Genomic DNA, 72,089 nt, shown 5'->3' with positions numbered 1-72,089 from the left:
GACATCCATTAGAGTTTGGCAAAAACTGTGCTCTCTAATCAGCAGTACAAGCCCTGAGTTTTCCTCAGAAGCTGAAGGGAAAAACTGTTTTTCAAACAATGTAATTGCTATCTAAATCCAGAACTTGCCTCATTTGTCAGATTTTTGAGTTAAATGATTTCACCTGGTCCTGGGAGGGAACTGACAGCTCAGTGTCTCATCCAACCTCTACGGATAACTGTTTCTGGTGACTAAAGGAACTACAGGCACATTCATAGTCTGAATTTAATCAGGTGACATGCTGCTTATGGATTCATTTAAGCAGTATACAGCTTAATCCTCTCCGGAAGATTAAAGGGCACTGCTTTTCCTGCCATGATGAGGAAGAAAGTGCTTTGTGAACGTCTGGTTTTTTCTTATATGGCAAATAACTTACCAAGGCTGAACCCACAGGGCTAAAAATGAAAGAGGACATGGTAGAAAATTAAAATAATTGGGAAGTCCAGGGACAAAGGTGGACTCAGGTGGTGGGGTCGGTAAGAGGCATAGCTGGAGGTAGGATGAAGGGATGGGTGCCCAGTGACCCACTGATCTGCATGCTACCTGGAAAAGACCTCTCTTCCCACTTGGCATGTTTGTCTTGCTTGATTGACTGCTTCTATTCAAATATTCCACCCATCTGTCTAGATTTGACACGGTTTGGTATAACCATTCTGCTCTAATATTATGAGTTTAGCTAAATCAGATTCCAAGAGCAGTTTATAATGAAAGCCATTTATTTATTTATTTATTTATTTATTTATTTATTTATTTATTTATTTCTAATAGCTCTTTATTGGGGTATAATTGCTTCACAATACTGTGTTAGTTTCTGTTGTACAACAAAGTGAATCAGCCATATGCATACATATAACCCCATATCTCTCCTGAGCCTCCCTCCCACCCTCCCTATCCCACATCTCTAGGTAATCACAAAGCACCAAGCTGATCTCCCTATGAAAAGCCCTTTATTTGGAATGTGAGAGAAATCGGTCTGATGGGAATGACATCTCCACCTTGGTTTCTCAGTTCCATCCCTTTCTCCTTTTGATATTCATCTAGCCTATCTTGGTGGACCAAGTCCCAGGTCCTTACCTCTGGCAGATTTCAAAGGTGATTCAAAATGGGCACCTGCCCATTTTGCGAAGGGTTTATGAACCCTCCCGAGAAGGTATGAAGCTCACTTAGCAGACTGATGCCTGCTACTTGACACTTGAACAAACCCCTCCCTCTTCCTTCGCCAGACTCCTGACTGATCACAAGATGAGACTGTCCAATCAGACTCAAAGGAATCAGATTTTATCCAGGGTGGGTCAAACTTTCCTGGTAATTTCAAGGAGACAACTAATCAAAAGGCACAGGGTAAGCAGGGACCAGCCTAAGACTGTCAACACAGGTCTTCAGGCCCTTTCTTGAAGTACTGAACCCACTCTAGCTCAGGGGAATACAGGAGGTCTCTAAGGGATGTGCCTAGGTCATATCACATACAGAAGAGGACGGTTTTAGTCTTGCAATCTCTCCTTTTTATACTTAGCTGGTTACAGAGCTTAAATGCCTGTGAAAGGGACCCCTGCCCCAGAAGTTCACAAAAACCATGTTTGTTTACCAGAAGCAATCCTAGGCAACCTAGTACCCAAACCTTTCCTTAGGGAAGAACTCTCCCACCAGGAATTCAATTGCTTTGCTTGGCAGGAGACCTGTCATTAGCATCTTTACAAGGAGATTAGACCAAGCTACCTTCTTTGTTTCCTAGGGACACCTCTGTCCCCTTAATGAGGAGAGTGGGTTGCAGACCTGCTGTTGAATCTTGTCCTCCCAGAGATAAAGTGCCTTCTCCCTTGGAAAGCCTGGGGGAGCCCTGCACTGGGGAATCCATGCTGAGAGCAAATGTCACAGAGTCCATTTTTCTCAGCAAAGGAAAATGATGTTCTGAGATCTCCCAAAATAGCAGATAGTGAAAACCTTCTTTTCTGTTTGAAAACTACTGCCTGGGGAGTTTTCCCCCCTCATTATGTTTTGCTTATGTGCCAGAGTTTGAGTTCCCTAAGCCATTATCACATCTTGTGAAAAGGAAGCAACCCAGCTCTAGAAAATATTCTTGGGCACAGAGAAAAACCACAACATGGACATGAACTACAAGAAGCAGCTGCATCATCTCCCTGGGAGAGGTTCTAGTTTCATGGAAAGCTTACTGGAAGCAAAACCCACTCAGATCTTGGGGTGAGGCTGTTTTTTTTATTTTTAAATTTTTTTTTATTGAAGCATAGTTGATTTACCATGTTGTGTTAGCTTCAGATATACAGCAAAGTGATGCAGATATAGTTATATGTACATGTACACATATATGATAGAAAAGATATAGGATATAGCAAGACATTCAATATAATTCTCTGTGCTATATAGTAGGTCCTTGTTGATTATCTATTTTATATATAGTTGTGTGTATATTTTAATCCCCAAATCCTAATTTTATCCCCCTGCCCACCACTTTCCCCTTTGGTAACCATAAGTTTGTTTTCTATGTCTGTGAGTCTGCCTCTGTTTTGTAAATAAGTTCATTTGTATCTTTTTTTTTATATTCCACATACAGGTGATATCATATGATATTTGTCTGATTTACTTCACTTAGTATGATAATCTCTGGGTCCATCCATATTGCAGCAAATGGCATTATTTCATTCTTTTTTTTTTTTTTTTTTTTTTTTTTTTTTTTTTTTTTTTGCTGTACGCGGGCCTCTCACTGCTGTGGCCTCTCCCGTTGCGGAGCACAGGCTCCGGACACACAGGCTCCGCGGCCATGGCTCGCGGGCCCAGCCGCTCCGCGGCATGTGGGATCTTCCGGGATCGGGGCACGAACCCGTGTCCCCTGCATCGGCAGGCGGACTCTCAACCACTGCGCCACCAGGGAAGCCCTATTTCATTCTTTTTTATGGCTGAGTAATATTCTGTTGTATGTATATATGTATCACATCTTCCTTATCCATTCATCTGTTGATGGACATTCAGGTTGCTTCCATATCTTGGCTATTGTAAATAGTGCTGCTATGAACGTTGGGGTGCACGTTTCTTTTCTTTTCTTTCTTGTTTTAAAAAAAAAAATTATTTATTTATTTTTGGCTGTGTTGGGCTTCATTGCTGTGCACAGGCTTTCTCTAGTTGCCGTGAGCAGGGGCTACTCTTTGTTGTGGTGAGCGGGCTTCTCATTGCGTGGCTTCTGCTGTTGTGGAACACGGGCTCTAGGCGTGCAGGCTTCAGTAGTTGTGGCTTGTGGGCTCTAGAGCACAGGCTCAGTAGTTGTGGCGCACGGGGTTAGTTGCTCCGTGGCATGTGGGATCTTCCCAGACCAGGGCTCGAATCCATGTCTCCTGCATTGGCAGGCGGATTCTTAACCACTGCACCACCAGGGAAGTCCCAGGTATCTTTTTGAATTAGAGTTTTCTCCGGATATATGCCCAGGAGTGGAGTTGCTGGATCATATGGTAGTTCTATTTTTAGTTTTTTAAGGAACCTCCATACTATTCCCTATAGTGGTTGTACCAACTTACATTCCCACCAACAGTGTAGGAGGGTTCCCTTTTCTGGGGATGAGGCTGCTTGGAAGTAGGCCATCCTTGATTCTACTTTTCATGTGACTCTGGAATTGAAACAAAATTCGTTGTTACTTGTGAGGATTGGATGGCTGATGCCTTGTTACCAAGAGGAGCATGAACAGATTCATTGACTTGCCCAGAGCACAAAATTACTTACTTTGGGACTCAGACTCAAAATCTCGTCTTTTCTCCACAAGGCCAAGACTGTGGCCGTGTGATTACTGCCAACATCATGAACAGCTAGGTGTAACCGCTCCTGCCCCTGATGAGTATTTACCTGTGACAGACACCATACTAAGCTCTTCACATAAGTGACCTCCTTCTAGTTGCAACAATCCTGGAGACAATGTTTATCCCCATTTTGCAGATGAGGAAACTGAGGCACAGAAAAGTGAGTGGCAGAGCAGAGATTCGACCCTGGGTCTCTCTAACTCGGCCCCTGCCTCCTCACTGCCTGCTGCAATTCTTCTCCTTCACTGCTCGGAGCCCACCAAACAACTTCATTCCATTCATTGATTTTTAACTTTTTTTTTCTCAAATGAACAAGGGTGAACAATTATTTTGCCAGGGCACAGACACTGTGAATTTTGAGCTCTCTTCAGGACTGAGCTTTTGCAGGGTTTCCCATCTGCCTAGATAGATGTGAGTTTCACATTGTTTTCACCTGACATCCTTTCCCTTCCACTGAATATTCCCTCTTTGTCATATATTACATATAATATATTACACATAGTATATAAATATATAGTCTATATTTTTATAAATATGATACATTTATGTTTATATATGTATGCATACATATGCATATGTATATTGTATGTGCATATAGACATATGTGTATGCATATACACATAGGTACATATATACATATCTCCTCTCGGATTCTAGGTCTAATCTGGCTTTGCCCTCAGGTAATGAGAACTTGAAGAGGTAGCATGCTATCATCTTTTCATTAACTTCTCCCTCTAAAAAGAGACCTGCTAGAAACCTGCCAGGGAAAGATGTGTTTACTTTTCTTAATTTCCAAGTGCAGAGAATGCCTGTGATGTCCCAAGATGACTGCACTTCTGGGTAAATAAAATCCAGTGGTAATAATGGATTATACAATCCAGTTCAACTATTGGAAAGCAAAAAGGCGGCATTTCATTAATCAGAACATACTGAAATCACTGAAAAAATAATCATGCAATTCTCAAAATAACCAATGCTTGAAGGTGGAGATGAGGGCAGACCCCTGTTTCATCCAAACATCACTCCTACACATGAACCAACATTTCTGTTGTACCAAGCATTTTTGTTATCCATACTCAGATCCTTATCTTACGCTTCTAGTTTCTTTGAAGTCATATGAAATGGCATAAGTTTCCATCTCTGAGGTACTGTAATTTCATGAAAACAGCATACTTTAGAAACACAATGTAAGAACAGCATTTGATCTTTATGAGTTACGGTTCTCTATGAACAAACGCGGATAAAGCACGTGCTATGTGCTGGGTATGGAGTTTAAAAACATGGATAAAATACAATCAGCCTTTGAGAACTTCACAGCTTAGAAAAGAAAATATATTATGCTTGTAATGAGCACTGCTTCTGAGGTTTAACCTCTTTGCTATGTTAAAAATGCAGGAATTTTCAGGGAATTCAGGATGTGTTGCCCACTCGGGAAGTCTGAGTTGGGATAGCAGAAATCCAGGCCCATAGGTCAGGACGTGGCTTGCACAGAGCCTTGGGGCAGGGGCTCGTGAGGCTGGATTTTCCTCCTTCCCCATGACTCAGGGTGTGCTCCTGGGCCACTCACTGGACACTCTAAGCCTTTGCTTTCTTGTGTGTAGCAGGGAGAATCCCTGATCCGCTCACCTCGTGCCATCATCGTGAGGTCAAATATGAAAAAAACACACAAAAACATTTTGAAGACTGTGTCAGGTATCTGTAGCCTCCACGAAGGCATTTTTTTTTCTTCCTCTTTTGCTCACTCTTGCATCCCTAGCATCTAAAACAATGCCCAAATCATGATAGATGCACGATGCATATTTATTGAATGAATGCATTCCATAAAAAAAGAACTTGGCTTTTTGCTTTAAACTATTCCAATTTATGGTAATTGATTCTATTCTATTTTCTAAAAGCAAAAACTCATTTTATATAACTTCTAGAGTCACCGCATCTCAGGGCTGGAAGTGATCTTACACAGCACCCAGCCCCACCTTGCAGGATGACTTCAATTCCCTTTGAATCCTTGCTTAGTGGCCTGTCCAGCCTGTTCCAGATCACAGCCTCTCTCAGGGCCCCTGGGCAGAAGTTCCCCTCACTCAGCTGAAACCTGCCGCAACCTGGGGCCACAGAACGATTCTCCCCCCAACTCCTACCCCTTCACTTAGTAAAGGTATCACCTCTCCCTGAGATTTCTCACATACAGCCTAAATTGAGTAATTTCTCATTTATAAACTTAGGGTCCTTTATAACTATATTTCTTGTTAATGAGATAAGTAGAAATTTAGAATTTTTAAACAAAACAAAAACTCTTACTAGTACATGACTGCTGTTATCCACTGCAGGCTCTTGCAAAGGTGAACGCTGCTGGCACCACCTCTTGGCAGACATCTGAAAAATGTCCGCAAATGTAAAATGAATATTCAAGTATAAAGAGAATAATCGCTGTGAATTTTGTCGTATCTGCCTTTATATAAAATAAACACGAATACCATGGCAGCAAACTTATAGTAGAAAAAAAGTGAAATATACCAATCTCTCATTAATGAGATATATTTTGGCACCTTCTCAATGAAATATTACAGCTATTAAATGGGATGGTCATCAAGATTATATTAAAAAAATAGAAAATGCTTACAGTATAATGGGATTAAGTGAAAAAACATATACAAGTTTGTGAGCACCATGTGATTATGATGTAAACATAATTGTAAACAGCCATGCTTTACAACTGTCTAAAAGTAAGGGCAAAATGCTATCATTGGTAGTTTTATTTTATGGTGGTGAAGTTATATATAATTTTCTTCTTTTTAACTTTCTGTTAAGTGCTGGGGCTACTTTTAAAATAATAAGAATTTTGGGACTTCTCTGGTGGCCCAGTGGTTAAGAATCCACCAGCCAATGCAAGGGACATGGGTTTGAGCCCTTGTCTGGCAAGATCTCACATGCTCCATAGCAACTAATCCATGAGCCACAGCTACTGAGCCTGCGCTCTAGAGCCCGTGAGCCACAACTACTGAAGCCTGTGAGCCTAGAGCCCGTGCTCCGCAACAAGAGAAGCCACCGCAATGAGAAGCCCGCGCACCACAACGAAGCGTAGCCCAAACTCGCCGCAACTAGAGAAAGCCTGCGTGCAGCAACCAAGACCCAATACAGCCAAAAATAAATAAATAAAATAGGGCTTCCCTGGTGGCGCAGTGGTTGAGAGTCCGCCCGCCGATTCAGGGGACGCGGGTTCGTGCCCCGGTCTGGGAAGATCCCACATGCCATGGAGCGGCTAGGCCCGTGAGCCATGGCCGCTAAGCCTGCGTGTCCGGAGCCTGTGCTCCACAACGGGAGAGGCCACAACAGTGAGAGGCCCACGTACCACAAAAACAAAAAACAAACAAACAAAATAAATAAATAAAATAAAATAAATTATTTTAAAAATAGTCTTTAAAAACATAATAAGAACTTAAATGTTTTTACATTTATTTAAATTTTTTTTCTGAGATTTTATATGCAAACACGTATACCCAGATGCACACACACTCACACAGACTCACAGACACACACACACACACACACATCCTCATTATTCATCTTCTTCACTTTGAGTCAGTTTCTACAAAATAGAGACATGCATTTTGGCGGAGCCAGAAATATGAAGCATAGTTTTAGGGATAGTTTGAGGCGAGGCTGAAGTATGCTGAAGGCTTTCAGCTCATAGGGGCATATTTCTATCCTTGTTAAGCATTAGTTTCCACATCTATAAAATGGGGATAAGCAGCAATTTCTGAGGATTGAATGTTATGTCTCCAAAGCACTTGACATGGCATGGAGTAAGAGCTCTGAGTATTACTGGCTTCTACTCTGAGATCATTGTAAAATTGCAGTGGATTGAAATTGTGTGTATGTGTGTGTGTGTATGTGTGTGCAAACGAAGAGTAGCCCCCACTCACCGCAACTAGAGAAAGCCCGCGGGCAGCAACAAAGACCCAACACAGCCAAAGTTAAAAAAAAAAAGATGGTGAGTGCAAAATTCCCCTGAGGCAAAGCTACCAGAAAGACAAAGGTGGAAGGAAGGTGGGCTCCATGGGAAGATGAAGCTATTCAGGGCTGCAGGACCTCATCTTGTTCTCACTGGTAGGGTTGCCATGCAGGTCAGTAGCATGCGGACAGAGAGAGGCGTGCCTGTGGAAGGGACACCCACATGGCTGTAGCCTCCAGTATCAGAGCTGGCGTGAATAGAGTTTTTTACTCTGGAATAATTCCTGCACACCTTGTATTGGCTGTGATACAGTTTAAGGAAAAAGAAGGTGCATGTAGCCAGGACAAGCCAATCTCTCCTTCTTTGCTGTTAGACTCGATCAGCCCAGAGCCAGCAGACTGAATTTTCCTCATTATTGTGTGATGGTAAACAAGCAGCCACCAGAGATTCACTCCAAAATTCACAATTTGATTTGGAGGAAAAGAAACATGCAAGCGTCTTACCCCTAGGTTCTTCATGACCATTTTTTTTTCTTAGATTCCATATATATGTGTTAGCATACGGTATTTGTTTTTCTCTTTCTGACTTACTTCGCTCTGTATGACACAGACCTACTAGAGCATGGACTTGAGGATATGGGGAGGGGGAGGGGGAGGCTGTGACGAGGTGAGAAAGAGGCATGGACATATATACACTACCAAACATAAAATAGATAGCTAGTGGGAAGCAGCCGCGTAGCACAGGGAGATCAGCTCGGTGGTTTGTGACCGCCTAGAGGGGTGGGATAGGGAGGGTGGGAGGGAGGTAGACGCAGGAGGGAAGAGATATGAGAACATGTGTATATGTATAGCTGATTCACTTTGTTATAAAGCAGAAACTAACATACCATTGTAAAGCAATTATACTCCAATAAAGATGTTAAAGAAAAAAAAAAAAAAAAGAAACATGCAAGCGTTAGAGCCTCTAGCTACAAGTTATCACCACAAGGCTATAGTTTCTCCCTGAGCCGCTGTCTCTCTCTCCCTGGTAGTGTAAAATGTACTCCAGTTGACATTAAAGAGTGGCTGACAGCTCCATCATCTTGACTGAATGCCAAACATGAACTAAAATACATTAGGTGTTTTGTCCGCCTGGTGCCCCACCTGGTGCCCCGTCTGTGGGTGGACGCCTGCACCATTCTGCCGGAGGAACAGTAGGATTAACGGCAAGGGAGAGCTCCAAGCAAATGCTCACGTCTCCTCTCGGAAGGGAAGGAATGGGGTGGATACCCCGAGGAGGGGGTCTGTGTGTGCACGTGTGTGCAGGCGGCGTTCCCAGGCGTGCGTTTGCTGCACGCAACAAAAGGGAACAGTTTGTGAGGGAGAGCAGCTTACATGCACTCGGGAACAACTGTGCTAATTTGAAGAGCCACAGGACGACCAAGACAAGGCAACGACATTCAAGTTATGCAAAGAGTAAGGAAAAGGTGACAATTCTCAAATCACCTAAGAAAATTGGTGGAGAGCTCCTAGCATGGATGACTTGGGAGAGATTGTCTACTGGAACGTGGCTGGCTGCAGCCTGTGCCCCTCACGTCATAGGTTTCTGAACACTCACCCTCCTATTTATTTTAGGAAACTTCATTGAGCAACTATATAGAGGCCAGGTGTACTTTCTGCTCCCCTGGATAACTTTGCATAGTGGAGTGTGTGTGTGTGTGTGTGTGTGTGTGTGTGTGTGTGTGTGTGATTTTGCCTTGGATTTGGGTTGATTTTTTTTTTTTTTTTTACATTTTTTTCTCTTAGATTTTGCAATGAAGGGAAGAGTTGGCACACAAATAATGGCTAAGGACAAATTATAAATTTTACACCATCCTTTTGATTAAAATGGAAACTGTATAATGTTTTTATGATAGATTATCCAGTTCTTTGAAGAAAACAATTGAGTTACAGGGTTAATGCTGTTGTACTATATAGTTTAACATCTGAATACAATGTCAATTTTTCGTTCCCATCGTTTTCTTCAGTTGATCCTCGCCTCATTACTGGGCTCACTGAATCATTGCCAAGTTTCCCTCACCCAGACACGTTAGCTATTAGGGATGTGTCCTTCTGTGAGACAAGTCTGGATTTTTACTGCTTCCTGCTGGCCCATTGGCATGAGTCCTGGCCAAATGGAAAATAAATGGGGCTGTCCCAGGTCTTGGAGCAGCACTGAGCCCTGCCTGCAGGTCCTGGAAGCTGCCCACCAGCCATCGCCAGCGGGTCACGCCGAGCCCATGCTCCCTTCTTTACTCCCCCCTTCCTTTTCCCTATCCCCTCTCCACCTCTGCTGTGATTTTCCTAATGCCTCCAGGTTTTTTCCCCCAGTTCATTCTGCTTCCAAATCTTTCCTTGTTGTCCAGACACTTGCTGTCTTTCATTGTCGTTTATCTTTTTCCATGAGAAATTTCTTAACCAGCTGTCATCCTGAACAGCTGGAAGGGAATCTCTCTTATGTTTCCTTAAATATCCACCCTTCCCTTCCCTAAATTTCCCCATCCCCAGTAGGGTTCAGCATAAAGCATGGTACGCACCATTGAATGAACAAATGACTGAATTTCTCAAAAGTAATCCAGATAACTACTCTTTTGTCCCCAGCTGTTATCTTAATTGATTTTCTTACTCTGGTGTATTTCATCAATGATTTCCTCTCTCAACTCTGCCTTCAAATTCTCTCTTCCCTCTGGACCCTTGCTGTCAATCTATAAACAGGTTTAAGTCTCTTTTGTTGGATACAAATGAATAAAGGCAAAACACACGCAACTTCTCCCTTAACTCCGCATCCCATTCATTTATTCAACATATATTACTGGGCCTGCTGTGTGCCGGTGTTGCTGCTGGTACCAGATGAAGACAGAACAGGTACTGCTCTCATAGAGACAGTGAGGGGTGCAGGTGATAAATATACAAACACAGAAAGCTCTAGCTGGAGCTCTGTTATTCAAGGCGAAGCCGCTTGGTGCCTTTGTTAGAAGACTTTCTATCCCCCCTTCCTGCAGGTTGATATGCCTTGGTGACAGAGTGTGGGCTGGATTTCAGTCTCCTGGTCCCCTGGGCCTTCATAGGCCTGCACAAAGGTCCTCAGCAGTCACACCCGCCCCCCTCCCCAGCCTCCTTAGAGAAGTAGCCTGCAACTGCAGCCCTTATTCCTGACGCAGCAGCAACCTGGTCTCAATTCTCACCACGTGACCTCCATGTAAAGGCCAATGGGCTTTGGTTCTTAATCACATGACCTTGGGCCTTAGACACTGGTGCCCATTTCTCCGTCGGGTTCCATCTTCATCCTCTTTTCCGCCCCCAATTTCCCTAGTTGCTCTTTCCCTCCCTCCCTCCCTCCCTCCCTTCCTTCCTTCCTTCCTTCACCAGCCCTCTCCTGTTTTCACTTCACATTCCCAGGGATCAATCTCACCTCATCTCTCCACTGATGAATCCCAAGTTGTCTTCAGGTTGTTGTTCCCGTATTTCCAAGGCCTAGCATCATGGGCATGGGGCCAGCATGGAGGCCTAGGACTCCACGCTTAGGAGGGCCTCATCTGAGATTTAATGCTCTGTGGTCACCATATTGAAATGCTTAAAAATTTTATCTTTGAGTTTTGAATTTGTGTTTTATAAACCTATGAGTTTGCTAGGGCTGCCATAACAAAACACCACGGACTGGATGGCTTAAAGAACAGAAATGTTTTTTCTCACAGTTCTGGAGACTGGAATTCCAAAATCAAGCTGTCTGCTGTGTTGGTTTCCTCTGAGGAGAAGAAAGGACAGGATCTGCTCCAGGTCTCTCTTCTTGGCTTGCAGAGGCCCATCCTCTTGCTGCCTCTTCACATGCCTATGCCTCTGAACAGGCCCCTTGTCTCTCTCTGTGTCCTAATCTCTTCCTCTTATAAAGATGCCAGTCAGTTACCCCCTCCTTTTGCCTTTAGAGTGGCCCTGGGTGCAGATGCTGGGAGCGTTGGGGTCCAGCCATCCTTGCCCAGGAGTGGCTGCACCACTGCCTGTTTTGAGGTGATTCGGCAGCGCTCAGCCTTGCGCCCATGCCCACATATCCAGAGCATCCTGGCTGATGTTGCAATCCCCCACAGGGGTCACCTGTGGTCCATGGATTGGGCAGCAGGCCATGGCAAGGGAAATTGACTTCCCTACCTCCCAGTCGCGGGTCAGTCAGCCCCTTTGAGAATTTGACTAAAGCTAACAGACCTCTCCTGTGGAAAGTTTCCATACAAAGACATCCATGATTTCATACATGTTCGGGGGTAATGGACTCCAGTGAAGCTAATGTGTGGCCCACCTGTGGTCTGGCTCTGCTTACCTTTCCAGCCTTGTCTCAATACCTGTCTCACCATGCTGCAGGCCTCCTGAATTGCTGTAGCCCTTCTCTGAATGCATTTTCTCCCATGCTTCCATAATTTTGCATATGCTCTTTACTCTGCCTGCCATATGCTTTTCTTGGTTATCATTATAACAGACTACTATATATCCTTCAAATCTAAAATTACATTCTATCTCCATGAATCCTTATTGTCACTACCTAAGGTAAAACGAAGTGCTCCTGTCAGGCCTCTGTGCATCTCTTTTATAAGATTTATAACATTAAAGTCTGATTATTTCCCAATTTCTCTGTCCCTTCTACTAGATTGCAAGCAGTTTTGAGGGCAAGACTGTGTTTTAATCATTTGCCATTTTCACAGTGCTTGATGCAGAGCTGAGCACAATAAATAGATATATTTCTTGATCACTCAGGTGAATGCACGAGTGAATGGATAATTGAATGAGGAGGTACGTGAGGTTGTGGAGGAGGGTGTGAACTTTGGAGTCACACAGTCCTGGGTTTAAATCTCGACTCTGTCAATGATAGGTCTTGTGGTTTTCAGGACATTACTCTTAAACCTCAGTTTTCCAATTTCAGAATGCATCAAATAGAATTTACCTCAAAGTAAACTGCTGTCCGTTTATACTGACAAACAACAACTATGACTACATATAACTGAGTCCTATCACTAAATTTCTGTGAGCTTGAAAGGTATTTTGGAATGAAGAGGCCAAATTAAGGGACAGTGGACAGAGGAAGATAGATACCGTATGATGTCACTTATATGTGGACTCTAAAAAATACAACAAACTAGTGAATATAACAAAAAAGAAACAACTCACAGATAAAGAGAACAAACTAGTGGTTACCAGTGAGGAAAGGGAAGGGAGCAGTGACAATACAACGGTAGGGGATTAAGAGGTACAAACTCGTATATATAAAATAGCTACAAGGATATAAAGTACAACCCAGGGAATATAGCCAATATTTTATAATAACTATCAACGGAGTATAACCTTTAAATATTGTGACTATTGTACACCTGTAACTTCTATAATTTTGTGCATCAACTATATGCCAATTTTGAAAAGGGATAATGAAGCTGGGTTCTTATGGATTAATTTATGAACAAAAAAACCCTCATTAAATATTATTCAAATAATAAAACTCTGGGTGCAAGGCACTCTGCTAGGACCTGTAGAGAAATTAAATATAAAGTGGCCTATGGAGGAATTGGTAGAGTCTATTAGAGTGCAACTCTAAAATGACAGGTGCCGTAAGAGAGGTCTAAGATTTTAGAACAAGAGTTCATTGGTAGCTGGGGCAGCAAGGAAGGCTTCCTGGAAGAAGTAGTCCAGGAAGAAGTCCATTTGAGTTAGACCTCGAAGGAAAGATAAGAAGATGCTGCTGGCACTGGGGGAGGGAAGAAGGAGACGGATGCAGCCACGGGGAGGCAGAGATACCTGGGAGAGAAACGGGAGCTCTGCCATCGTGTTGATGACGCTGCTCCCACTGGATGCTCTAATTTCAGCCTCTGAAACTGCCGGTGTGCAGTCTTTTCCACATGGTACGATGCGCCCTTGTTCTCTGCCTCATGAGCCATTGGCACTCTTCCCAAAAGTAGCCACTTGACTCTGACAGCTAAGACAGAGACGGTCCTGCTTGCACCGCTGCTTCTCAGCAGCAGTGGTTCTGTGGCTCTGATCTCCGACCGGCTTCACCACACCCTGCTGCCCTGTAGTACAGGCTCTACTGTGTGGGTGACGGATCGCAACCTGGTGACCAGGAATGTGCAACTGGAACCAATGTGGAGAATTAAGGAAGGACTGGTGCATCTCATCACAGATGGTCACATTATGTCACTTAGAATTCAACTGCCTTTGGACGAGGCTGAGGAATAGAGTTGTAAAGATGGCTGGCAAAATATTTCATTGGACATGGGGTAATGAAATTAGCTTTAACAAAGGTGAATCAGCTGGCATTTCTAGGAATCCTTTTCTGGCACCGGGAAAGCGGGTTCATCACACGGTCACCAACCTGCCTGCGTGTCGCTCTTGCTGCATTTCTTCCACTGCAGTGCAGTGGCGGTTAAACTTCGGTTCTGGGGCGCCAGGCTTCCTGAGCTTGAAGGCAAGCCCCTCCGTGCACTAATATGTGATCTTGGGCAATTCATGTAACATCTCTAAGCTACCGTCTCCTTGTTCTTAACATGGAAATGGTTATAATCGCTGCCTTATAGGTGCCTGTGCGTGGGAAAAGAAATGATTCATTCCGTAAAACCCATCTCAGTGGCTGGTCCACAGCAAGTGCTTTCGCCCCAGATACCAGCAGGATTTGATCCCTCATCTCTAGATCTTTACTCAAAAGCCATCTCCATGGTGAGGCCATCTCTGATCACCTGGTTTAAAACTACACCCCCTCCCACCATCAACATTTTCTGTGCCCTTCCTGAGTTAGTTCTTCTCTACAGCACGTGTCGCTATCCATATGGGACATGTACTTATTGGTTCTGTTGACTGCCTATCTCTACACTAGAATATAGGCTCCAGGAGGCTATTTTCTCAGCGCCCAGATCAGTGTCCGGCATGGAATACGGACTCGATAAATATTTACTGGAAGAGAGGAGTGCGCCACGTAGCTAATTTGAAACTACGTCCGGCCCAGTCCTATCCTTTGGGGGCCCCGTTTGGGGGATATTTGACTGAGTAGGCGCCAGTACCAGGAGGCAGGAGGAGATAAATTTGAGGTAGTAATTAAAGTAGCACATGATGGAGGGTCCCAGCACAACTGAATATGAACCCTGCTGCTGAGGATTCTTCCTAACCCTCATCCACCCTGCATCACTCCTTCTCGCTCAGCTCTTGGGCTCCTGTCACTCAAAGTTGGCCAAGGGGACGCACTGCCCAGCCGGGAGGGCGAACAATTCTCTCCGGTCCCTTTCCCTTCCTCGCGGAAGGCTCTCATCCAGACGGTGCGCGAGCGGCCCCGGGCGCAGAGGGTTCCGCAGAGCTCGGCGCCCTCGGGCTCGTGGGGTGGGGCTGGGGGCGGCCCCGCGCCCAGCGCAGCCTCCGCCGTAGGTCGGGAGCGCGCGTCCCCGCCGCACCGCAGCGCCGGCAGCCACCCGCCGGCCAGGCGGCTGGAGGCGGCGGTGGCGGTGGCGGCGGCGGCGGCGGCGGCGGCGCTCACGCACCTTGCCGGAGCCGGTAACCGCCCGCGGGACGGGGCGCCGCGGGCGTGCGCCTCCAGCTCCCACGGTCGGGCTCGTTGGGGTTTGCGGGTGGTTTTTAGTTTGGCAGAGTTGGAGGATGGGAGCGGGGAGGGGAGATCTGGGGCTCGAGGGTGCCCAGGGCAAGAGTGCGGGCCCGTGGAGAGCACCCAAGTTCAGAGCCTTCTTCGCAGCGGGATGATGTGCGTGTCCTGCGCTAGGGCGTCGGAAAAGGCTGAAAGCGCGGCGCTTGGGGCTAGGGTGGGCTTCCTCCGCTCGCTCCCGCTCACTGACCAGTCACACCTTCTCCCACCCCGGGGGAGAACGGCCAGCCCCGATGTGACCGGCAAGCGAGAGAGCCCCCCGACCCGGGCGCGGGGGACCTGCTGATCCAGGCGGAACGCGCTGCCCGTAGCCCTCGGGTGCGGGCCCCCTGCCTTGGGCCGGGCTCTGGGAATGATGCCGGTTTGACGGTCGGTTAATTCATTTCGTTTGCGCTGGGGCGCCTGCCTGCAGGTCATTTTACTGATGAGAGGGAAATATCGGTTTCGTTTTTCTCCCTGTGTCCATCCTTTCTGCGTAATCAATTGAGGAAGACAAAGAGTCGCCTCATTAGAAACTTGTTCGGAGGCTTTGTGGTTTCCGCCGCGGTTTAGATGACACGGGCAATCCCAGATAATACTGTGGATTTCATCTGACGAAAACGAAACCTTCCGTGGTGTTCAGAAAGCAAAGGGAGCTTGGGGGGAAATGTCCCTGCTACTCCAGGGAGGAGAAGGGAACCCCCACGTGTAAATTAATTCTCATGAAAACCCTAGAGGTAAGTGGTCGTATTTCTAGTTTACATGTGAAGAAAATTAAGTTGAGATATTAAGTGAGTTTTCCCAGTTGAATCCCCCAGTTAATAGTGGGGAGGACTGGAAACTAGGACTGTGAGCCAGTGGCCCTTAGGCCCTTACATCACTTGGGGGCGCGTCACTGAGAACGCAGGCAGGAAAGGCCCCCGGCTGGAAGGATTGGGTCCAGAACGCAGGAGAGGCTGCCAGGATCTGGGGTGCCCAATAATAAAGAGTTTTGTTCGGATCGGGAATATCACCCAGTGTTTATGGAAGATGCGGTGATATTAACAGGTGACAGGGGAAGGCTGAGTTGCTACCAATAGGTTTCCTTCTTTTCAATGTGAGAAGAGCAGCCTAAATCCCTTTAAGAGGATCTGGAAACCCTGAAACCAGGCTGGATTGTTCAAGGCCCAAATAGCAGGCATCCTAGAGCAGTGAAAGCGTTCACAGTCCCTCAGGCAGGCTTGAGAAATGAGAGCGGAGCCAGCAGACTTCAAAAGAAGGAAACACTGAATCCTGGCAACCCTCCAGAACAAATTCTTAGAGAAGCTAGCTCAAGACCACCTAGGAAAGGAGAATTTACAAATTCAATTTATGCTAAACGGACTTCTTTCTCTTTTCTAGCAACCTACTGGGGCTGTAGATTGGGGCACGCCCTATCCACTGTGGGCTGTGACTCTTTAGTGGAATGCTATCAGTGCAGTGAGTTGCACCAGCATTTTTTTTTTTTTTTTTTTTTTTTTGCTGTACGCGGGCCTCTCACTGCTGTGGCCTCTCCCGTTGCGGAGCACAGGCTCCGGACACACAGGCTCCGCGGCCATGGCTCGCGGGCCCAGCCGCTCCGCGGCATGTGGGATCTTCCGGGATCGGGGCACGAACCCGTGTCCCCTGCATCGGCAGGCGGACTCTCAACCACTGCGCCACCAGGGAAGCCCCACCAGCATTTTTTAAAACATGAAATTCAATAGAAGGGGAGAGAAAGCATCAGAGTGCATTGTATGTGCAAGGGCAGGTATTGTTTTTATGAAGTGTGTGTGTGTGTGTGTGTGTGTGTGTGTGTGTGTGTGTGTGTGTGTGTGTCCGTCCTTTATCGTACTGCCTATGGGCCTGCATACCTAACCCCGGCTGCCCCATTGTTTCTTCCAGGCTAACTTCATCTGCTCACAGTGGGGGGCTGTCTTTTACCTTGCAAATAATATCATCAACACCTTCCGGAAAATGTAACCTTCCTCCTCCCCATTTCTCTAGGCTCCCAGATGTTGAGATATTTTGCCAATCGGAATTCTCAGTCCCCTCCCCCCTCCCCATCTTGGGTGATCTAAAGTGTGTCCTGCCTTTGCAGAGGCGTTTTACGAAATATCATACTATCCCTAAGGATAAGGCGTGGGAAGAATGGACACACCACAAGGCGTCATCCCTGAGTCTGCACCTCCTGGTGTCACTCAGCAGGAGAGAGACATAGAGGGGACATTTATCAGAGCTGTGGCAATTACAGATCTGGGAGGATACTCTCTGAGACCCATTTTATCTCTGGACAAGAGATAATAACACTAGAATGTTTTGGCTCACAGTAGAGTTGAAGGTCCTCTTCTGCATTGGGGTTCAAAGAATCAATGAAAAAAGTAAAGGATGGGGTGGCCCCGTTAAGCAGCAGTTCATGTGAGAGAAGAAACCTGAGGGTCTTAATGGCCCACCAGGCCCAAATGAACCATCGTGTGAAGTAGCTGCTCAATAGCAAACGTGGGTTGTGATAGCAGTGATGAGGACAGGCCTTTGTAAAAAGTAGATATCCTCATGGAGCTTATTACGTGCCAGGCAGAGTTATGAGTGTTTTGTAATTTTTTCTCAATCCTGTAGCACCCCCATGAAGTAGGGAATATAATTATCACCATTCCCATTTAACAGATGACGAAACTAAGGCACAGAGGGATTAAGTATTTGGTCCAAGATTACATAGAGGATCTATGAGATGCTAAAATGATGGATGTTTTTTAAAAGTCTCGGTTTAATTATTGCTAGTGTCTGTGTTACCCAGATCTATGTAATTTCCTCCTGCCCAGAGAACATTGGTACATTTCATAACCCTTCTAGTGAAAATAATTTATAAGGCTCAAGTAATTATTCTCCCTAAAGGTGCGCTTGTTTTCCTCATGCATATACTTGGGAACAGCAAAAACAAAGGCAAAGGTGAGGCAGCTGCGGGAGCTGCTTCCTTAAGGATTGGCTCTGAATTTGCCTGGTTGAATAAGAAAAAAAAAAAATTAGGAGATGAGTGAGAGTATCGGTTATAAACATTATCTGTCTTTCTCCTAAACTTTGTGTAGATTTTCCCAGAAAATATAATTTTATCTTCTGTTAAAAAAAAAAGGAAAAAAATCAGAAATTTATGATGAAGATCTGAAAATCTGGAAACTACTAGAAACTGTATCATGTAAACCTACATATATTTCTACCAGAGCTTCTTTAAAATTTCCACTAAATTACCTCAATAGGCGAGGAGAGTTATCCCGTTTTTCTGGGAGTCCAAAGCGGAGGCCAAGGCTGCCAGAAGCAAGTAGATGTTTGTCTTGAGCTTCCATTTGATATTTGCAGATAACTTCGTAACGTGTCTGCCCTTTTTAAATATAAAAATGTCTTCCAAGTTTTCTCTTAAAATTGATGCTCCAGGAGGTTGAACCAGGTATGACCCAAGATTTGGGGGCTATTTGACACCTTCAGTCCTAAGCAAGCAGAGGGGAGACCTAGGAGGGATTAGATAGTTAGAAAATGATCATTAGAAAGTGTAGCTTCCCTGCAGCTCTGTCTCCAGCTCTTAAACCACTGCTTTCGTTTGAATTTCCTCTTCTGTAGAACAGAGATTGAAATACCTGGTCCCATTCCTTTCTTGCTTGTTTTTGTCAAAGGAATGATTCAGCTCAGGGCTGTAAGGAACAGCGTGTGCTGCTTGGAGATAGAGTCCATCAGCAATAAATACAAAGTAGGCTTGCTTGCCAAATCGTCCTCAAAGTGATTTAAGAGATGGCCAATCTCTCTCTCCTTAGTCTTATTCGTGCCAGGTGTTTCAAAAATTCCACTAATTAAAATGGAAAGGGCAGTTGTTTCCCTAGTGCCATTAAAACGTTAATTCATCTGGCCGTCATGCTTTATACTAGCATCTATAAATCAGTATGAGGGTTCAGTAAGAGACACTAAGGGAGTCTGACTTATATCGTCTTGTTATTAAAATGACAGATTTAAGTAATCCGTGTGATGGGATTTGAGAAAAGGGAGAGAGTCCTCGGGGGCTGAGATAGTTGGACAGAATTCCATGGGGGAAACGGTGACTGAGCCCTCCCCTCCAGGGTAGGAAGGAGTCTGGAGAGTGGGAGATGGCAGTGCAGGCTGGCAGGTGGGACAGAGTGGGCAGAGACTCAGAGGGCCATCTCTGAGGGTCCCCCCACCCCAGGCTCCTCTGCCATAATGAGCCCTTCTTTTCTTAATGACTCTGTTGCACATACTATCTGTTTGTGTCATCAGGCTTTCTTGATGCTTCTCAACCTGTGTGTGTTTGTGTGTGTTTAAGAGGGTGAAATTCAGCAGGGGAAATCATGGTTCTAAATTCAAGCCTGACATGGACATATATACACTATCAAACGTAGGGTAGACAGCTAGTGGGAAGCAGCCACATAGCACAGGGAGATCAGCTCCGTGCTTTGTGACCACCTGGAGGGGTGGGATAGGGAGGGTGGGAGGGAGGGAGACGCAAGAGGGAAGGGATATGGGAACAGATGTATATGTATAACTGATTCACTTTGTTATAAAGCAGAAACTAATACACCTTTGTGAAGCAATTATACTCCAATAAAGTTGTAAAATAAACAAATAAATAAATAAATTCAAGCCTGAATTCTCTGAATTCTTTGAGGGAACAGGCCTTGACTTTTCAACCGCCACTAAATCACTCAAAGTCAAGCTCACAGTGATGAGAATATCCTTGTTGGGCTGAATTGGCTCATACTAATTTTAACGTGTTCATGTTCTTTGTCCTTGAAGGACATGGTGATGAGGCCGTGATCAATGTAGTGGCTAAAGATGGCATATAGTGGGATAGATGAATGGCGTTTGGTTTTCTTTCCAAAAATGTATTTGTTATTTGGTGAGAGTGATTGGTATAAAGTAAGTTATTTTTAATGGCTTTTCTAGGAGAGTTTGTCTAAGTAACTCATCAAAGAGAACATTGGTTTTAAACAATTACTTTCAGCAGCTGTATTAGTATGCTAGGACCACTGTAACAAAATACCTGAATCTGAGTGGCTTCAACAACAGAAATGTATTGTCTCACAGCTCTGGAGACTGGAAGTCCAAGGTCAAGGTGTCAGCAGGGTTGGTTTCCTCTGAGGACCGTAAGGGAAGGGTCTGTCCTGGTCCTCTCTGTTTAGCTGATAGATGACCGTCTTTCTGCTGCCTTTTCACAAGGTTGTCCCTGTGCATGAGTGCTCCTGGTGTCTCTCTGTGTGTCCTAATCTCCTCTTCTTATAAGGACACCAGTCAGATGGCATTAGGGCTCATCCCAACAGCCTCATTTTAACTTAAGCACCTCTTTAAAGACTCTGTTTCCAAATATAGTCACATCCAAACGTATTGGGAAGTAGGATTTCAACCCATAAATTTTGGGGGACACAACTCAGCCCATAGTAGGACCTTATCCATATTGTACTACACACACACACATACATACATACACACACAGTTTTCACAAACAGACACACATCACTGAGTTTGTGATGCAAGTGGAAAGCAACTTAGTCTTTTATTAAGCCCTGGAGTCATAGGTCTGGAAGGGAATTTCACTACAGCTCTTTTAGTCCTTTCTCTTTGCTGTCGGAGAGAGTGAATATTTAAGCCATTCCAGGTAGCTATCACATGAGTGCAGTGGCCAGAGGCAATGTAGTGCAGACCTGCATGGAACTGTCTGCTTGCTCTGAAAATACTGATGCCAGACAGCCGACTTTCCTTTCTTGCAGAAGACTGACTATTTTTATTGTGAGATTATATCTCTCCTACTTGGAGGGTGCTTAAAATAAGTTTTTGTCTATGAAGTAATAATTGTTAATGATAGTTGTTTTTTACACATTTCCTTACTGGCAAAATATAAATGTCAGTATTCCAATTTTCCGGGTGCATGAAATCCAGCTGGTCTCCAGGAAGCATTTCCCAGAGACTGGAGCCAGTTTTATGAGATTGAGGAACTTCCTTTTTGTCCTGGGGAAGCAACAGACTTTAAATGTAATCCATGAGAAGGCCCTGGAAGCTTCGGAAGAATAACTGGTGGTGGACTTATGCTGAAATGCAGTGGGCTAATGACAGGGACCATAGGAGGTGAAACTTATAGAAAGGAGAGACTGGGAAGCAGTCTATTTCCAGGACTAGTCTGAGTGGGAGGACCATAGCTGGCACAGCATAAATATTCTGCCATCTTCTCCCTGGCATGGGGAAGCATGATTCCTCACAACCTGGACAGAGTATTCCTTTTACTTGGCAAGAAGGTGCCACAAGGGCTCTTGAACTGAGCAAAGCTGGATCCTTGAAGGTTGGCTGTGGAGGAAGGACCCACACGGGGAGGGTGCCTGGATGTCCCAGCACTATCTTTTGTCCCCTGGGGTGGTCTTTTACTTTGGGGAGCTCTCAGTTACCCTCCCCCAGCCCTAGTACATTGGTCAGGAAATGTTGATTTTCATTATTATTCTTTTCTTATTTTAAAATTTTTAGAACTTTTTTTTTTTTTTTTTTTTTTTTTTTTTTTTGCTGTACGCGGGCCTCTCACTGCTGTGGTCTCTCCCGTTGCGGAGCACAGGCTCCAGACGCGCAGGCTCAGCGGCCATGGCTCACGGGCCCAGCCGCTCCGCGGCATGCGGGATCCTCCCGGACCGGGGCATGAACCCGCATCCCCTGCATCGGCAGGCGGACTCTCAACCACTGCGCCACCAGGGAAGCCCTAGAACATTTTTGAGTGAAGTATACATAACATAAAATGTACCATATTTAAGCATACAACACAGTAGCATTAGGTGCATTCACAGTGTTATGCAGCCATCACCACCATCCGTCTCTAGAAGTTTTTCATCTTCCCAAACTGAAACTCTGTATCCATTAAACAAAAACTCTCCATTCCCCCCTTCTCCCAGCCTTTGGCAGCCACCATTCTACTTTCTGTCTCTATGAATCTGAGTGTTCTAGATACTCCATATAAGTAGAATCATGCAATATTTGTTCTTGTGTGTCTGGTTTACTTCACTTAGCATAATATTTTGAAGGTTCATCCATGTTGTAGCATACGTCTGAATTTCCTTCTTTTCTAAGGCTGAATAACATTCCGTTGCACGTACATGCTACATTTTGTTTATCTGTTCATCCCCCAGTGTACATTTGGATTGCTTCCTCCTTTTGACTGTTGTGAGTAATGCTGCAATGGTGAGGTACAAATATCTCTTGGAACCCCTGCTTTCTGTTCTTTGGGGTATATACCCTGAGGTGGAAATGCTGGGTCATAAGGCATTCCATATTTACATTTTTGAGGAACCACTATGCTACCTTTCATAGCAGCCGCACCATTTTATCTTCCTAACAACAGCACACAAGAGTTCCAATTTCTCTGCATCCTTGCTAACACTTAACTCTTTTCTGGTTTGGGTTTTTTTGTTTGTTTGTTTGTTTGATGATAGCCATATTCAAATGGGTGTGAAGTGTTATTTCATGATGAAGCACCAATTTTTAAAAATAAATTTATTTATTATTTATTTATTTTTGGCTGCATTGGGTCTTCATTGCTGCGCGTGGGCTTTCTCTAGTTGTGGCAAGCAGTAGCTACTCTTCATTGCGGTGCGTGGGCTTCTCATTACGGTGGCTTCTCTTGTTGCGGAGCACGGGCTCTAGGCACGCAGGCTCAGTAGTTGTGGCTCGCTGGCTCTAGAGCACAGGCTCAGTAGTTGTGGTGCACGGGCTTAGTTGCTCCGTGGCATGTGGGATCTTCCCGGACCAGGGCTGGAACCCATGTCCCCTGCATTGGCAGGCAGATTCCCAATCACTGTGCCACCAGGGAAGCCCCGAAGCACTGCTTTTTGATAGCTAGTTCTTTGACTTGACTCTAGTACTTAAAAAAGATTAATTTATTTTTAAATTAATCTCATTGGAGTATAGTTGATTTACAATGTTGTGTTAGTTTCAGGTGTACAGCAAAGCGATTCAGTTATACATATACATATATTCATTCTTTTTCATTGTAGTGCTGCAATGAACATTGTGGTACATGACTCTTTTCGAATTATGGTTTTCTCCAGATACATGCCCAGGAGTGGGATTGCAGGATCATATGGTAGCTCTATTTTCAGTTTTCTAAGGAACCTCCATACTGTTCTCCATTGTGGCTGCACCAATTTAGATTCCCACCAACAGTGTAGGAGGGTTCCCTTTTCTCCACACCTTCTCCAGCATTGTAGTTTTGATTTGCATTTCTCTGATATTTAGTGATGTTGAAAATCTTTTCACGTGCTTTTTGGCCATCTGTATGTCTTCTTTGGAGAAATGTCTATTTAGATCTTCTGCTGTACTTTTATGGAAGGCTCAGGAATAAAGCAAAAATAAATAGTAATAGGAACCCAAAAAACCTAATTATAAGAGAGTGGTCAACTTGGGCTTCTACTGGTGTCCTCAACATTCCTAGACTATTTTGAAGTCCAGACCAAGAAAAGCAAGGTCCAGAAAGAGGCAAGAGTTCACTAACCGGATGACATTTCCATGGTGGGGACACCAACCCCACCACCAGTGAGAGTGTCCTCATTTTGTGGCTGCAACAGGGCATCCATGTTGGGATACAAGACAAACAGCAGAGCATCCTGTCTTGTGTGCAATGGGGTATATTATGTAACATGATTCCTTTGCCCTAATTCCACATTCACCAGCTAACGTGGTGAATCTAATCTTCAATTTTGTTTCCCAGACTGTGTAAAACATGTGCTCTGATCTTCTTGGCCATTTTGTTCGTTATTGTAATACCACAAATGGATGCTCTGGTTATAAGTCATTCTCCTTCGCTTGGTCAGCGTGACCGCCTCAGCCCTGGAGGACTGTGGAAATCCAGCTCCCTAAATCTGCAGAGCTGAGGGCAGTGTGCCAGCCACCTCCACACACATCTCAGAGCCATGCCTTGTCACTTCTTAGGAAATCCTTCCCAGATGGAGCCTTTACAGCCTCTTTCTTGCGTGTTTTTTCCCTGTGTGGGTCTGATGTTCTTGTCTCTGTCCAGCTGAAGTCTCTGTTAGAATGGGAGAACACTGCTCTCGGGTTTAGGGTTGAGAAAGGGTGAAAGAAGATAATTTTGTGGCTTTTCCACATCATGAGAAACTGACTCGATAAGTATTTATTGCATGTCTGATATGAGCCAGGTTTTGGGTGGGTTGCTGGAAATACAGCAGTGAGCAAGCAGGGGAGGCCCCTGCCCTGATGGAAAAGAGACCAGAGGGAAGAGAATGCCACCGGAGGATTGGTTCAAGTGCTCCTAGCATAGCCTGTACTGTGGTGTATTGCAGAGGTCTGTTACCATCTCCAGAGACCCCTCCAAAGGGCTCAAGGACAGGCATTGTGTCCCCCCCACCTCCAGTAAGTCATGCAATAACTGTTTGCTGGGCTGACCCAGGGAGTACCACAGAGCCGTGAAGCACCAACTTTAAAAAGTACTTTTCAGCCTATTTACGACTATGTAGATGCCCAGAATATAACTGGAGGAGGTGGGTGTAGGACCCACCCCTATCCTCTTATCCTCTTTGAGGCAACAGCTGGTGGAGGAAGGATGCCTGCTCGTTAATTCAGCATCTCTGCATTTCAGGTATTGGCTGAATATCTAGCTGTACAAAATATTGTTTTGTCTCTAGTTTTAGAAGTTGTTCTTCTATTGGCATTGATTCTGATATTCAGACAGGAAATCTTAAGGCTTGCAAACACTTTTTGTTCCATGTTTTGGTCCTAGAAATAAGTTGCTGCTGTGCAGTGGAGAAGTAGGGAGAGGCAGGGGGAAGATAGATCCAGAATTTCTCTGCCAGCTGTCAGCCACCACGTTTTTGAAGTCCGCTGAGTAACTGAGTACTTTCTAGGAAATACCCAGGAAGGCATAAACCCTCATAATGTAGAGAAATTTGGGAGGTATGTCCTTTTGAGAAGGGAGGAGGAGCCCTGTGTGTGTGTGTGTGTGTGTGTGTGTGTGTGTGTGTGTGTGCGTAACATCTCTAGCCTGAAGTGAGTGGCCAGAATCTCAGACTTCAAAAGTAAGATGCAGGCTCAAGTCAAAAGATAATAATTAGGAGGAAGACTAAAGTCTAAAGTCCTGGAAGCATTGCCTCTTTAATTGAAGAAAGTAAAAATCCACACCCTCAAAAAAAGTTGCTGACTTAAAATGGACTCACAGAAAAGGAATCTGCAAACTTGAGAATTAAAGTGATGAGTGCAGGTAGAATGTGGTTTGCACGGAATCTAAAAAAAAAAAAAAAAGCAGTGTGGGGCTTCCCTGGTGGCACAGTGGTTGAGAGTCTGCCTGCCGATCCAGGGAACGCGGGTTCGTGCCCCTGTCCGGGAGGATCCCACATGCCGTGGAGCGGCTGGGCCCGTGAGCCATGGCCGCTGAGCCTGTGCGTCTGGAACCTGTGCTCCGCAACAGGAGAGGCCACAGCGGTGAGAGGCCCGCGTACAGAAAAAAAGAGCAGTGTGCTGGGAAGAAGACCATGTCAGCATTTGTTAAGCACCTCCCAGGGAGGGGACCTTGGAGGTTCTGATTTTCGGGGTCAAACGTGATTCCTTGCTGGGATGTAGTGCCTTTTAGAAATGCTTTAGGAATATCCAGCTGGCTCTGGTCTAACCATGAGCCCGACTCAACCTTGCAGACTCTCATTTTCTCTGTTTGGTCTTCCCCACATAGTTGCAGGTAAGGCGAGTGCACCATCGGTTCTGATTGGGCCCCTAGTCAGACCTCTGCGCAATGAGGGAATTAAGCTTCTAAAGCTGTGCTTCTGAAGTTCTGACCTTGGGCTCCTCAGTGACCAGAATGTAGCCTGGCCACAATTTACCTTTGGTTTTTTGGATGTCTTGGCTGGGAGAGAGAAAGGGTGATGGGTCAAGAGTGTGACTTCTCTGTTGTGATGGGGATAGTTGTTCCTAGGAATAGAAGGAAAAAAGAGATAAGAATAAGTAATTAATGAGACCTCCATGGCCCAGGTCAGAATGGAGGTTGGCATCCTGGGTGGCATGCCCACTTTTGGACTTTGGGAATTGAACAGAAAGAAGATAGAATGACTGCAATTGGGAATTTTGATCTCAAATCCAAATGGGTCATTAGGTCTGCCTCCATACAAGCTGATCACCTTGGGTCTTTGGGTCTGTGGCACTGGCCAACAGCTGCTTGGAGTATCTTCCTGGCTGTGTTGTCAGTTTTGTGTGCGTGCGTGCACGTGTGTTCATTTTTTAGGGTTTATAGGCATTTTTGGTTCTCTCTTTAATGTGCTAGTCCCGTGCCTGAGTTGGTGGCCACTTGGAAAACTCACGTGCTGATGTCTACCCCTTAACATGGAAATAAAGGTCCAGTTCCAAGGAAATAGCTCCCCTGGCCCATGTACCCAACATGACCCACCAAGGCTATCGATGAAGAGTTTTTAGTCACTCCATGGGAGGTTCCATGTCCATATACATCTTCCCAAATTCAGGGAGGCTGAGAGAATTGCTTGACCTGTCTTTAAGAAGGCAAGAGGGTGCCCAGGAGTGGTGTGGGAATCTGGGTTGGAGGAGGAAAGGCTGGATAATTGAAAGAAGAGATGAAAGTGTTGGGAATGTGGGTGGGAGAAGAGGGCTGTTTAGACTGCCATGAGAGGTGTCTGGGCCTGCTAATATCCCTCTCTGTTTGTGTTTGAGGTCTTCCCTCCCTCTCCCACCCCCGTAAGCTGGCCTAAACTATGCTGTGCACACCTGGAAAAGGTAAACTTCCTTTTCAGGTGGGGCTGTGAGGTGCAGTCATAATTTTTCATTATTGTTGTTGGCAAAAGATCAAAAGATCAATTAGTCTCTCCATGCAGCTCCTGGAGGCTTGGTTGGGATATATTTCCTCTGGAAGAAGTTATTTTTAGTGATGCTAATATTATGAAGAAACCTGACATCAGGAGGGGGTGTGCAGGAGCAGAGTGGGTGCAGAAGGCAGCCACACACCAAGCTCTGTGTTTCCTCTTTGCCGTGTTCTGAACAGAGCAGCTGTCTGATTCCAGCACCCCGTGAGTAAGCCTCTGTGCCCACCCCCCTGCCTCTCCCTCAGTGTGTGTTAAGGCCCAGACATTCCTCATTGTGATGAGAATATCACCCTCTGGAGGCTGATACCCAGACATGCTGGCAGTTTCCAAATGGTGAAAGTGCTAGCTTCTGTGTCTGCAAAGCTCAGAAAGGCAACCCTGGACTACGACAATGGACATTATACAAAATCCTGCCTTCTGTTTGTTGTTTGTCCTTGTGCATGTGATGGCCCAAGCTGGTTGATCTGAGACTTGCATGAAAACATTACCTCTTGAACTTTTTCAAGGGTGCGAGGTGAAAGCAGAAGCCAGAGGTTCTGTCCTCCAAATCTATCTTTGGAATTCAAGAACTGGGAGGAAATAGCCAGTGAAAACATAAGCCGCTCCTTTTATCTGAAGTCCTCCACAATGGTGGCTGCTTGGGTGGGAGGGGGGGTGGCCGGCATCCTATTCTCTGCTTCCCCAGAGAACCTCTTGTCTCCAGGCATCTGTCAGGTGTCCTCTCTTAAAGGGCAGCCTTTCCACTCTCAGGATCTTTTCACCTATGGTCTCCCTCCATCCTTAAATAGTTCACTTAGAAGAACAGGAATGATTTAAGGGAGAGAAAAGAAGGAATGAAAAGACACTCTCTCTGTGGTAGGTAAGTGGTTGATGCTTCTTGGTATCTGACTCTTTTACAGATATTTTGCTTCCTAGTTCCTGGCTGACCCTGTGCAGGTGGTGCTAATGCTTCTTTCTGAGCTGATAGGAAGACCCTCTGGTCCCATGGGCCTGGGCAGCCACGGATGGGGACCCACTGTTCATGGATGTGGAGAAGAGCATGGCCATGGGGAGTGATGCTCGGAGCATGGAAAACACTTTCTCATCTTTATTTTCTCCATTGTTTCATGTACTTTTTTCTATTTTCCTATTTTCTATTTTTGACACCAGATGAAGCCCAGTGCCTCCCTCTGCTTATTACATTGACTGTAATGCTGATTTCCAATAAAAATGATATGCTCAAACCAGACTTCATCTTATTTTCACAAAAGGAGAAATTATTTCACAAAAGGAGAAATTTCACAAAAGGAGAAATTATTACCATATTTTTGACTTGATGAAACATCATGAATCCCATTATGTATGTTTCTCATTATGAGCTCAGAAGCTCAGATCATTTTTTTCCCATGGCTCTCAAGGTGGGGAGGGGTTGGCAAACTTTTTCCAGAAAATATCAGAAAGTAAATGTTTTAGGTTTTTGTGGCTCTACTATCTCTGTCACAACTACTCAGCTGTTATAATGCTAGAGAAGACAAGATACAAAAACAAACGATGGTAGCTGTGTTCCAATAAAGCCTTATTTATGGACTCTGATATTTGAATTTCACATAAGTCTCTCAGGTCATGAAATAATATCATTGTTTTGATTTTTTTCCCTAACCGTTAAATATATTAAAATATTTTTCACTTGCAGGCTATAGAAAAACAGGTAGTAGGCTGGATTTGCTGATTCCAGTGTAGATGACAAGAGTATGCAGAGAAGGAGAGGTGGGTTAGGATGAAGTGGTAGGGGGGATACTCCTGCCGGAGGGAACAGTATGTGAGCCCATTGCAGGGAGCATGAAGTATTTGAGGAACTGCAAGAAATCCAAGTGCGGCTTGGTATAGGGGATGAGGCAAGATGAGAGGAGACCGCAGGGCTCAAGCCATGACCTTGTAAGACATTTTAAGGATTTTGGACTTTGTCCTTGGAGCAATGGGAAGCCATTTAAAAGTACTAAGCAAAAGAGTGACAAGGGCAATTTGTCTTTTTAAAAGATCTTTGGCTGATGTGTGGAGAATGGATTGCAACGGATCCATAAGAGTAGAAGCAGAAAAAACAGGGGGCTCAAGAAGTGGGCCAGGTGGATGGTGATGGTGTCAATTAGTGACTGTAGCCAGACCACTTCCTGCCAACAACAGGAAGTCAGGATGGTCGGTTTTGCAGATGAGGAAAATGTGGCTGGGAGAGTTGAAGTGTCTTCCCTGGCAACATAGCAAATGGAGGGAGAACAACGATGAAGACCCTTGTCTATTTCATCATCGAGGGAAATCAACTCTTGTTCAAATGCTAGAAATGCCAGAGAAGATATGGTGGTAATGATTTTATGTTATTTTTGTGCCGGTATTAGGAAGGTAACTGAATCCTTACTCAAAGGTCAGCTTTTCTTAAAATGTGTGTAGCTTTCTTTCCCAAAGGACAATTGGTACATTCTCTTCTACCTTTGGAGGAGTGATTCGCCTGGCTGGGCACTCAGAGTCACCCTCTAATTCTGATACTGGCATGCGTCTCTGGGTCAGAGCACACTATCTTTTGAACAATAGAATGTGAGGGGTTGGAGTCTGTTTCTGTGGGGTCCAGGACAGGCCTGGGGAAGAACAGAAGAGGGAAAGGTGAGACTCGTGCCTTGGGCCAGAGGGGTGGTGGTGATTTTGCCTCAGTTTCTCTGGGGGTTGTGCCCTAATGGCAGTGGTGGGTGGTACTGCCCCATGGGGGGTGGGAGAAGGGGAGCTTCAGAAAGCTCCTGTGGAGTGGGATCCAGTGGTTATACTGCTCAGTGGATCTTGGTTTTGGCTGGTACTTTATTCAGATTTTCCCTTATATTACTGTTGCCACTTAGTGTTCTTTCCCCATTATTAGGGGAGGTCTCTGGAGTCCTGGTCTAGCATCTCCTCCTTGCCCACAATGTATGGTGCCTCACATATAGCAGATGCTCAGTACTGAATATTGGCTCTGTGGACTTGTCACCTTTGGTATCCATGCTGCACAGTACAACCTCGTCTCGCAAAGAAGTCAGCATTTTTAAATCTCAAATGATAACAAACAAGGCATTGGGACATCCTGCAAATAGGACAGATTTCAGGAATTAGCAGTGACCAAGATTGGAGATTCCACTGAGGATCTTCTCCAATGATGTGACTTTTGTTGTCCCTCTCTTTTTTCTCCATCCCTATTTCATAAGACATAGGACGCATGTCTTTATTTTTGCATGGTAGGTGCCCAGTAGAGGTCTACTGAGCTTCTTCTCTTCTGATACTGATTTTATTTATTCTCTGTCGGCTCTGCATAGGTGGTGATAGGTGATGAGGTTGAAGTCGTGAGCTCAAAGATTTTGATACACTCTCCCCCTCCTTCTTTCATCAGTTATTGGAAGTTGGTTATGTGCCAGGCACTGGGTTAAGTTCTGGGGGAACAACCATGAAAGAAGACATGGCCTCTGGTTGCAAATAATACATATCAGTCTCTTGGAGAGATAAAAGGAAGTAATGGCCACTGGGAATGCAGGCAGCCAGGGAGGGCTGTCCCTGACCTGGTGGATAGGACCTCCCTGAGGCCGTTGCCTGCTGACCTCCTGAACGTGGTCAAGTACAATGTGGATGCGTTAACAGACTCTACACTTGTCTTTCTCCATTTCTGCAGGTGGAGATGTCTGCCCAGAGGTTAGTTTCTAACAGGACGTCCCATCAATCTGCATCTAATTCTGATTACACCTGGGAATACGAGTATTATGAGATTGGACCAGTTTCCTTTGAAGGACTGAAGGCTCACAAATGTAAGTCTTGTGCAATTCCCCATTGTAAGCATGATGTGTGTTTGCTTTAACCTGTGAAATCCCCAGTGTTTACTTTTCCTGAACATTCTTTTTATAGAAATCTGTCCTCTACCCCCAAATCCCTGGAAAACACCCCCTCCAAATATAGGCTCATTGCTCAAGGATGTATAATATGAGTGATGAAGAACTTGAAAGATTCCCTTAGTGGGGGAACATGAATCAATGTCACTTTCAAATTGAGATTTAAAAAAAATTAATGATGCCAGCTCTCCAAAACCATGTGAACATTTGGACCATCAAAAATGTGTACACAAATAGAATCTGGAACTCTAATTTGAAGAACCTTCTCTTGTAACAGTCCGCAACATCCTTTCTGCCCCGCTGGGTTTCTGGAGCTGTGGAAAGCAGTCTGTCTGTGTGTGTTCGTAGTGATGGACCAGAATAGCCCACAGTCATTCCCAGCTCTGTGTTATAGGCATGCATTGTGTTTTGTGTAATTGGAGTGATTAATGATCCAGCACAGAGCAAGGAAATATAACTCTATGAAAGGTTACCGTCCACCTCCAGTCATAACTGCCTGCTGGCTGGCCAGCTTGAAGCAGCTCAGTTTCCTTAAGCAGAGTTGACATAATAAGCAGAAACTGCCGCCCACTACTGGGTCCTGTCGTGGTTACCCCATAAATATTCCAGAGATGTTTGCTTGTTTCAGAATGAATGTCCACAGCACCATAAAAGTCGTAGGTTCTTATCTGGCTCAGATTAATGGAACATGCTAGGAAATACAAGAGAGACTAGAATTGAAGATGCAAATGTGGCGAAGGAAATGCTTTCACTTCTTTTGACTGCTTTCACTTCTTAGACTGCCGCTGCCAGTCTAAGCTGTCTTGGCATTCATGATTCCTCACTCCTACTTGCAAAGTGGCTTTCTATTTTTTTCAGCTTCATTGAGGTATACCTAACAAATAAAATTGTAATATATTTAAAGTATACAAAGTGATAATTTGATATATTTTATATATTGTGAAAAGATTCCCCCCGTCTAGTTAATTAACACATCCATCACCTCAGGTATGTATTTGTTTGGTTGTTTATTCATTGGTGAGAACATTTAAGTTCTATTCCCTTGCAAATTTCAAGTGTACGAAACAGTGTTATCAGCTATACTTTCCATGTTATACATTAGATCCTTAGATCTTATTCATCTTATAGCTGAAAGTTTATATTCTTTTACCAACCTCTCCTGATTTCCCCAATCCCCCAGCCCCTGGCAACAACTTTTCTACTCTGTTTCTATGAGCTCGACTTCTTTTCTTTTTTTTAGAGTCTACATATAAGTGATATCATGCACTATTTGTCTTTTTCTATCTAGCTTATTTCAGTTCATATAATGCCCTCCAGTTTCACAAATGTTGTCATAAATGACAGTATTTCCTTCTTCTTAAAGGCCAAATAATACTCAAATATCTATTTATCTATCTATCTATCTATAAAATTTAATTAATCCATTCATCCATGAATAGACAGGTTGTTTCCATACCTTGGCTATTGTGAATAATGTTACAATGAACATGGGAGTATAGATATCCTCTTCAAGATAACGCTTTCATTTCCTTTGGATATATATCCAGAAATGGGAGAGCTGGATCATATGGTAGTTCTACTTTTAATTTCTTGAGGAAATTTCATGCTGTTTTTCTTAGTGGCTGCACCAGTTACATTCCTACCAACAACACACAAGGGTTCCCTTTTCTCCGCATCTTCACCAACAGTTGTTATCTCTTGTCTTTTTGGTAACAGACATTCTAACAGTGGTGAGGTGATATCTCTTTGAGGTTTTGAATTGCATTTTTCTAAAGATTAGCAATGTTGAGCTCATTTTCATGTACCTGTTGACCATTTGGATATCTTCTTTGGAAAAATGTCTATTCAGGCCCTTTGCCCATTTTTAAATTGCGTTGTTTTTTTGCTCTTGAGTTGTATGAGTTCCTTGTATATTTTGGATATTAACCCCTTACCAGATATGTGATTTGCAAATGTTTTCTCATATTCCATAATTTGCCTTTTCATTTTGTTGATGGTTTCCTTTGCTGTGCAGAAGCTTTTTAGTTTGATGTACTCCCACTTGTTTATTTTTGCCTTTGTTCCCTTTGCTTTTGGTGTTAAATCCAAAAAATCATTACCAAGAGTGATGTCAAGGAGCTTACCCCTATATTTATGGCCATTATTTTGAATTCTCACTAAGATCTGTTTCTGGAGATTTATCTTATTCTTTTGCTTACATATTCCTCTATTTATTCAGTCTCCTTGACTCTCTGTTTTGGTTTCTGTGCATAGATAAAAGAGCCACCACTCCCAGTCTTAGCAGAGTGGTCTTATATAGGAAATGAACCTTGTCATTCAGCCAGGCCTGAGATCTTAGTTTTCTCTCAAACTTGTATGATTGTTCAAGCAAAATTCTTTGTATTAGTAGCTCCTACTAATTGAGGGTGTGTCAAGACCTGTCTGTGTCTGGAAGGAGAGGATTGTGGTCATTGCCTAGATGCAGTTTGATTAGAAACAGAACCTCAGGCAGCAGCTGCAGAGTAAATAGTTAAATTCTTTCCAGAGAGAAACTGGGAAATGGGCATTTTGTCTGCTCCTTCTGTGCTGAGCCTGGTGGAGCGCCATGGAAGGGTGCTGTCAGGCTTTTTAAGAACTACAGTCCTGTCGGACTCATGGCTATCAGAGCTAGGATATCAGGCAGTCCCTTGGGCAGCAGCTGCAAAAGCTGGGACATCAGACTTGTATAAAATCTCCTTCCAGGGAGATACTGACAAGTTGGTTTTTTATTATTGGAGTGGGCTAGAGGGAGAAGGCAGGGAAGTATCTCTTGGCTTCACTGGTCCCTGGGAAGGATCACAGCTGACCCCTAGATGCCTGATAATTTAGAAGTCTGGCCCTCAGGCATCATCTTTTAAAGTAAGCAGATAAACCCCTTTCAGAGACAGACTGGGAAATGGGTGTTTTTGCCTGCTCCCCCTGCACTGAGCCCTGGGGAGATAGTCATGTGCGCTCATGAAGAACTGCTCCTTTGTTTCCTGTAACCTTGGATTCTCATGGCCACAAGCCCTGTCTGCTTTCAGAGCTAGATGTTTAGGAGGCTTGTCTCTCTAGTGGGAGCCTTTTTTTCTTAATTGAGGTAAAATCGGTATATAACATTATGTAAGTTTCAGGTGTACAAAATTCTATTTTAACATCTGTGTACACTACAAGGTGATCATCACCAAAAGTCTAGTTATCCACCATAACCTTACAGTTGACCCCTTTTACCCATTTCACCTGTCCCCTAACTCCCTTCCCCTTTGATAACCACTGATCTGTTCTCTGTGTCTATCAATTTTTTTTGTTTGTTTTGTTTGTTTGTTTTAGGTTCCACATATGAGTGAAATTATACAGTATTTGTCTTTCTCTGTCTATGTATTTCACTTAACATAATACCCTCAAGGTTTATCTATATTGTCTCAAATGGCAACATTGCATTCTTTTATATGACTGAATAATATTCCATTTTCTCCATGTGTGTGTGTATGTACCATCTTCATTATCCATTCATCCATTGATGGACACTTAGGTTGTTTCCAAATCTTGGCTATTATAAATAATGCTGCGGATTGGCTCAAGGTGGCAGAGTAGAAGAACGTGCTCTCATTCCCTCTTGCGAGAGCACTGGTATCACAACTAACTGCTGAACAATCATTGATAAGAAGATGCTGGAACTCACCAAAAAAGACACCCCATATCCAAAGACAAAGGGGAAGACACAATGAGATGATAGGAGGGGTGCAAGCACAATACAATCAAATCCCATAACTGCTGGGTGGGTGACTCACAAACTGGAGAACACTTATACCACAGAAGTCCACCCACTGGAGTGAAGGTTCTGAGCCCCACGTCAGGCTTCCCAACCTGGGCGTCCGGCAACGGGAGGAGGAATTCCTAGAGAATCAGACTTTGAAGGCTGGCGGGATTTGATTGCAGGACTTCAACAGGACTGGGGGAAACAGAGACTCCACTCTTGGAGGGCACACACAAAGTAGTGTGCATATTGGGACACAGGGGAAGGAGCAATGACCCCATAGAGACTGAACCAGACATGACTGCTAGTGTTGGAGTGTCTCCTACAGAGGCTGGGAGTGGCTGTGTCTCACCGTGAGAACAAGGACACTGGCAGCAGAAGTTCTGGGAAGTACTCATTGGCGTGAGTGCTCCCAGAGTCCACCATTAGCCCCACCAAAGAGCCCCGGTAGGCTCCAGTGTTGGGTTGCCTCAGGCCAAACAAGCAAGAGGGAGGGAACCCAACCCCACCCATCAGCAGACAAGTGGATTGAAGTTTTACTGAGCTCTGCCCACCAGAGCAACAGCCAGCTCTACCCATCACCAGTCCCTCCCATCAGGAAACTTGCACAAGCCTCTTAGATAGCCTCATCCACTAGAGGGCAGACAGCAGAAGCAAGAAGAACTACAGTCCTGCAGCGTGTGGAACAAAAACCACATTCACAGAAATATAGACAAGATGAAAAGACAGAGGGCTATATACCAGATGAAGGAACAACATGAAACCCCAGAAAAACAACTAAATGAAGTGGAGATAGGCAACCTTCCAGAAAAAGAATTCATAATAATGATAGTGAAGATGATCCAGGGCCTTGGAAAAAGAATGGAGGCAAAGATCGAGAAGATGCAAGGAATGTTTAACAAAGACCTAGAAGAATTAAAGAACAAACAAACAGAGATGAACAATACAATAACTGAAATGAAAAATACACTAAAAGGAATCAATAGCAGAATAACTGAGGCAGAAGAACGGATAAGTGACCTGGAAGACAGAATAGTGGAATTCACTGCTGCAGAACAGAATAAAGAAGAAAGAATGAAAAGAATTGAAGACAGCCTAAGAGACCTCTGGGACAACATTAAATGCAACAACATTCACATTTTAGGGTTCCTAGAAGGGGAAGAGAGAGAGGAAGGACCCAAGAAAATATTTGAAGAGATTATAGTGGAAAACTTCCCTAACCTGGGAAAGGAGATAACCACCCAAGTCCAGGAAGCACAGAGAGTCCCACACAGGATAAACCCAAGGAGAAACACGCCAAGACACATAGTAATCAAACTGGCAAAAATTAAAGACAAAGAAAAATTATTGAAAGCAGCAAGGGAAAAACAACAAATAACATACAAGGGAACTCCCATAAGGTTAACAGCTGATTTCTCAGCAGAAACTCTACAAGCCAGAAGAGAGTGGCATGACATATTTAAAGTGATGAAAGGGAAGAACCTACAACCAAGATTACTCTCCCTGGCAAGGATCTCATTCAGATTCGATGGAGAAATCAAAAGCTTTACAGACAAGCAAAAGCTAAGAAAATTCAGCACCACCAAACCAGCTCTACAGCAAATGCTAAAGGAACTTCTCTAAGTGGGAAACACAAGAGAAGAAAAGGACCTACAAAAACAAACCCAAAACAATTAAGAAAATAGTCATAGGAACATACATATTGATAATTACCTTAAACGTGAATGGATTAAATGCTCCAACCAAAAGACACAGCCTCACTGAATGGATACAAAAACAAGACCCATATATATGCTGTCTACAAGAGACCCACTTCAGACCTAGGGACACATACAGACTGAAAGTGAGGGGATGGAAAAAGATATTCCATGCAAATGGAAATCAAAAGAAAGCTGGAGTACCAATACTCATATCAGATAACATAGACTTTAAAATAAAGAATGGGGCTTCCCTGGTGGCGCAGTGGTTGAGAGTCCGCCTGCCGATGCAGGGGACACGGGTTCGTGCCCCTATCCCGGAAGATCCCACATGCCGCGGAGCGGCTGGGCCCACGAGCCATGGCCGCGGAGCCTGTGTGTCTGGAGCCTGTGCTCCGCAACGGGAGAGGCCACAGCAGTGAGAGGCCCGCGTACAGCAAAAAAAAATAATAATAATAAAATAAAAATAAAAATAAAATAAAATAAAATAAAATAAAATAAAGAATGTTACAAGAGACAAGGAAGGACACTACATAAGGATCAAGGGATCAATCCAAGAAGAAGATATAACAATTATAAATATATATGCACCCAACATAGGAGCACCTCAATACATAAGGCAACTGCTAACAGCTATAAAAGAGGAAATAGACAGTAACACAGTAATAGTGGGGGACTTTAACACCTCACTTACACCAATGGACAGACCATCCAAACAGAAAGTTAATAAGGAAACACAAGCTTTAAATGACACAATAGACCAGATAGATTTAATTGATATTTATAGGACATTCCATCCCAAAACAGCAGATTACGCTTTCTTCTCAAGTGCGCACAGAACATTCTCCAGGATAGATCACATCTTGGGTCACAAATCAAGACTCAGTAAATTTAAGGAAATTGAAATCATATCAAGCATCTTTTCTGACCACAACGTTATGAGATTAGATATCATTTACAGGGGAAAAAACATAAAAAACACAAACACATGGAGGCTAAACAATACGTTCCTAAATAACCAAGAGACCACTGAAGAAATCAAAGAGGAAATCAAATACCTAGAGACAAATGACAATAAAAACATGGTGATCCAAAACCTAGGGGATGTGGCAAAACCAGTTCTAAGAGGGAAGTTTATAGCAATACAATCCTACCTCAAGAAACAACAAACATCTCAAATAAACAATCTAACCTTACACCTAAAAGAACTAGAGAAAGAAGAACAAACAAAACCCAAAGTTAGTAGAAGGAAAGAAATCATAAAGATCAGAGCAGAAATAAATGAAAAAGAAACAAAACAAAGCAAAGGTCAATAAAACTAAGAGCTGGTTCTTTGAGAAGATAAACGAAATTGATAACCCATTAGGCAGACTCATCAAGAAAAAGAGGGAGAGGACTCAAATCATTAAAATTAGAAATGAAGAAAGAGAAGTTACAACAGACACCACAGAAATACAAAGCATCCTAAGAGACTACAACAGGCAACTCTATGCCAATAAAATGGACAACCTGGAAGAAATGGACAAATTCTTAGAAAAGTATAACCCTCCAAGACTGAACCAGGAAGAAATAGAAAATATGAACAGACCAATCACAAGTATTGAACTTGAAACTCTGATTAAAAATCTTCCAACAAACAAAAGTTCAGGACCAGATGGCTTTACAGGTGAATTCTATCAAACAGTTAGAGAAGAGCTAATACCCATCCTTCTCAGACTCTTGCAAAAAATTGCAGAGGAAGGAACACTCCCAAACTCATTTTATGAGGCCACCATCACCTTGATACCAAAACCAGACAAAGATACTACAAAAAAAGAAAATTACAGACCAATATCACTCATGAATATAGATGCAAAAATCCTCAACAAAATACTAGCAAACAGAATCCAACAACACATTAAAGGATCATACACCATGATCAAATAGGATTTATCCCAGGGATGCAAGGATTCTTCAATATACACAAATCAATCAATGTGATACACCATATTAACAAACTGAAGAAGAAAAACCATATGATCATCTCAATAGATGCAGAAAAAGCTTTTGACAAAATTCAACACCGATTTATGATAAAAACTCTCCAGAAAGTGGGCATAGGGGGAACCTACCTCAACATATTAAAAGCCATATATGACAAACCCACAGCAAACATCATTCTCAATGATGAAAAACTGAAAGCATTTCCTCTAAGATCAGGAAAAGACAAGCATGTCCACTCTCATCACTATTATTCAACAAAGTTTTGGAAGTCCTAGCCATGGCCGTCAGAGAAGAAAAAGAAATAAAAGGAATACAAATTGGAAAAGAAGAGTAAAACTGTCACTGTTTTCAGGTGACATGATACTATACATAGAGAATCCTAAAGATGCCACTAGAAAACTACTAGAGCTAATCAATGAATTTGGTAAAGTTGCAGGATACAAAATTAATGCACAGAAATCTCTGGCATTCCTATACACTAATGATGAAAAATATGAAAGAGCCAAGGGGGAAAAGTGGCGGGGTGCAGTGGGGAGAGGTGGGATGAATTGGGAGACTGGGATTGACATATATACACCAATATGTGTAAAATGGATAACTAATAAGAACGTGCTGTATAAAAAAAAATAAATGAATTTAAACAATAATGCTGCAATGAACATAGGTGTTTATATATCTTTGCGAATTAGTATTTTCATATTCTTCAGATAAATTCCTAGAAGTAGAATAGTTGGATCATACGGTAGTTCTATTCTTAATTTTTTGAGGAAACTCCATACTGTTTTGTATAGTGGCTGTACCAATTTACATTCCTACCAATAGAGCTCAAGTGTTCCCTTTTCTTCTCATCCTCTCAAACACTTGCTATTTCTTGTCTTTTTGAGAGCCAGTCTAACAGTTGTAAGGTGATATCTCATTGTGGTTTTGATTACATTTCTCTAATAGTTAGTGATATTGAACATCTTTTCATGTGCCTTTTGGCCATCTGTATGTCTTCTTTGGAAAGATGTCTATTCAGATCCTCTGCCCATTTTTTTAGTAGAGTTGTGTGTGTTTTTTGTTGTTGTATTGTATGTGTTCTCTATATTTTTTAAATTAACCCCTTTTGCATATATGATTTACAGATTTCTCCCATTCAGTAGGCTGCCTTTTTGTTTTGATGATGGTTTCCTTCACTGTGAAGAAGTTTTTAGTTTGATGTAGTCCCATTTATTTATTTTTGCTTTTGTTTCCCTTGCCTTTGGAGTCAGATCTCTAAAAACATCACTAAGAATGATGTCAATAAGGTTACCACCTATGTTTTCTTCTAGAAATTTTATGGTTTCAGGTCTTATATTCAAGGCTTTAATCCATTTTGAGTTAATTTTTGTGTATGGTGTACAATAGTGATCTAGTTTCATTCTTTTGCATGTGGCTATCCAGTTTTCCCAACACCATTTATTGAAGAGACTGTGCTTTCCCCATACTATGTCCTTGGCTCCACTGTCATAGATCAATTGTCCATATATGTGTGGGTTTATTTCTGGGCTCTCTCTTTTCTTCATTGATCTGTGTGTCTGTTTTTATGCTAATATCATACTGTTTTGATACTATAGCTTTGTAGTATATTTGAAATCAGGGAGTATGATTCCTCCAGGTTTGTTCTTTCTCAAGATTGCTTTGACTATTCAGGATCTTTTGTGGTTCCATACAAATTTTAGAATTATTTGTTTTAGTTCTGTGAAATATGTCATTCGTATTTCGTTAGAGATGGCATTGAATCTGTAGCTGGCTTTGCATAGTATGGACATTTTAGCAATATTAATTTTCCCAATCCTTGAATGCAGAATATCTTTCCATTTATTTGTGTCTTCTTCAGGTTTTTTTTGTCAGAGTCTTACAGTTTTCAGCATAGAGATTTTCACCTCCTTGGTTAAATTTATTCTGAGATATATTATTCTTTTTGATACAATTGTAAATGGAATTGTTTTCTTAATTTCTACTTATGAAAATTCATTATCAGTGTATAGAAATACCAGAGTTTCTGTATATTGAGTTTGTATCCTGCAAGTTTACTGAATTCATTTTTATAGTTGTAACAGTTTTTTTGGTGGAGTCTTCAGGGTTTTCTACATATAGTATGTCAGCTGCAAATAGTGAAAGTTTTACTTGTTCCTTTTCAATTTGGATGCTTTTTATTTCTTTTTCTTTTCTAATTGCTAAGACTTCCAATACTATGTTGAATAAAAGTGACAAGTGTGGGCATCCTAGTCTTGTTCCTGGTCTTAGAGGAAGAGCTTTCAGTTTTTCCCTGTTGAGTATGATGTTAGCTGTGGGTTTGTTATATTGATACATGGCTTTTATTAAGTTGAGGTATATTTCCTCCATACCCACTTTTTTTCCCCATGCTGTCTGTTACATTTAATCTCAGCACCTTGCATCCAAGGACTCATTCAAGAGAACATTATATAAGTTTATAAGCCATATTAAGTTGTACCAAAAAAGCTTTGCTCTCCTATAAACAGCCCTGGAAAACATAGTGTTTCTATTTGGTACTTAGATGATACTTTAAAAAAAAATTAAAGTATAGTTGATTTACAATGTTGTGCCAATCTCTGCTGTATGGCAAAATGACTCAGTTATACACATACATGCATTCTTTGCCATTATGGTTTATCCCAGGAGATTGGATATAGTTCCCTGTGCTGTACAGTAGGACTTTGTTGTTTATCCATTCAAAATGTAATAGTTTGCATCTACCAACCCGAAACTCTAACTTGATCCCTCTCCCTCCCCCGTCCCCCTTGGCAACCACAAGTCTGTTCTCTATAGCTGTGAGTCTATTTCTACTTTATAGATAAGTTCATTTGTGCCATATTTTAGATTCCACACATATGTGATATCATATAGTATTTATCTTTCTCTTTCTGACTTATTTCACTTAGTATGATCATCTCTAGTTGCATCCATGTTGCTGCAAATGGCATTATTTCATTCTTTTTTATGGCTGAGTAATATTCCATTGTATATATGTACCCCATCTTCTTTATCCATTCATCTGTCAGTGGACATTTAGGTTGCTTCCATGTCTTAGATATTGTGAATAGTGCTGCTATGAACATAGGGGTGCATGTATCTTTTTGAATTATAGTTTTGTCTAGGTATATGCCCAGGAGTGGGGTTGCTGGATCATATGGTATGTTTATTTTTAGTTTTCTGAGGAACCTCCGTGCTGTTTTCCATAGCAGCTGCAGCAACTTACATTCCCACCAACAGTGTAGGAGGGTTCCCTTTTCTCCACACCGTCTTCAACACTTGTTATTTGTAGGCTTTTTAGTGATGGTCATTTTGACTGGTGTGAGGTGGTACCTCACTGTAGTTCTGATTTGAATTTCTCTAATAATTAGTGATGTTGAACATCTTTTCATGTGCCTATTGGCCAACTGTATGTCTTTTTGGAGAAATGTCTATTAATATAGTCACTTTGTTGAGAGTTCTTGTAAATGGATGTTGACCTTTGTCAAATGCTTTTTATGCAATGATTGATATGATCATATGATTTTTATCTTTCATCCTGTTAATGTGGTGTATCATGTTGATTGATTTGCAGATACTGAACCATTTTTGCATCCCTGAAATAAATCCCTCTTGTTCATGGTGTGTGATCTTTTTAATGTATGTTATGTTAAATTCAGTTTGCTAATGTTTTGTTGAAGATTTTTGCATCTATTTTCGTCAAAGATATTGGCCTGTGATTTTTTTTCCCTTGGTATTCTTGTATGGTTTTGGTATCAGGATAATATGGCCTTGTAAAATGAGTTGGAAACATTTCCTCCTCTTAATTTTTTTGGGACAGTTTGAAAAGCATAGGTATTAAATCTTCTTTGAATGTTTGGTAGAATTCACCATTGAAGTCACCTGGTCCTATACTTTTGTTTGTTTGGAAGTTTGTTAAAATTACTGATTCAATCTCCTTACTAGTAATTGGTCTATTCAGAATTTCTATTTCTCCGTAATTCAGTCTTAGAAGATTGTGTGTTTCTAGAAACTTATCCATTTCTTCTAGGTTGTTGAATTTGTTGGTATATAATTGTTCTTAGGAGTCTCTTATAATCTTTTGTATTTCTGTGGTATCAGTTGTAATTTCTCCTCTTTCATTTCTGACTTTATTTATTTGATTCCTCTCTCTCTTTTTTTTTTCTTGGTTAGTCTAGCTGTTGGCTTGTTGATTTTGTTTATCTTTTCAAAGAACCAGCTCTTAGTTCCATTAATCCTTTCTATTTTTTTCATTTAGTTGGGCCTGATCTTTATTATTTCCTTCCTAATGCCAACTTTGAACTTTGTTCTTTGTTTTCTAGATCCTTTAGGTGTAATGTTAGATTGTTTATTTGAGATTTTTCTTGTTTCTCGTGGTAGACCTGTATTGCTATGAACTTCCCTCTTAGAATTGCTTTTGCTGCCTCTTATAGATTTTAGTATGTCATATTTTTGTTTTCATTTGTCTCTAGGTATTTTTTAATTTCTCCTTTGGTTTCTTCAAAGATTCATTGGTTGTTCAGATTAAATGTTGTTTAATCTCCACATTTTTGTGTTTTTTACAATTTTCTTCCCATATTTGATTTCTAGTTTTATACCATTGTGGTTGGAAAAGATGCTTAATATGATTGCAAACTTCTTGAATTTATTGAGACTTGTTTTTTGGCCTAACATGTGATCTAGCCTGGAGAGTGTTCCATGTGCACCTGAGAATGGGTACTCTGCTGCTTTGGGATGAAACACTTTGTATATATCTATTAAATCTGTCTGCTCTAATGTGTTGTTTAAGCCTAATGTTTCTTTATTGATTTTCTGTTCGAATGATGTATCCATTGATGTAAGTGGGGTGTTAAAGTGCCCTACTGTTAGTTTGTTGCTGTAAATTTCACTCCTTAGGCCTGTTAATATTTGCTTTGTGTATTGTGGAGCTCCTATATTGGGTGCATATGTATTTTTTAAGTGTCACATCTTCTTGCTGCATTGACCTCCTTACCATTATATATATTCTCTTTGACTTTTATTACATTCTTTGTTTTAAAGTCTATTTTGTATGATATGAATATAGCCTTATGGGGTTTCTCTTGTATATGTAAAGGGTTTTTTTTTGTTTTTTGTTTTGTTTTAGCTACTTTTAAGATTCTCTCTTTATCTTTGCCTTTTATCATTTTAATTATGTTGTGTCTTGGTGTGGATCTCTTTGGGTTCATCTTATTTGGAACTCTCTAGACTTACTGGACCTGGATGTCTATTTCCTTCTTCAGACTAGGAAAGTTTTCAGCTAATATTTCTTCAGATAAGCTTTCTGGCCCTTTCTCCTACTTTTGGACCCCTATAATGTGAATGCTATTCTGCTTGACATTGTTCCAAAGGTTCCTTGAGATATCTTTACTGTTTAAAATTCTTTTTTTTTGTTTTTGCTTCTGTGTCTTAGTGAGTTCCATTGCTTTGTCTTCCTGGTATGTTCTGCTTCATCCAGTCTGCTGTTGAACTGCTTTAATTTATTTTTCAGTTCAGTTATTATATTATTCAGCTCTTTAACTTCTGTTTAGTACTTTCTTATATTTTCTCTTTCTTTGTTGAAGCTCTTACTGTGTTGCTCCATTCTTCTCCCAAGTTCAGTGAGCATCTTTATAACCATTACTTTGAACTTTTTATCAGGTAGATTGCTTATCTCCATTTCATTAAGGTCTTTTTCTGAGGTTTTGTCTTGTTCTTTCGTTTGGGACATATTCCTCTGTCTCCTCATTTTGAGTAACTCTCTGTGTTTGTTTCTGTGTATTGGGCCAAAAAGCTGCCTCCTCCAGTCTTGAAGGAGTGGCCTTGTGTAGGAAATCCTGTGGGGCCCAGACACCCTGGCCACTAGAGCTGGGCACTCAAGGGGAATCCCCTGTATGGGCTGCATGTGCCAGCCTGCTGTAGTGCAGGAGTGGGCAGGGGTCTTGCCCAACCCAACTGTGGCATGCAGCTGTGGCAGAGGGGTGGGTGGAGCTCTTAGTGGGGCACACCTACTGGCACTAGCAGGTTAGAGGGAGACTTCCAAAATGGCACCCACCAGTGCTGGCATTAGCAAGGTAGAATGAAATCACAAGAATGGCATCTTCCAGTGTGTCCATCACCAGAAAGAGTCCCAGCAGGTTCCTGCCTTTCCAGCAGATGCCTGAAGATTAGTTAATGGGTCTCCTTCATGAATATTCCAGGTGCTTTTCAAACGGGTGTTTTTGTGCTGGATTCTGGGGCAAGGGAGTCTGTGAGCCCTTTACAAAGCAGGTTCTCCTTTCCCTATAGATCTATGTTTTTCCTGGATGTAATCCCCATTGGTTTTCAAAGCCAGGCATTTTGGGAGCTTGTCTCTCTTATGCAGGATCTAAGATTTGGGGTGCTTGCTATAGAGCACAGACCACCTCACTCCTTAGAGAAAAGTTCTCTATTTTTGAGATGCCTCCCAATTGTGGGTCACTGCACCAGGGTGGAGATTTTTTTGGGGGGTGAGACTGTTTCTGCATCTCCTAACTGTCTCAATGTTGTCTTTTTATCCTTTGTTGTGGAGGCTCTGTTTGTCCAGTTTTCAGGTCTTTTTTAGAAAGAAGTATTCCCTATGTAGTTGTAGATTTGTTGTGTCCGTGGGAGGAGGTGAATTCAGGATCTTCTTACACCACCATCTTGAACTGCCTCCAGTGGGGCTCTACATGTGTGGTCTGAACCCTTCCTCAGGGAGAATGTGGGAGTTGGGGGTTACCTCAGATTGCTATGTTGCTGTGCTGGGGGTGGGGTTAATGGCAAGAGTGTGTCTCAGCCTTTCCTACTCATTTGGATGTGAGTAGGAAATCATTTGTCAGATGTGTAGGAGTTGCTCAGCTAGTTTCTGGATCTCTTTCAGGGGGAATTGTTCCATATGTAGCTGTATATTCCATGTGTCTGTGGGAGGAGGGGAGCTCAGGAGCCTCCTGAGTGTCCATCGTGGTCAACTCCCAATTCCAGCTGATAAAGTGCTTAGCCTTTGTTCCCATTCCCTCATTGTAGGAAGGACCACAAGAGCCGGGGCTTCATATATTGGGGCCTGGATGCTATTGATTGCTGATGGCTGTGGCAGAGCATCTGGCTGGACAATTAGAGGGACAGGGGCAGTGATACCCTGGCTGGTTCCTGCCCTCTGGTCTCCAGCAATGGGACTGTAAAGAGCTTCGGACTTACTAATTTCCTGGATCAAGAGCTTTCTATTTTTGTTCCTTAAAAATTGTTAACTAAACCACATATCCTTTACCCCTGAGGTGAACAGTAATAATTACATGCTTTTGCTCATTCCTGTATTGATGTCTTCTCAGTAGTTCTTTGTGGAAGTAAAAAAAAAAAAGTACATGGAATCCATTAGGATGTGCTGTCGTCAATGATCTGATGGAGGGCTGTTGCCGTCAGGGTGTGAAATCACCCCCTTTAACTTACTTTGATTCTTTAATCTGTTATTTTCTGGGAAAAAATCTGTAGGTAAGGATACTTGCTTTTAAGAATTTTAGTGGAAATCAGAATGACTGGGCAAATTGCCATATATTTCCCTGTAATATAAGCTTTTACAGCTTGGTGACACAGATTTTATTTTTGTGTCATTTTGCTCCTGTCTCTTTTTCTTTGTTTAAGGGGCAGAGAGAACAGCCTGCTGCTGTAGTTTTGGTTGGTGCATTTCCAGAAACAGTTGAAAATCTCTTTGGGGCATATTACATTTAGAAATGATTATAGCTGGAAAAAATTCCTGCAAAATGTAGGGAGAAGTATGATACACTACATACTTACTTTACTCACTATATCATTAATAAAGAGTGCTTTTGTTTTAACATTCCCATTAGGAAAACCCCAAAATTCCTGGGTGGGTCCTTACTGTTTTGATTAAGAGATCTGATTAAAGTAGAGGCCCTTAGCTTCAGGAACAAACCCCAAGACATACAGGAAAGTTAGTCAACTATTGTACTGTGTACCTTGGTATAGTCTCTTCCACTCTAAAATGCTGTAGTTTTGGCCTTCAAGTGTGTCTCCTTGTTTGGCTGAGCAAAAGTCAAAGCCAGTTAGGTGCAGTTTCAAAAGAATAGAAGTGAGTCATTTCAATGGGAAGCACTTATGAAGATAGGAATGACCATAGCAATTACCTTCATTTATTTGACCTGTAATGGATCTTCGTAGCAGCAATAGCTACATCTCTAGTTAGACTAAGTTCTCCTGCCTGCTGAAATTAAGATTCCTACCTCCAAAGGGTCTTTCATCTGAGAAACAACCTCTGATGGTCATTGTAAATTCTCCTTTTGCCTTCAGTTTTGGATCTGGTATTAAACCTTATAACTATCAGAAGTGGACATGTATCTGACATACAGTGGGTACCAGCAGAATGGACATTCATTCATTCATTCATTCTGCACGTATTTGTTGAGTACCTGTTGTGTGCAACACTATTTTAAGCACTGGAAATACAACAGTGAACAGAAAAGACAAAACACTTTCTCTTATGGATCTAGTATTTTACTGGGAGAGAGAGATAATAAGTAAGCTAAATAGATGAACTATGCCAGATGGTGATAAAAGATAGAGTAGGGAAAGGAGATGTGGGCAGTCGAGGTGAAAGTATAGCTAGAATGGCCATGGAAGCCCTTCCTGAGAAGGAGAAAAATGATAAAAGACCTGAAGGAAGTGAGAGATTGAGCTATAAGATACCTTGGGAAGAACATTCCAGAAAATGCTCCATGGCAAGAGCAAAATGGAACACACAAGGAACAATGAGGAGGTCAGCCTGGTGCCAGAGGGGTGAATAAGAGGCAGAACATCAGGAGACAAAGTCAGGTGATGGGGAAGAGGGCACTGGGGCCTTAGAGGTCAAGCCAAGGACTTATGACTTTTTCTCTGAGAAGTCATTTGAGGGTTTGGAGCAGAAGCGTGGTACCTAGCTTGGGTTTCAGTAAGATCACTCTGCAGCTGGGCAAGGAAGGGGATGAGATCAGAAGCAGAGACCAGGCAGGGGGCTACTGCAAAAATCCAGGCAGCTGCTGAGGTGACTTGGACCATGGTGGGGGCAGTAGAGTGTAAGAAGTACATATAATCTGGATCTTTTTGAAGATAGATCTGACAGGATTTGTCAGTGGATTGGAAGTAGGGTGCAAAGGAAAGAGAAGGGCCAAGGATGATTTGAAACTTGTGATCTGAGTAACTGGCAGGATGAATTGCCATTGACTGAGATGGGGAAGCTGGGAGAAACAGCACCAGCAGGAGCTCACTTTTGGACTTGTTCAACTGAGACCCATCAGACCTCCGAGAGGACATGAGGGGAGAGGTAGGGGTACGGTGAAGGTATAAATTGGAGAGTCATCAGCATATTCAAACCCAAGAGACTGGTTGAATGAGTATTGATTAGAAAACTAAAGAGGTCCCAGAATTGAGCCCTGGGACACACTAGCATTTAGAAATTGGGGGATGTTCAGAAGAAAGGAGCAAAGGAGTTTGAATGGAATTTATAGAAAGGTAAGAAGAAAATTGTGTGATTGTGGTTTCCTGGAGGCCAAGTGAAGAAAGGGTTTCAAAGATGAGACCATGGAATGTGTCACATGCTGCTATTATGGTCAAGTAAGCCGAGGGCTGAGACTTGACTCTTGGATTTACAGTAGAAATTAATGTCAATGACCTTAAAAACAGTTTCAGTGGAGTGTTAGGAGTAAAAACTGCTAAAATTGGTTCAATAAAAAATGAGAGGAGAGGAACTGGAGACAGTATGTACAGACAGATCTCTCAAGAATTGTGTTATAAATTTAGGGAGGAAGAGAAACGGGGCATTTATGAAGGGCTTGGCTAGGTGAGACATGCTTTTTTAGATAAGCAGAAGCAAAAGCCTGTGAGTCGATGAGTTTATATTTTAGCAGGACCACTCTGGCAGCTGTGTTGAGGTGAGACTGAAGGAGCATCCTCTAATTCTGAGCCATCAGTGGTGGCCACAGTCTGTACTTTTGTCATGTGCCAACTTGCAGATAATGCCAGATACATGCATGGATGAGTCAGCAGGAAGCTGGCTCATCAAGATAGGTAACAGAGCTAGAGCTAGTGAAGGCTTGGAGTAGGACGTGTGATCGGGAGCACAGTAGAGACAAATAATAGAACCCCACTGTCGGCTCCTTGCCAGGAATTCATACCACAGAACTGACCCTAACACCGTAGGAACCAGAAGTGGTGTGAAGACCGTGCTGGCTCTGGTGTCCTGAACCCTCTCTTTAAGCATTAACCCTCATTTTTCATACAACCACGAGATGGAAAGGTCACAATTTATTCTCTTTTATTTTATTTTAGGGACTTCCCTGAGAGTCCAGTGGTTAAGGCTCCACCTTCCAATGCAGGGGGCATGGGTTCAATCCCTGGTTGGGGAGCTAACATCCCACATGCTGCATGGTGCAGCCAAAAATTTAGAAAAAATAATAAATAAATAAAATAAAATATTTATTTTATATTGGACTATAGTTGATTTACAATGTTGTGTTAGTTTCAGGTGTACAGCAAACTGATTCAGTTATACATATACATATATCTATTCTTTTTCAAAATCTTTTCCCATTTAGGTTATTACAAGATACTGAGCAGAGTTCCCTGTGCTATACAGTAGGTCCTTGTTGGTTGTCTATTTTAAATATAGTCGTGTGTATATGTCAACCCCAAACTCCCAATTTATCCCTCCCCCCCCCCCACCTTTCCCCTTTGGTAACCATAAGTTTGTTTTCTAAGTCTGTGAGTCTGTTTCTGTTTTGTAAATAAGTTCATTTGTATCATTATTTTAGATTCCACATGTAAGTGATATCATATTATATTTGTTTTTCTCTGACTTACTTCACTTAGTATGATCATCTCTAGGTCCATCCATGGTGCTGCAAATGGCATTATTTCATTCTTTTTTATGGCTGAGTAGTATTCCATTGTATATATATACCACATCTTCTTTATCCATTCCTCTGTCGAAGTACATTTAGGTTGCTTCCATGTTTTGGCTGTCTTAAAAAGCGATACAATGAACATTGGGGTGCATGTATCCTTTTGAGCCATGGTTTTCTCTGGATATATGCCCAGGAGTGGGATTAGTGGATCATATGGTGATTCTATTTTTAGTTTTTTAAGGAAATTCCATACTGTTCTCCATAGTGGCTGCACTAATTTACATTCCCACCAACAGTGTAGGAGGGTTCCCTTTTCTCCACATCCTCTCCAGTATGTATTGTTTGTAGACTTTTTGATGATGGCCATTCTGCCTGGTGTGAGGGGTGGAGGGGAGGGGAAACGGGATGGGATAGTTGCTCTCGTCCTCCCCTATAGTGGAAAACATGGAGAAACAGATCCTACCAGTGAAAACCGTGCAAGCTGTCAGCTTTCAGCTCTGTTTCATTCCATTTATTAGAGGTCAGGCTAAGGGAAAGTCATTTTATTATGACACATCCTATTTGGAATTTCTCTGGGCAATTTGCTCTACCCTCTTACTATAATGGTCTCCAAGTAGCTCCGTCTCTAGACAGGACAGAAGTAGCTGTTCGGCTCTATTAGAACGCCCTGTGGAAGGCTTTCTTGGCTTCCTTAATGAACCAGGCTCCTTGGAGCCTCACTCACTCTATGTAAACCTCTGTTCTGACTTCGTTCCAAGAAAGGGTGCTTTGGGGAAGACCAGAGGCTCTGCATTCCTCCTTTTACTGCAATGCTCACCTCCGTGAAACTTGGCATATAAATAAAACTTCAAGAGAGTTTGGTTATTCCTGGGATGAGATGGAGATCTCTGATATTCTCTGAAAGGGGCTCAGGGTGAGAAAGTGCCCTGGGATTGGGCCATGTGACAGAGGATGAGGTGGAGGAGAAGTAATGGAAATAATCTGAGGAAGCAGAATTTCCTTTGGAGAAGAATGTGAATAAGCAAAGCTGCTTAAAGCATATTGTGATGAGAAATGTGGATACCACATTATCAAGAAAACATCTGAAAATGCCATTGGATCATGGGGATCTTCAAATTCTAACCAAAGCTCTCCTCATTCCCACTCTGTTCCCTCGTGACTTTGCTGAGGGCTGAGACCCTCCCAGGTCCCGCGTTATTGTTGCTTTTTGATCCATTCCCTGGGTCACTAGAAAGACGGGGGCAAGGGACTAGGCTGTGTCAAAGGCACGCTCCTCCATCCCTGCCCACTCTGGGCTAGGGGACTGGAGGACTCATAGGGATCCAGCCACCATTGGCGGCATGAAAGCTGTCCTCATGAGAAGCCCTTCCTAGTAAACAGATTTGAAAATGAATCAACACAACTCGATTAAATTCTCAGCTGAGGATTTTATAATTCTTGTGGGTCATTGTAGAATTTGCTTTTGCTATGCAGGCAGTTGATGAAGTGTAGGGTACTGAGCTGTTGTTTATCTGCACAATGATGCTCTGCAGTCTGTGGCCCCATAACTGAGATGCTATTGTTACATGCTGCACTTGTGCACATGTGTTTTTTTTGGTGCTTGTCCTTATGTCTTGTTTAGGCCTCATTTCCATTAGATTGTAAGGCAAAATCTACAATTCTTCTTTCTTTGGCACTCTTAACCCCAAGAAAGATAAATGAGTTTTGTATCCAGAGTGCTGAATAAATGTTGTTGAATAAAAGTTGTTAACCTCTAGGCTATAGTATATGTAGAATGAAAGTATGAATTATGTGAAGTCAATTGCTGATCTAATTTCTTCATGTTACAGTGCTATATACTTATAATTTAGTTAGAATAATGCTTTGTATTTAAACACATTTAGTGTATAAGTTCTGGTCACCCTTTTTTTTTTTAATTGCTAAGTATCCTCATTGTATTGCCACATAGGTAAACTTCTTAGAATAGATCAGAAAATGTAAAATAATTCAACTCTGTTGCCTCTCCCAGATTTAAGACCCTATTAGGAAGGTACCAGGTTCTGGTAGACAGCCTGGTCTCATCCCCATCCGAGAGACATACGCTAGTGACTATTACCCATGATAGGATCAAGGAGAGACCCATGTAGAGAAGCACAGACAAAAATGTCATGGGGTTCACAGGAGACAGCAAGCACATCAGTTGGGGAGATCAGGCTTTGTGAAGGAGATGGTGTAAGGAATGGGCTTTGAAGGATAGATAGACTTTCATTAGCTCCAGCCTGGGGACAGTTGTTCCAGCTGGTGAAGGTACAGGCCCCTGAAAAGGTGTGGGTATTAGGAGGCTGGGCCTAAGGGTTCAGATAAGTACAGGGATACAATGTCCCCTAGTCCACTTGGAAACATGAATTTTGAAGTAGGGGTAAACTGGGAGAAAATGATCATTTTAACAATAATAGCCTGCAAATGTGGGCTACCTTTTTCTCAGATGCCAGACGTTGTAGAAGTTCTTTGTATATGGACTGTCTTCTAATCTGAAAAAGGTCAGGTCTATTTTCGTTGAAGGTTTTTCATAAAAGAGCAATATTGTCAGAGCTATGATAAAGCAGATTTGTACAGAGATGAGGCACAGGGAAAGGCCAAAGTCAGGAAGAGCACTCAGGAGGCCATTTGTGTGTTCTCTGCCAGCTGTAATGAAGAGCTGAGTTATGCCAGCAGGAGCATGTGTGAAAATACAAAATTGGGTTGGTTTGGATCAGAAGTCATTTTAAACTTCATATTGCAGTTTCTGCTAAAAATTGGATTTTCTAACTCAAAACACTTCAGTGGAATCTTGAGGACCTAGACAGCCCATTTTCTATCTTAGATTCCTCCATTGGGATGTGGAAACCAAGAGTCTGGAGGGCTGACATCTCTTAGTAGTACCTGAGACAGAAATCCAGAGGCACAGACTCTTCCCTCATCCCTGCATCTTTCCTGTCCCCTGGTAACTGATGGGTCAAGATTGTCTCAGAAGATTGTTGACATCTTTTCTCATTTCATGTATTAAAAAGCACAGGTTCCTCAATTATTTAAGTTTTATGCTGCTATGAAATACTAATCCCAGTATTAACTGTCTTGCAGATTCCATTGTGATTGGATTTTGGGTTGGTCTCGCGGTCTTTGTGATTTTCATGTTTTTCGTGCTGACTCTGCTGACCAAGACAGGAGCCCCACACCAAGAGTAAGTTTGGGCTGTTCCTAAATGTCCGTTAAGCTCCACAGGGACCAGAAGAAACAGAAATGGGATCCGGGGCTGGGGTTGCTTCCAGTGGGTGGAAAGATGGACCTGGTTATGGATGTGCTGTCTGGACCCAGTGCCTGTTGTGTGGGACCTGCCTTCCTCCTGGTACTTGTCTCTGGGGCTCATTTTCAAGTGAACCCTTATGCAGCTGGGTTTCTTGGTCCTTTCCAGTAGTCTAACTGCTGATCCAGCCTCAATTTTTATTTTGAAAGTATTATTAATTGGGATGTTTTTTCTCCTTATTCCCAAAAGAATTTAGATGACTCACCAGACTGAAAACAGTGAAAAAAGACAATAGCAAAAATAGGATGAAAACTAGCTTAGAAAACGTTTTGAGGAGCAGAGAAATAGTTGTTACTGGATACCTGACTGAATTAATTATTAACAATAGTCACTGAATTCAGCATTAAGTTTCCTTGAAATGAAATAAAATGGAAACATTAAGGATTATATAATTCTCATGGCGTGGTAAAGAACATCCATGTTGGGCTTTGAATTTATGGAGGAAATGATTACATGGATGTTTAAAGAATGCTGAGTAATGTCACAACGTATCTGGTCAGTTATGGTTTGCAAAACACTCAGAAATGTTTTAGAGTATTTTCTTTTATCCCAACTCTTCCAAAGAAGGGAAAAATAATAACTTATGTTGGATACCTTATCAGTCAGTCCCAGCAGGCAACAGATAGCACACTCAAATTAGATAATTAGAAGAGCTTTTTTTAAAATTTATTTTTTATTGAAGTATAGTTGATTTACAATGTTGTGTTAATTTCTGCTTTACAGCAAAGTGACTCAGCTATACACATATATCCATTTTTTTAATATTCTTTTCCGTAATGGTTTACCCCAGGATATTGAATATAGTTCCCTGTGCTATACAATAGGACCTTGTTGTTTATCCAATCTATATGTAATAGTCTGCATCTACTAACCCCAAACTCTCAGCCCATCCCTCCCCGGCTCTTGGCAACCACAAGTTGGATCTCTATGTCTGTGAGTCAGTTTCTGTTCTGTAGATACGTTTATTTGTGCCATATTTTAGATTCCACATATAAGTAATATCATATGGTATTTGTCTTTCTCTTTCTGACTTACTTCACTTAGTATGATAATCTTTAGGTCCATCCATGTTGTTGCAAATGGCATTATTTCATTCTTTTTTTCTGGTCGAGTAGTATTCCATTGTATACATGTACCACATCTTCTTTATCCATTCATCTGTCGATGGACATTTAGGTTGTTTCCATGTCTTGGCTGTTGTGAACAGTGCTGCTATGAAAATAGGGGTGCATGTATCTTTTTGAATTAGAGTTTTGCCTGGATATATAGAAGAGCTTTTAATAAAGGGACTAGTCACAAGTTGTGGCCCAGGAAGAGGGTGGCCCCCAGGATAGTGCAGGATGCCAGGGCTCAGAACACTGAGGAGTAGATGCACTAGATCTGAAGGGGGTCCTGATTGGCAACCAGGAGTCCTGCAGAGAGGCTGGCTGAGAGGAACAATGACTCAGGTCAAGGGTCACAGTCCAGTGTGACCTCTCAGGGAGGGAGCCTCCAATAAATATCCAGACCTTTCTTCCCCTCTCTTACCCCTTTCTTACCATTGCTCCCCACTGGTGAAGCCCACACCACAACCAGTGGCCAGAGCCTCCATCAAAGGTCAGTTTCCTGGGGCACGGAGCAGGATGAGGACGGGTGGAGAGCGACCTGAGAGAGTAAGTGGAAGAAACTGAGCACAGATCCTCACATTTCCATTGGTGTCTCCCTTCATTCTCACATCCTGGCAGCGGCATTCTCATTGTCGTGTCTCATCACACAGTCTGTGGCATCTGCTGTTCAGTCTTCAGCCTGCACTTGAACTATAACAACTAGTTATAGGTAGAGGGAAGAGTTCAGCCCATCACGCACCTATTTTCAGACATTGAGGTCTGGAAAAAAATTTAAACACATGTTAAATGAAAAGAAAAGATCATTTTATTGAAGCATATGGAGATGCATGGTTGAGAATCTCTATAATAGCCACTAAAAAGCCACTAAAAAAATATGAACTTTCCCTTTTCTATCTCCTGTTCTCATAAACATCTGAACATGCCTTTACCTCACTTTATTGGTCCAGGAAATTTAAAAATATGGTGTGGATTACAGCAGTAGTAAGAGAAGCCAAGGACAAACTCAGATTAGGGTACATCTTGTAGAGTGGCCAGGGAATAATAACCCCCTTTATCTACCTTCTCCTCAGAGGGACAGATGGATTTTTGCAGGGTTATTGAGATCTATTTGTTTCATGTAGGATGCAGGTGATTTTACAGATGGGAACACCCTAGCCCAAAAGGGAACACGACTTCCTGTAATGATTAATTTTATTTGTCAATTTGTCTAGGCCATGGCACCCAGATATTTAATCAAACATTATTCTAGATGTTTCTGTGAAGGTTTTTTTTTTAGATGAGATACAATTTCTGAATAAAACTGATCATCCTCCATAACATGAGTAGGCCTCATCCAATCACTGGAAGGCGCTCCTAGAAACAGATGGATCTCACTTGAGCAAAAAGGAACTCTAGCAGAGGCCTGCCTTCAAACTCTTCCCTGGGTCTCCAGCCTGCCAGCCTAACCTACAGATTTTGGACTTGCCAGCCTCTACCATCAAATGACCCAATTCCTTAAAATAAAACTGTCCCCCTCCCCTACCCCGGATGGATGGATGGATGGATGGGTAGATAGATAGATAGATATAGAAATACACACACACACACACACACACACCCTGTCAGTTCTGTTTCTCTGGAGAACACTAATACATTTCCTTAACATTTCACATTGACCCTGGGTAGCTGAGACTTGAATTTCCAGTCTTCCAATAGGCAGTTCATCCTTCTAGTAGATGGTTTCTCTCTTGATGGTGATTCTGCATCATCTCAAATAACAGGGGTCATTGTAACTCTACATGCTTTTAATGAGGCTAAGGAGAAAGTCTAACCTTTTTTAATTTTTAGTACAATAATGGATCAGCCCTCAGGACCACATTTTAAATGCTTTCTTGAGTCTGAGGCAGTGTAAGACATGGCATTTGGCTGTAGTATATCATAAGCAAACTGACAGAAACAGACAAGTGGAAAAATCCCCAAATGGAGCAATTAAAAAGGATTTTAGATCTTAGTAAACTTGACATTTATTTGGCAGGAATTTTTTCTAAAATAGACATTATTTTTTCCATTCAGCCAACTTTAATATAAAACAATCAATTTTAAGTGTGCCTGTGATAATTAGGCATGGAGGAAAGAATGCTAAATCATTGAGACTAATAATAAAAGCAGTTTTTTAACATTTGCCACATGCCAAGGTCTGCTGATCATTTTATATGTATAATCTCACCAAGTCCTCACAAAAAGATGAAGTAAATCCTGTAAGTGTTCAACTTATAAAGTTTCCCACTTTACAGATGAGAAAAATGAGGCTGAACCACTCATATGATGATTCACAGGTTAAAAAACCAAACCAAAACAAACAAAACCTTTGGAGCCAGGCCTCAAACTAAAGTCTCTTTGACTCTAAAGCTCCTGTTATTAACACTACATTAAATTATCTCATGTCGGTAATTTTAAATCTCCTTATATTACAACAAAGATATTAGCAAGCAATCAGATTTGTTTTCTTTTATCACATATTGGATCAAGCATGGGCTCTGGAGTCAAACATTTCCAGATGTACTGGAACAGTTTACTAGATTCTTAACCTCTCTCTGCTTGAGATTCCTCATTTGTAAAAATAAAATAGTATCTGCTTCCTAGGAGTACTGTAAAGGTTAAGTGAGCTGATGCCTGTGGAGCTGCTGGTACACGCTGGGCTCACAGCGGGCGGCTCTCAGTGAAGATCAGTCCACCCCTGCGTGGCTGGTGGAATCCTGGGGAGAGCTCAGGGGTGCAAGTAAACAGCAGGAGGGAGAAGAGGACACCCATCCTCCCGCGAGACAGCCAGGCCCTACGCATTCACGTTGGAGCTACACATGCCAAAGTGTGGCTTCCTTCTACCCTAGCTTCACCTTGGGTGTGTCTCTCATGAAAGAGTAAGATGATTTTAGAAAGGAGACTAAGCAGAGAATCTTGGTCATGGCTCGGAAGGATGTCTGAATTCTGACTGCTTTATATAACAGGCTCTCTGGGCAGTTGGTCACAAAGAACTTCCTCAAGTAGGATATCAGGCAGTAAGTATCTTTTTGGAACATGACTCCGACATTCTGGTTAAGATCCCCAGTCAGGTGTGCAAGCTCTAAATGGACTAGTGTTGAATCTACCACTCAGTTCCATCTCCTCCTCCGTGGAGGCGTCCCGGGCAGGCTGAGCGTCTCCCTAGGAGCTCATCATTGCTGACACATGGGAAGAGCACAAGCATTCCCTTGAAAGAAGTAAGATACAAGGATGACAGATAGGCTTCCTCCCTGAAGTTTCCAACTTGGGATCATATTAGCATAAGAACTTCAATTTTAGAGTCACTGCCTACTCATTGGCTTCTGTTCAGGAGAGGATGTATCATAATCGGACTATGAGACAGTAACAAACAGCTCCGCGAATCTAGTAAAACACAACATGGGTTTACATTGTGTTCAAGCTACACGTCTTCTGAGGGTCGGCAAGGGGTGGACAGAAGCTTCTCCACTGTAGCTGCAGCACCTCCAAGGCTCAGCCTCCCGGGTTCCTGTGACAGGGAAGGGGGCATGAAGAGATCTCACACCTGTCCTTCAGCCAGGAAGTGGCACACACCCCTTCCTCTCACAGATCATTGGCCAGAAGCAGCCACAGCCACCTGACCGTCAGGCTGGGCAGGGTAATTTGTGTTCCCAGGAGGAGAGAAGAACCAGATATGAGTGAGCACTAGTAAAGCTGACCAAAGAGGGAGAAAGACTCTTATAAAGCTGACATCGCCTTTCTTAAAAGCTTCTAGGTCCAAGAAGCAGCTTTAATGGGGATTATTTTTCTCATGGAATATCTGCTGTTGTGTGTGGGGGAAAAAAAACCTCTTACCTGGATCCTTTAAAGACAATGAAGATAAAAGAACCATTTTTCCTGTGCTTTTTCCGCTAAGGAGCTATTTACTCTCTTTACCATCTTGTTAAGGTATTATAACCCCATTATCATAAATCTGCCAGAGAGAAAGAGTACGGGAAAGTTTTGGACCACATTTTTATGTTGAATATTTTGTACTTAAAAAAAAAAAAAAAGATCAACCCCCAGACATCATATACCTCAAATACCCTCCTTTTGTAGCCTTTGCTAAGTGCACTTTGTCCAGGTGGGGATGGTCTTCGTCTAGGAGTGAGGACAGGATTGCTCATGACCTTGTAAAAATGGAATTTACATTTTACCTTGAGTTGCAATTTTCCTGAATATGATACTCACTAAAGGAGGGGTACAGCGCACCTAAAAGCTAATAGCAAGAGAATGTCTGTGCTCAAGGTCTTTGATAATGACCGAGGTCACAGGAACCAGTTAAGTGCAGATGTAGTGCAGAGTGGTTCCCAAGGAAGACCCGCCATTCTGAAAGGTCTCCATATATCAACAGGTAAAAAATCCAACTGCTTTTTGTATCTGATTCAAGTTATACACCTTTGTTCAGGAGTCACTTTTAATTCCCCATCAGTTACAAGGTGTTTCCTGAGTGCACAGCTATGGGTGTGCTGAGGGTCATCCTAAGGTAGTAGAATCTTTCTTGCCTCAGAGAGACTGAAATCTCCCTGGCAAGTTGGAACTACCAACAAAAGCAACCAAAAGGCACTTTCACACACACACGAGGATTTGGTTGGTGCCTCTGTTAGGGCTTGTTACATGAGATAAGACTCTCAGCACAGGCTGTGGCTCCTGTGAAATGGTTATTATTATTTTCTCACTGGTGGTTCATCACAGAGTTTAGTAGGTCTTTGTTTGGCTTACGCATCTCTAAAAGTCCACTGAAAGTGACTGCTGGAAACACTAGGTTCCCACAGGCTGGACTGCCCACCACTTTTCATGACTGAGGCGAACCTGAGGATAGTCAGGCATGCTAAGACTCAGTACAGCAGCAGGCACTCCATTTGTAAAAACTCATCATAAATGTGGAAAATTCCTAAGGGAATAACCCAGAATCTTACGGGTGTTTTCCCTCTGCCAGCGAAGGTGGGAGAAGTCTGCCCTCCTCACCTGACTTCTCGTAGGGCCACAGAGGAAGGAGCACATCCCTAAACACTGGAGGTGGCTGTGCCTTTCACAGGAATCAGGGCTCTGGACCACCTGCAGATACAGCCGTCCGGTGCATTGATTGAGGGTCGAATGATGGCAAGGCCCTTTGAGAGATGCAAAGATGAATAGCATACAGCACAGCAGTATATGGGAGAGAAAAGATCATACCAAATAGCTCTGACATGAGACAGGAAGGGCTGTGTCCTGTAAGGCAAGGTCAGTAAAATCGAAAGGAGCACAGAGGGGGGCAGATTCCTTCCTGCTGGGAGATCAGAGAGTCTCCATGGAGGCAGGGACATTTGAGTTGGACAGAAAAGGACATATTTGATTTTGACAGAGAAGGGGTAGGAGGAACAGCACAAGCAAAGGCTCAGAGGGGGACAGTCAGGTCCCATATGGCCGGACGGTAGGGTTGGCGAGGGGACTGGTGGGAGTGGACACTGGAAAGGCCATGTGATGTGGGAGAGGATGGTCTGAAAGATCAGGCAGAAGAGTTTGGGGAATCAATGAAAGTTTTCTGAGCAGGGGAGTGTCATGGAAGCAAATGACATGTACTGCAAATGCCAGAGGACTGGATGGGTGCTCACGATGGAGGATCTCTGTTCTGGTACAGAAAATCCCACAGGTTCAGACAATACATGACACAACCCAGAGTGAGAAGAAGAAAAGACCAAGAATCAGAACAGTCTGAACAGTCTTTTTACTCTGGCTGGTAGAGTTTGGGGATGTTGCAATCAATAGGTTAGGTCCAAATTACATTCCTTATAACAAGCTGAAAATGAGGGATAGAGATTCTTAAATAAGTAAAACAAGTGATTTTAAGATTCTACCAAAATAAACAGTTGTCATTTTTCAAAAGTTAGGATGACACGGGAGAACTTGCAAACACGCTAGCTAGATCTCAGTTTCATGATGACAAAATATAGAATAGGTAGGAATGTGACAAAAATAATGAAAGGCACTAAAATTCTTGGTGATTCTGAATTTTCGAATTGTCTTCGTACGTTCAGTCTCCTATAAATACCATAGGTATTTACTAGATGGCTTGTAAGTAACAGAAATTTATTTCTCACAGTTCTGGAGGCTGAGAAGTCCAAGGTTGGGGTGCTGGTGGGTTCAGTGTCTGGTGAGGACTTGTTTCCTGGTTCATAGATGATGGGCTTTTCACTGTGTCCTCATATGGAGGAAGGAGAGAGGGACCTCACTGGGGCCTCACTTGGAGGATTAGGTTTCAACATGGGAATTTTGGAGGAACACAAACATTCAGTCTATAGTACAAATATTCTTCAGTATCCTTTCTTTTCTTTATGATACTTATAACATGATATTAATTGCTAGCTCAGTCAGCATCTCACAGTTTCTCATTCTTTCAGTGTTCCAGTTATTGAAGTTTATGGTTTCTGGTTTTAATTATCATTCTAATCAAAGTGGTATTTAAGATGTTAGCCCTTGTAATTTTTAGTTTTCACAGGTGTAACCAAGGCTGTGGAAGAACAAGTTGATTTTCAATTGTTTCAATTGTTCTGATAGTTGCCAGTGAGCATTACTTTTCCATATGCCAACTGAGTTTCAGAGGATGGGAAACTCGCAACTAGCCTCTTCTCTCTGTCATGGCACTCAGGTTATCTACCAGGACGTGTTTTATAAGGTTGGAAAGACAGCCTTAACAATATGGCACATGTTTCCTGAAAACTGAATTAAGGCAACATCAAGCAGCAGAACCCCCCCTGCCTAATTAGTGAGCATCCTTTGCTATTCCAACATTAAGTGTACAAGAACATTTTCAGGTGTGACTCATGAGGGCTAGTCTGCTTTAAAGACTGGGTAACCACTGGGTGGGGAGAAAGTTCACTGGGCTTTCTTGAAGCCATTCTTACTGATAAATGGTGGGAAGTCTCCCCCGTGGAACCTGAGTCTCCTGCAGCCTCCAAAGTGGGCCAGTTATAGAAGGTGCAAGATGTTCTTGCAGTAGCTCTGTGGTCTGTGAGCTCCAACAATGCAAGGCAGGGGGCGCCATAGAAGACTCTAGGACAGAGCTTGGGGGTGTGGAGAGCACTGCGGGTACAGTCAGAGATAGTGCTTCCCTTGGCCAGAAACAGGTGCAGGGCAGTCCTAGATGTGGCTAGTTTGCTGAATCTCTTGTATCTCTGGAGCTGGAGTCACACTCAGGATCTCTAGTAACAGACCGTCTGTCTATTATGGCTCACCAGTCCTTCTTTTCAGCCTTACCTGGGTATGCCCTCAAATTGATTGCCAACCCTGAGTATGCCCTTGAATTGATTTCCCCAACTGTAGGAGAGGCCTCCTGCCAAGGCAAGAGTTGCTTGAGTTTTGCGATCTCTTCATGATTGATGCATTCATTCATTTAACAAAAACTTAATGAGCACCTACCCTATGCCTAGTACCGTGCTGGGTACTGAGGACATAGACAAGAAACACACAACACCTGCCGCAAGAGCTGATCGTCTTAAGAAAGGTGCCAGACAAGTAAAGAAATGGGCTTAATACAGAGTGAGAAGGCAGATGGAGAGAAGCACCCAGTCCTCTGGGAGAACATCCCAACTGACTGGAGGAGTCAGGGAAGAAGGTGGCACCTAAGATGATTCATGAAGGGCCAAGAGGAATTAGGCAGATGGGTTCCAGTTTCAGTAATGGCAGAGTAGCATGTTTAGGTATAACCTTGCAGATAACAATTTAAAATCTGGACAAAGGACTTCCCTGGTGGCACAGTGGTTAAGAATCCACCTGCCAGTGCAGGGGACACAGGTTCAATCCCTGGTCTGGGAAGATCCCACATGCCACGGAGCAACTAAGCCTGTGCACCACAACTACTGAGCCTGCTCTCTAGAGCCCACAAGCCACAACTACTGAGCCTGTGTGCCTAGAGCCCGTGCTCCACAGCAAGAGAAGCCACCACAATGAGAAGCCTGCGCACTGCAATGAGAAGCCCGCACACTGCAATGAAGAGTAGCCCTTGCTCACCACAACTAGAGAAAGCCCGTGCACAGCAACGAAGACCCAATGCAAGCAAAAATAAAATAAATAAAATAAAATCTGGACAAAATATAATGAATGACTACTGGAAGGTATTGGAGAGTGAACGTTAACAGACAAAAACAGAAGGGAGAAGGGCTTTTGGCCCTTGAAGGAAGGAAACTTCAATAGTTTATGTCTATGGTAATATGGCTTTTAACCTGAAGTCTGCCAATCCACAAACCTGGTATATCTCTTCATATATTAAGGTCTTCCTTAATTTCCCTTTGCAACATTGAAATTTTCAATGGACGGGTCTTACACATCCTTTGTTAAATTTATTCCTAAGTATTCTATTCTTTTTTTTGATGCTGTTGTGAATGGATTTTTTTTTCATTTTCTTATTCTTTATTACCTGTGTGTAGAATACAATGATTTTTGTATAAGGTCAAATGAAAAGAAAGTTTTTCTTCTTTTTTTTTTTTTTTTAACAACAGTCCTGGAACAACAGGATAAACATGTGGGAAAAAATGAACCTTGACCCCATCTCAACATAGATCATAAACCCAAAGTAGAAGCTCCTAGAACAGCTCTGTCCAATAGAACTTTCTATGATGACAGAAATGTTCTCTGTGCTGCCTAATTAGGTGGCCACTGGCCACATGTGGCCATTGAGCACTTGAAATGTGGGTAATATGACTGAGAAACCAAAATGTAAATTTTACTTAATTTAAATGTAAATAAATAGCCATCTGTGGTTCGTGGCTATTGTATTGGTTCTAGAAGAAAACAAAGGGTTTGTGATATGGGGGTCAACAATTACTTCTTAGAGAGGATATAAAAAGCACTAACATAGAAGATAAAAGTTAATAATTTGAAGTTAACTGAAATGTAAAGCTTCTGCTTATCAAAATACATCTTTAAGAAAATGAAAATGCAAGTCGGGCAAAATTCTCACACACAGGCTCCTCACAAAAGAAGATAAACCAATAGCCAATAAGGGCATGAAAAGATGCTCAATATTATTAGACATCAGAGAGATGCTCATTAAAATCACACTGAGTGTCACATCACTCCCACAAGAATGACCGACATTACAAAGATGGAGAGCACCCAGTGCTGACAAGGATGTGGAACAGCTGTAATTCTCATGCGTTGTGGAGAGAGTGTAAGATGGTACAACCACTTTGGAAAACTCCGCAGTTTCTTATAAAGTTAAGAAACATCTACTATACGACCCAGTAACTCTACTCTTAGTATTTGCTCAAGAACAATAAAAATGTGTATCTACAAAGAGACTTGTCAAGAAAGTTCATAACAACCCCAAACTGGAAACAACCCAAATGCCCTTTAACAGAAGAATGAATAAACAAATTGTAGTGTATTTGTACAACAGAATATTACTGAGCAAGAAAAAGGACAAACTACTGCTGCGTGCGACATCATGGATGAACCTCAAAAGCATAATGCTGGGCAAAAGAATATAGGTACAAAAGGCTATATATTGCATGCTTCCATTTGTATGAATTTCAAGAACAGGCTAAACTAATCTGCAGTGATAAAAATCAAAACAGATTGCCTCTGGGAGGTGGAAATTGACTGGACATTCAAGAACAGGCAAAGCTAATCAATGGAAATAGAAATCAGAGCAGTGTTACCTGAAGGGGCTGGAAATTGAATGGAAGGAAACTTTCCAGAAGAAAGGAACTATTCTATATCTTGACTAGGAGGGTGGTTACATGTGTGTATATATCAATAAAAACACATTGAATTTTACATTTAAGATCTATTGATTTCAGTACGTAAATATTGCCCAACGATGAGATGAATAGTAACTGAATAGAAGCAAGCTGTGTCCGTGATCACAATTTTTCACATACAGGTTTTTTTAGTTTATCAGTCAGGGAAACAAAAGAGGAAGAACAGGATGGTCTGTTGAGTATTTAATGTTTACCAGACTCTAAGAGAACAAAGGTGGGTGTTTCCCTTGTTCTCAGGAAGGGAGAAACAGACAGATTGCTCTGTTACCATACCCAGAGATCATGGGGAAAGAAAAGAGCGGGGGTGGGGTGGTGGGTGGGGGGTGGGGGGGGTGGTGAAACAGGGAAGGCATCTTAGTGTCTATCGCCTGGGCTCTGCCCTGGGGAGGGGCAAAATACTCTTGGTCTTCTGTACCTTTGTTCTTCAACAAGCGGCGGGGATGGTGGTCAATGGACTCAATTTAATCCTGAGAACATGTAGCCTGGGTTATAGAAGAGCTGCTGTACACAGCTGGGTTTCTGGGTCGGCCTTCATACTCAGCTGAGACTCCAGGCAAGCTGGAAAGCTAGTACTCAGAGCTTCTTAGCCTGGAATTGGAGGTGGTGTGACCCCAGCAGTCCTAACCATGCTTTTTCCAAACATGTTAATACCCTCTTTTCCTAGTTGACATTTTAGCTTCTTAGGTCACAGGTTGCTGGCACACTCATCGCTGTTCTCAAACGTCTTTTAAACTTAGGTGAAATGACAACGAGGGGAAGAAAATCACTTACTGAAAGATAAGACCTATTCCTATTAAATTTGCATTAAAGTAGAATTCCATCAGTCTCTCTCAAATGATTTTTCTCTGAATCCTGAATACATGACCTAGTGAATGTCATACTCCTGTGTCAATCATTGATCTTCACATCACCTTGTGGAGTGGGCAACGAGACTGGTTAATCAGGCTTATCACTACAAGGAAAAACTCAGGCTTCTGAGAGGAATTCCTCATCTGATGTCACCCAGGTCATCACAGCAGGAGATAAATCTGATATAAAATTCCCTCTGCTGCCTGGATGGCAAAGCTTCTAGGATTGCTGAGCCCTAAAATCCAGGTGATTCTTGATAATTTGGAAGTTAGTTTTTTCTTTTTTATTGAAATAATACATAATTTAGTAGGTGAATGCTTGGCTTCAACTACACTAAGTAATGAGATGTTTGCTTAAATTTTTCTTCAGTTTATATTTATTTATTTATTTATTAGCATATTTATTGGAGTATAATTGCTTTACAATGGTGTGTTAGTTTCTGCTTTATAACAAAGTGAATCAGTTATACATATGTTTCCATATCTCTTCCCTCTTGCGTCTCCTTCCCTCCCACCCTCCCTATCCTATCCCACCCCTCTAGGTGGTCACAAATCACCGGAGCTGATCTCCCTAAGCTATGCGGCTGCTTCCCACTAGCTATCTATTTTACATTTGGTAGTGTATATATGTCCATGCCACTCTCACACTTTGTCACAGCTTACCCTTCCCCCGCCCCATATCCTCAAGTCCATTCTCTAGTAGGTCTGTGTCTTTATTTCCGTCTTGTCCCTAGGTTCTTCATGACCTTTTTTTTTTTTCTTAGATTCCATATATATGTGTTAGCATACGGTATTTGTTTTTCTCTTTCTGACTTACTTCACTCTGTATGACAGACTCTAGGTCCATCCACCTCACTACAAATAACTCAATTTCGTTTCTTTTTATGGCTGAGTAATATTCCATTGTATATATGTACCACATCTTCTTTATCCATTCATCTCTTGATGGACACTTAGGTTGCCTCCATGTCCTGGCTATTGTAAATAGAGCTGCAATGAACATTTTGGTACATGACTCTTTGAATTATGGTTTTCTCAGGGTATATGCTGTCACTGTTTGCAGATGACATGATACTATACATAGAGAATCCTAAAAATGCTACCAGAAAACTACTAGAGCTAATCAATGAATTTGGTAAAGTAGCAGGATACAAAATTAATGCACAGAAATCTCTGGCATTCCTATACACTAATGATGAAAAATCTGAAAGCGAAATTAAGAAAATACTCCCATTTACCATTGCAAGAAAAAGAATAAAATATCTAGGAATAAACCTACCTAAGGAGACAAAAGACCTGTATGCAGAAAATTATAAGACACTGATGAAAGAAATTAAAGATGATACAAATAGATGGAGAGATATACAATGTTCTTGGATTGGAAGAATCAACATTGTGAAAATGACTCTACTACCCAAAGCAATCTACAGATTCAATGCAATCCCTATCAAACTACCACTGGCATTTTTCACAGAACTAGAACAAAAAATTTCAAAATTTGTATGGAAACACAAAAGACCCCGAATAGCCAAAGCAATCTTGAGAACGAAAAACGCAGCTGGAGGAATCAGGCTCCCTGACTTCAGACTATACTACAAAGCTACAGTAATCAAGACAGTATGGAGGTTAGTTTTTAAGATCAGATTTTTCATACCTGTAACTTGATTCCATGTCCCCTGCCCCATGAGAACTTGGTCATAAGTGCTGTATCTTGAGTGATGGGATGGGAAAGAAGAGATTTAAGAACTGAAATCACTGAGATTACAGACTCCAGGGCCTAATTGTTGTCAGGTTCTATTCTGGATTTGCAAGTGTTCGGACATGATTCTTGACCTTACGGAGTCACTACCTGTGTGGGAGTCGCCTTTCTATAAATCTGGAAAGGATGGTGATTAAAGTAGGTGGGCTATCAGGTTATTCAGTTTGCCCCTGCTCTTTCTGTCAGGCACTCGTGGGACTCATTGAGAGTTACTTTATTCATCCATTCACCAATTTATTACCATTGAATTGCTAATTTGTTCCACACTAAATGAAACAAGGATTCAGGAACTGGAGTTTTTTCGCACTCTTATCACTGATTGTGTCAATCAAGCAGTAAATCTGACCCCTCCTTACCTTAGCTTATGCCTTTGTGAAATGGGTATAATAATTCTTGGCCTAAGTGACAGCATGGGTCAGTTTTGAGAATGGGGTGAGATAAATGGATATAACAGTGCTTTGACAAACATGAAACTCACCCCTGTGAGATAGTATTGTTGTTCAGGCTGGCCTGTTGTCTGCCAGTGGTTCCAAACCTGACCATGAGTAGTGATCCTTGGGGATTCTATGAAACTACAGACTACCCATCCCCACCTCTGGAGATCCTGAGGGACTGTAACCCAGAATTCTGCGTTTTAAGAAGCACTTCAAGTAATTCTGATGCAGATGATCCAAGGGTCCCACTGAGAAACACTGGTGTGTGATGCAGAATATCAAGGATCCCTCAGCAAAAGGTCTCTTTTCAGGATGGTCCAAGGGCCCTCACCTTGTGACTTTTGCCTTGGCTTTATTTGTACATGTTCAGAAGTGACATCTCTCAGTTCTGATGTTTGTCTGCATGCGGTGTACAGGGACTTGCATTCCATAGATGCCAAAAACCATGATTCTGCAGGTAACTAAGCTGGAGTGTAAGCAGTCTTTTATTTTGCTTTTGTTTACAGCAATGCAGAGTCTTCAGAGAAGAGATTCAGAATGAACAGCTTTGTGTCAGACTTTGGAAGGCCACTGGAACCAGATAAGGTCTTTTCTCGACAGGGCAATGAGGAATCCGGGTCCCTCTTTCACTGCTACATCAATGAAGTGGACCACTTGGACAAGGCCAAAGGTGGTCTCCAGACCACAGCCCTCGACAGTGAATTTCAACTCCAGGAAGCCATCAGACGCAGTGGGCGGCCAGAGGAGGAGCTGAACAGGCTCATGAAATTTGACATCCCCAACTTCATCCACACGGACCAGAACTCCTCCTTTGGGGAAGATGATCTCCTGATTTCAGAACCACCTATTGTTCTAGAAAATAAGCCAGTTGCCCAGACCTCACACAAAGACTTGGATTGAGAGGCATGTTTTGTAAAGTGTCTTCCTGAAGATGTTGGGTCTGTCTTTGTATAGCAAGAAATCTTCACTCACCAAGATTATGTGTGTTTGTGTATGAGATACAGAGAGAGAGACAGAGAGACAGAAAGACAGAGAGAGAAGAGAGCCCCCTCAGAAGAATGCTGATTAAGCTGAGTGTTTATACCTTTAAACACATTTGGGGCTTTTTGGGGAACCAAGTATTTACACTGTCTCATCCTCCTTGTCATTGAAAAACTTGGTCACGTATTCAGTGTTAGTGTTCTTGAATGGGGTTTGGCATATTGCATTCCTACCTGCCACTAACATGCTCTACCTTCAGCAAGTTGCTTTGCCTCTCTGGGCTGCTGCCTTTTTAACTGTAAGGTGAGGAGTCTACGGTAGATGATCCATTCCAGTTCTAATATTTTGTGAATTTATTATTTTGTATTCGGATGAGGCTGGATATACCCAAAGCAGTATAAACCAGGCCGCTGCCTCTTAGCTCTTGTTGTAGCATCCCCCAGGTCTGTAACTCCCACTCAACCCTTAACTGAGCCCAGCTTTTGTCAGAGGCCTGAGCATCTACCAGGACGTCAGGAGTCTCATTTCTCATGGTCACTGTGGCTAGCATTTCTATTGCTTGTGCGAAACAGCAGTTCTTAGACCCTACAGCCACCCATGCTCAAACCTGGAGACAACCCTGCCCCTCCTCTCCTGGGATGAGTACCAGTTCATGAGTACCAGTACATTGTAGGACAATCCTGTCCCCAGAAATGTATAGAATGTTGTCAGCTGGAGGAGGGGAGGTGACTCCTGTGTCTCTGTGTTGGTGTAACTGTGTCTGGTCGCACTACTCTGCCATTGGCTAGTGAACAAGAAGAGTGCTATTGCCAGGCTGTCTGTTTACCTGACAGATGTGGAAGTAATGGTCATGTGGCTAGTGTGTGGGCTTTGAGCTGGGATGGTGAATGGGTTATAAATACCCCATCAACAGATATTCAAGGTGGCCTGGGGCAACCCAGAGTTAATTTCATGAAGGAATCAAACCTGCACACTGTTTTGGAAATGACTTGGTTTTGCACAGTCACGTTGCATGCATGTCCAGCTGCTAATCTCTGGGTGGCATTTTCATTATGGATTTGTTTACCACCTGTCTTGCTTAAGCTGAAAAATAAATCCATATATTGCACCAGAATTTTCTCAGCTTCTTTGTTTTCACATATCCAATTTTTCATTTCATTTAAAAATGATTCCATGTTTATAATGTCTCAATTTCTATCATCTCTAGGATCCCAGTGGTCTGAGTCATGCACCAGATTTCATTTAGGAATTATTCCACCAAAAGAAACCCCTTTCCCATAATGTCTTTTGAGGAAAATATTATCCTTTAAGAATCTAACACTAAACAGTAGGACAAAGCATGGAACATTTCTTGTAGTTAACACACAGTCTTGCAAAAAGAAACTTGCTATTTTCATTAAACTTGCTATTTTCATTCATTAAAATGTTGATTTTTAATAACTTTTACTAATGCAAATATTATTATTAATAACTTAAGTAACAAAATTTAAACCATGGGCTATTTATTATTAAGATTTAAAACTATTTAAGTGGTATCTTATTTAGAAATAGATTTATTAGATGACTGAAGGATATTCAAAAGATAGAAAAATATCCATGATGATACCATCATTTTTGTTAATTAAATGTCAAGAACTGTGAAAGGTCTCAGATTTGACCCCTTTTGAAAGCTAGCAAGTTAGCATGACACAGTTCTGTGGAAACTGGCAGAAGACACAAGACTCCTGGGTCAGAGACAAAGAACTTTATGACCACACAGCAGGCAGCACATGAATCATCATGTTCATTGGTTCCTGAATCATTTCCTGTTGCTGTTGTAACAAAGGACCACCAACTCAGTGGCTTAAAGCAACCTACATTTATTCTCTTACAGTTCTAGAGTGCAGAAGTCTAAGATCAGTGTCAGTGGGCTAAAATCAAGGTGTCATCAGGGCTGTGTTCCATACGGAGGCTCTAGGGAAAGATCCATTTTCTTGCCTTTTTCAGCTTCCAGAGGCTGCTCACACTCCTTGGCTCAAGGCCCTGTATCACTGTCACCTCTGCTTCCACTTTACATCTCTGTCTCTGACCATCCTGCTTCTCTCCTATAAGGACATGTGTGATAACATTGGATTACCTACAGTAATCTCCCATCTCAAGATACTTAACTTAATCACATCAGCAGAGTTCCTTTTGCCATGCAAGGTAACATATGCACAGGTTTTAGGGATTAGGAAAGGACATGTTTTGGGGGTGGGGCATGAATTATCCTACCACATTCTTCTCTTTGGCCCCAAAGATTCATGTCCATCCCACATGCAAAATCCATCCATCTTATCCCAACATCCTTCAAAGTCTCAAATATTACACCATGAAATCAAAGTCCAATATATAGTCTAAATAGTATCAGCTCAAAAGTCCCAAATGACATCATCTTATTCATCTAAGTCAGGTATGGGTGAGACCCTTTGTATGATCCATCCTGGGGAAAAATTCTCCATCTGTGGACCAGTAAAACTAGAAACAAGTTATCTGTTCATAAAATGCAATGGTGGGACAAGCATAGGATACCAGTTCTAGACATTCCTGTTCAAAAAGGGAGAAACTGGAAAGGAGAAAGGAGTCACCAGTTCCAAGCAATTTCAGAATTCAACTGGGCTAATTCCATTAGGTTGCAAGGCCCGTAAATAATCTTCTGTGGCACATGGCTGCCCTCTGGGCCTGCAGCTGTACCCTTGAAATTGTCCTTCCTTTTTCTTGAAGGGTATTTGTAACTGAGTAGTTTATCAACCTGTTCCCCGAATGTAAAATTTGGGGGAGTCTGCCAGCCTTCTTTCCTCTTGTTCTGTCTCTGTCCCCAAGTTGGCAGTGTTTCTGCTGGTATAACATTCTCAAGAACATTGTGAGTCTCCTCAATATGTCACATGTGCTCATTCCATCAGACAAGAGGCATAAATTGCATCACAGAGTCATTCTTTCTTGAGGCAGGGTCATGACCTTTGGTAAGCCAAGCCAGTCAGGGTAAGGCAGCTTCTACTTTGACCAAAGGGCAATTGTCTAGAGAAGGAGGCACTAGTGGGTCAGCATTCCCAGCAGCTGGGAATGACACACTGGATAGTAAAATCTGGGTAGGACACCACCAGCACCCTTATAAACAATAACAGGTGACATTTATTGGGCACTAAGTGGCCTCTGTGTTAAGTTAATTTTTTGTAAACTTACGGTGAGAACTCTCAACACAGAGGCTTAAAGGATCCTTTTAAATAGGAGTTAAGTCAGGATACTTCTCTGCTCAAAATCCTGCAATGGCTTCTCATTCCACTCAGTGAAGAAGCTGGAGTCCTTGCAATAACCTCAAAGCTTTCTTCCCCCCACCCCCTCGGCTGGTCTCATCTCCTGTCCCCCCATCCCGGCTCACTCTGCTCCAGACACACTGGCCTCCCTGCTGTCCTGCGAAGACAGCAGACATGTACCCTTGGGCTGTTGCCCTGGCCGGTCTCTCTGTCTGGAACACTCTTGCCTTAGATATTCACATGGCTCCTCCCTCACTTATTTCAAGTCTTTCCTCAAATGCTTTTTGTTGTAGGTCAGATCGTGTCTCCCCCCGGCACCAAATTCATATGCTGAAGTCCCAACCCCCAATACTTCAGACTGTGATCTTATTGGGAAATAGGATTGTTGCAGATGTAACTGGTTAAGATGAGGTCATTAGGGTGGGCCTTAATCCAATATGACTTGTATCCTTATAAAAAGGGGAAATATGGACACAGAGACATGCATAGAAGGGATGATGGATGGGAAGATGTAGAGAGAAGATGGCCATCTACAAGCCAAGGAGAGAGACCTGGAACAGATTCTCCCTTCCAGTGTTGATTCCAATCCTCAGAAGGAACCAACACTGCTGACACCTTGATTTCAGACTTGCAGCCTCCAGAACTGTGAGACAATAAATTTCTGTTGTTTAAGGCACCCAGTTTGTGGTTCTTTGTTACAGAAGCCCTAGCAACAAATACCCCCTTCTCGATGTTCTTAATGAGGCCAACTCTGGCCATCTCACTGTAAATTGTGGACTGCATTTCCCTTATCTCTGCCCCAGCACCCCCATCTCCCAGACCATATTCTATTGCTCTTTCTCTACAGTGCTTATCACCTATCATACTATATAGTTCACGTGACTATTATGTCTGTTGTTTATTTTCTGCTCCTCCTACTAGAATATAAATTCTGCAAGGACAGGGATCTTTATTTTGTTCACTGATAGGTCCCAAGTGGCTTGACCAGTGCCTGGGACACAGTCAGTGGTCAATAAAAATTGGCTGGATGGAGGGAGAGACTGTTTCTTATATTTACAGGTCAGAGAACTAAGGACCTGGGAAATTCAGTATTTTGCTCGGGCACAGAACCAGTAAATGGCCAATTAAGCTGGGTGTCAAGTAAATAG

At 42.6% G+C, this 72,089-nt stretch overlaps 1 protein-coding gene across 1 annotated transcript; it reads left to right on the top strand.

The window, feature by feature from the left end:
• Positions 1-30,897: 30,897 nt before the first annotated feature.
• On the top strand, positions 30,898-67,588 carry MRAP2 (melanocortin 2 receptor accessory protein 2). Its single transcript, XM_060115318.1, has 3 exons — positions 30,898-31,027; positions 52,543-52,642; positions 67,195-67,588. Exons 1-3 carry the CDS (start codon positions 30,901-30,903, stop codon positions 67,586-67,588), a joined length of 621 nt encoding a protein of 206 aa, XP_059971301.1. The 5' UTR covers positions 30,898-30,900.
• The last annotated feature ends 4,501 nt before the right edge of the window (positions 67,589-72,089 follow it).

This window comes from Mesoplodon densirostris, chromosome 12, assembly GCF_025265405.1.
Source record: "Mesoplodon densirostris isolate mMesDen1 chromosome 12, mMesDen1 primary haplotype, whole genome shotgun sequence".
In the NCBI taxonomy this organism is placed as follows: Eukaryota; Metazoa; Chordata; class Mammalia; order Artiodactyla; family Ziphiidae; genus Mesoplodon; species Mesoplodon densirostris.
The sequence above is the reverse complement of the archived record's forward strand: the minus strand, read 5'-3'. Positions and strand labels throughout refer to the sequence as shown.

What these genes read in the sequence shown, in the direction of transcription:
- MRAP2 (XM_060115318.1), top strand. Translation starts at nt 30,901, where the DNA reads ATGTCTGCCCAGAGGTTAGTTTCTAACAGGACGTCCCATCAATCTGCA. An exon ending in AGGACTGAAGGCTCACAAAT is followed by an intron (nt 31,028 to 52,542) that starts GTAAGTCTTGTG and finishes ACTGTCTTGCAG; the next exon opens with ATTCCATTGTGATTGGATTT. An exon ending in ACAGGAGCCCCACACCAAGA is followed by an intron (nt 52,643 to 67,194) that starts GTAAGTTTGGGC and finishes TTTTGTTTACAG; the next exon opens with CAATGCAGAGTCTTCAGAGA.